This window comes from Camellia sinensis, chromosome 11 (assembly GCF_055761805.1).
Source record: "Camellia sinensis isolate YWXY chromosome 11, ASM5576180v1, whole genome shotgun sequence".
Taxonomy (NCBI): Eukaryota; Viridiplantae; Streptophyta; class Magnoliopsida; order Ericales; family Theaceae; genus Camellia; species Camellia sinensis.
In genome coordinates, this window is record NC_138971.1 from 10,437,073 (window position 1) to 10,509,161 (window position 72,089).

The following is a 72,089-nucleotide window of genomic DNA, read 5'->3' on the forward strand; positions in this document are numbered from 1 at the left end:
TTACAAACTACATTATTTGCACACATTTTTTAAACCTGTCTCATGCTAATGAGTGCAAAAAGGAAAATAATTAAGTGAAAAGAAAATTTATGGAAACACACTTTCGTATTCCTCTCGTAACTATATCACAATAATTCGTAATAAAATCATAATTGTTCATGACTTTTCACACCAAAATAGTGTGTAACATTTTAACATTCATGATATAAACCCAATAATTTGTAAGCAAAACTTTTTTCTATGGTACGCTCATTTATAACATTATCAGAAGAGAGACAAAAAGAAAAAGAGAAAGAATGGGAGAAAAGAAGCAAAGAGTTGTCTATCAAATGAATAAGTGGTGATATGTATATAGATATATTATATAGGAGTGTATACGGTTCGGATTGGTTCGGTTCTGAGAAAATTTAAGAACTGAATTGATTTTAACGATTCTGTGATTTTGAGAACCAGACCAGACCGTTACACTTGTAAAATCGGACCAGAACCAAACCGAAAAAACGGTTCGGTTTCGGTTTGGTTTACGGTTCAAAAAATTTCTATTTACAAGAATAAATTGTTAATATTAGCAAAATAATTACTCAAACTAATTACATTTAACTTATGATAAAAACTAATAATATTAAGGTATTACTTAATATTACATATCTATACCATCCTAATATCATTAAAATTATAAAAAACCAATTAATAAAAATAAAAGTTGATATTATATATATATATCTTTTAAAATTCGGTTCGGTTCGGTTCGAACCGCGATTTTTTCATAAAATCCATTAACTGAACCGTTTTTACGGTTATCATATTTCTTAATCCGAAACCGAACTAATTCTTAATAGAACCAAACCAAACCGTACAATTCGGTCTGGTTCGGTCCGGATTATCGGTTTGAACGGATTTTTGAACAGCCCTAATATTATATGAATAATCAATCTTAGACATTTATATATATATATATATATAGAAAGAGAGAGAGAGAGAGAATGAATACGCAAAAGTTAGCAATGGTCAAGTCCTAGCCTCCTCCCTCCGAATCAGGATCTCCTCCTTGAGTTGCCTCATTGACTTTCTACTTGCTAGGTTATTGGGCTTACTTTTAAGCCCAATTTCGATGATTCAAACTGTTCACATTTTAAGATTTGTTGAACATATCATACTTGTAAAAAATCAAGTTGATCGGATATCAAAAAGCATGTGTTCTGAAAACTGTTTATTAAATTTTTTAAAAAAATAGTTTTTAGATCGATGATCCGAACACATGCTTTCTGATATTCGATCAATTTGATTTTTTACAGGTATGATATAATCAATAAATTTTAAAATGTGAACGGTTCGAATTATCAAAATTAACCCTAAAAGTGAACCCAATAATTTAGCAAATAAGAAATCAAGTAAGAAACTCAAGGAAATCCCCTCCCTCCACACTTGGTTGTGATAACCCAACCTAATTGATTTGACTTAATACAATATTATCCACTTTGCCCACCATATGCGCTCATACTAGCCAACACACAATGCTGTTCTCCCCAAAATTCTTTAGAAAAATGCCTCATACTAAGATGGTTGATGATACCACACATATAACAGTTTCAATACATCTTCCCTCCATGCAATGTAGGACAAATTGAGGTCTATTCCATGGCATTAGTTGAGATGCAATGATAAAGTTTTAGTATTTAGAATGAGCCCACTTAAATGATATGATAAGAACAATTCAACTGTCTAATCTATGAAAAAAAATATTTTTTAAAACTTGTATATTTATTTAAGAAATCATAACTTTGTGAAGGTAAGTCTAGTAAAATAGTTTTCTTCTTTTCTTTTTTTTTTTTTCTTTTTTTTCAATGCTCGGGTAGCCATAGTTTGTATTTCAAGGGGTAAAAAAGGAGTTTCAGTCGGTTTCATTTCAACCTTCAAATCTTAAATTTAAACGCAGTTCACAAAAATGTAATCCTAATGTCAAACTGCTAACATGAACAAAATTAAAAACAAATCGTCAAAACTCTAATTATTCACATTCAACACAATTTGCAATTACTTAATTTGTTAAATGTTAAATTCAAATATATTTAAATAAAATTCAACTCAACATTAGACACATTTCACCTAATCTATCCATAACAATAACGGTTAAACAAATGTTAGTAAAAATAATCACAATTCAACATAACCTAAACACAAATTTGCAAATCAACAATGGGACAAGTTTAGAAAAACAAAGTTGTCAATTAGAGCAACTGGTAAGAATCTTTTAATCTAGCAAGTTTAATCATATTAATTTCAAGTTATTTTGTAGCAAAAAAATGCAGAAAAACAAAAAGAAATAAATCATATAGTGACAAGGATTTACATAAAACACCCAAACTTGGAGAATACTACAAACAACACATTTACTAGAAACAATATCAATTACAAGACTAGATACTAATCACATCAACCCGCACAAATAAAATATTCCAAGCTTCAAGCTCAATCAATAAATGTGAAAATACTTAGGCCTCGTTTGGGAATCCTCCCGTTTAGCCAAAAAACTAAAAAATTACTAAAAAAGTCGAAAAGCCAACCAAAAAGTCAAATATTCTCTTTTCTCTCTACTTTTTGCACATCTTTTTGTAAAAAGTTAAAAAGTCATCCCAAACATAATAGTTTTGTTTATCTCATATTTTACCTAAATAGTCAAAAAATTACTAAATTAGCCTGTTCCCAAACGAGACCTTAGTCTATGTGTCTTAGACCTAGCAATCATCTCTCAATAATATGAAAGAATTCACAAAGAAAAGAGGAATATATGAAACTCTCTCAATACTCAATGTGTACTCAACTCTTTGAATCACCCTAACAAATAAGTCAAGACATGTATAGAAAAAGAAAAACCTAAGCGAACAAAGGAATCAAGATCCAACAACGATTTTATTATAACTATTGAAGTGCGTACCAATAACCCGCATTGATGATCGAATTGTCTATAAGATTGTTGCACGCAATACACCATGCGTTTGAATGAACATCCTACATTCGAATGATCAATGTGCTTGAATTGTTGCATAAAGAAATATCCATTTTTGTTAGAATGGTATCACTTTGCGTTCAAACACACAAGGTGCTGATGAGTTATAAACAAAATACAACATTCCAAATTCATACTATTCAATAATCAAGTTTATAGGTTCTAAAAGCCAAACCCAAAAGCTAACATGGCCTATTTATTCATTATTTTTCATGTCAAAGAACACCAACTGATCCACATTGTCATCCAATACAAAGGCTTATTAATAAACTTTGTGTACACGTAATAATTTAAAAAATAAGCATATCAGTTAAGTTAAGACTGAATAATTTGTACCTCATGAAAATCGGATATAAGATCACTAAAAATTACCCATAACTCATAGCAAAGCTCCCATGTTCAATTCCTTAGCCACTAGGCCACCATGCAAGTTTCGTATAGTTAAAAAAACGAAACTATGTTTATTTACCTCATGGATAGTTTGACAATGGTTCCTTTTTTTTTTTAGTAAAAAACTTGACATGTTAAGTAAATGCTAAAAAGTTAATTTTTTATTTTTTTTGGTTATTAAGAAATTCCTCAACTTTTTAAATGAAAAACATGTGTTTTTTTTAGACTTAAATAACTAGAAAATGACCTCCTTTTGGAGAAGTGGGGTCACTGCTGTGACTTCCTTCCTGCTGTGTCTATTGTGCGACAAAAACGTTGCCATTTTATGTTTTTTTTTTCTTTATTGAAAAACAAACTCAAGCAATACACATAGATCGAAAAACACACCATTTGATGTGGTTAGATTCTGAAGCTCGTCATAAGAGGCAGCGAGGCCAGTCGTCCGCGTGGAGTCAACTCCGACTTATAATTTTAGTTTAAACCAAAAGAGAACCTTGATTCATTTGGGAAGTCACTCTTCGTTTATAAATATTTTTTTGACTTTTTACCCACAAAAAAAGAATAGAAAAAAAAAAGTGAGTGTAGATATGTAGAGAGAATGAAAATATTTTTTTAATTTTTTTGTATAATTTTTTAAATTCTTTGTGTCTAAATTAATTTTTTGTGAAACCACCCAAAATAAGCCCACGAGACTAATAAACCATAAGGCAATTGGACCGTACTATTCAAGCTTATGGGGTCCTAATTCGATGATTTGAATCATTTATTTTTTAAATCACAACGTGTAGATCATTTATGAAAAAAAATCAAATCGATCCGATATGTTTAGTAATTGCTAAAAAAGTTGATTTTTTTTGGTCATTGTGAAATTCCTTATCTTTTTAGCTGGAAAACACCTTTTTTTGGACTTAAATAACTAGAAAGTGACCTGTTTTTTCACTTATAATTTTAGTTTAAACCAAAAAGAACCTTGATTCATTGGGGAAGCCACTCTTCCTTTTTAAATAATTTTTTGACTTTTTTTTTTTAAAAAAAAAAATCAAAACAAAACAAAAAACAAAAGTGTAAATATGTAAAGAGAATGAAAATATTTTTTAATTTTTTTTTTGTATATTTTTTAAAATTCTTTAAGCAATTTTTTGACTAAATTAGTTTATTCCAAAACCACCCAAAATAAGCCCGAATGACTAACAAATGATGAGGCAACTGGACCATTCTGTTCAAGCTTGCGGGGTTCATCACAGGTCTTAACTCGATAAACTGAATCATTCATTTTTTAGACCATAACGTGTAGATCATTCATAAAAAAAACCAAGTCGATCCGATAACCAAAATGATATTATTTTATGATATTTATTTGCAAAAAAAAAACTGACAAATATTATTTAAAAACTAGATCATTCATTTTTTGAGAGATAAATATAATAAATTAATGTGATTACGATTATCGAATCGATTTAATTTTTTTTTAAAATAAAAATAAATGATATTATTAAGATAAGACTCATGGGGAACCCACAGACTCGAACTGCATGTCCAAAAAATAGATGGGAGACAAGCTGATCCTGAAGATAAAGCCCACCTTGGCCCATGTAATGATTATCCTCATAAAAGGGTAAAAGTCCAAAATGACTTCAAGACCAATGGGCCAGCCCACCCCTCCGGCCCACTTTCCCATCATTCATTCTCTCTCCACATACACACACACACATACACATATATATCTGTATATTTTCGTCCCAATCCACAATCGACAGCTCTTCGTCGCCGCTCGAACCCAACAACGCACCTTCATTAGCAACAACAACGCCATCGACAGTCGCTTGTGCTCTCTGAGATTCATACAAGGTTCGTAATTGCGATTCATATTCGTCTCTGCAATGTTTTTACGTATCTGTTTGGTTCCCTCTATACCTAGTTCGATCCCTCTTTCTAGGGTTTGGACGGACATGTATGTTTGTCGATGAAATCAACATCTTTTGATATATATATATATATATATTGTTTGACATGTTAAGGTTAATGTTCATGTGCAGGAACTTGGTTTGATTTGGATTTTATGAGCATGTACTCGTCGCGAGGGGGCCAACAACAGCCCTATGCTTCGCAATCTGCTGCTTATGCTCAGAATGTGAGTTTTTCAATTCTCACTGCCATTCTTTTATTTGAATATGCTTTCAACATGTTGGATACTGGGTTTAGTTCATCTCCAGGTTTTATTCCAATTTTTGCTCAAATTTGTGTAAAAGCTTTGTTTGATGTGAACCCTTGACTCAAACCTATATCAAATTTGAATTTGGCTAAAAATCACTTAAAAACCTGTCAACCCCTTGAATCAAACTTGTGTCAAATTGAGTTTGACCCTTTTTTTCTTTTACCCAAATCAAGAGATTTGGAGAGAAGAGAAATAAAATTGAGAGAAATGGATTTCAATCATTTGTTTGGATTACCAAATACGAGCGAAATGGAGAAAAACACATTTCTCTCATAATCCCTATTGTCAATATCTCCAAAAATGGAGAGATTAGGAGAGGGAGAGAAATGAATCCAACCAAATATTATTTTGTTATAATACCAAAATTAGCTTTTTAGATATAGAACAAATAAACCTATAAAAGTTTAATTTGGTAATATAACATTATATCATTTTTTTTTCCTCTTTCTTTTATATAGTTTAACCAAACAAGATATGGGAGAAATCAGTATCATTTTTTTTTCCTTTTCTCTCTTATCTATCCAAACAAAAGGGAAAGAAATCACTATAGTTTCTTTTCTTTTCTTTTCTTTTCTTTTCTCTTATAACTTACATAATCATTTCTTTTCTTTTCTCTATTAAGAATATGTTTGGGGTAAACTAAAAAAGTGCATTTTTTTTAACTACACACTTGTTTGGGTCACATCAATCAACATCTATCAACATCTCTCTATTTTTCTAACCACTTTCTCTATTTTTCTGCACATTTTTTTTTTATATAAAAAGTCAAAAGTGCACTTGTTTAGAACATCCTAAACCACCCCTAAGTTACCAAACATAGTGTCTATATGTACTCAAAATTTTCAAGACCTTTACAACTTTTCCATTACCAAAGCTTTTACTCAAACTTATGCTTAAATATGAGTTTGTCCATTTGAGTGCTTTATATTAAATAAAGTGTTCACTGATGGCAGAGTGGTAAATTTAAAAGCCACAGAATAGCCTTGAAATTTTTGACTAAAAGCTTTATTAGATATGAAGCACTCAAATGGACAAACTGAGATTTAAGCATATATTTGAGTAAAAGTTTCACTAATGGCAGAGTGGTGAATTGAAAATTCAGAAAATAGCCTTGAAAATTTTGAGTAAACATTTTAGTCTTCCTTGATTTGAGGAAAAAAATACAAGTAAAGCTCATTTTGATATGAGTTTGAGTAAAGGAAAAAAGGGTTGGACCTATGTTACCAGAAAACGCTAATACTCTAGCGAATTACGTGTTGGTACGCATGTTCTGAAACATAATACACTTTCGTTCCAAAACAGTAAATTAAGTGATCCAAAGTGATCCCAAATTTTTTTTCCAATATATTTCTCTAAATGTTATCTTAGGAGAAAAAAAATCAAATATATGAATTAAAATCTAAGGTGAGTTAAGTTTTGATAAGAGAAAAATATAAAAAACGAGTCATAATTTTCATAAAAATGATTTGCTATATGAAAATATATATATTGGATACCTAATAGTTAAAAGAAAATTATTCTAAAAATACCTTAAATTCTTAAGTGCAATATATATATATATATATATAAGTCAAGTCTACTCCTATCCTATCGTACCACATTTTGGAGCATGTAGCGTACCACGTTCCCGTTCCCGTTCCATGTACCGGAACAATCCAAGTTTTAGGTAACATAGGGCTGGACATGCTTTGTGAAAATACAATTTTCTGTAACTTAAAACCCAAAACAAAATGAGCACAGAAGCAGACTCTGGGAGCATATATGGATTCTGCTTCCCTAAAATGATTAAAGTTTCAAAAACTTTGTGGCTTACTTACTGAAACCATTCTTGCATTGTGTTGAATTTTTAATAATGTGTTGAATTTTTCCTTTCTTGCATCATGTCATGTCATGTCATGTCATTTTATTTTTATTTTATTTTATCACACTTTTTTCATATCTGTTATAGTTGATGCCTGCTTATGCTGGGAGTTCTGTTGGAGGACCTGATGGGACCTCTCAACTATCTATGGCTTCTCGGCACTCATCAATGTTAGGCGGTCCTCAGGAATCAGATATCACTGGATATAGAGGTCATCCCTCCGCTGGAGCTCATTATGGTGGGCAATACAGTTCTGTTTATGGATCTGCTGCTTTGAGCAGTGGTCAACAGGTCAGCCGATTTTACTTGATTGTTATGTGTGAATCAATTTTTAATAAGGAGGTGGCATGTGATGTAGCACTTAGTCATCCCCATACTTGTAGAGAGTCAAAGTTGTCCACAAAAAATGAATGATTTTTTATTCAAAAATAGGTTTCCCAAAAATTAAAAGATTGAACAGTTAATTAAGAAAGGCCTTCTGATCAAGTCTGTTGATGAACCATGTTGATTTCAATGTTAATGGCTTTGAATTGCATTTTTTTTTTCTTGTTCAATATTTCTCTCTGCCTGCTTTACATTGCTTTTGTAGTCTTCAAACCCAATGAGGGTGTTTGTTTGGACTTTTTTTAGCCAACTTATAGCTTTTAGCTTTGGAAAAGTTATTTTGGACTGTTTGGTTAAACTTATTTTAACAGCTTCTGATTCTAACAACTTATTTTAACTCAAAAAAGTTGATTCTGAGAAGTTGCTCACCCCTTACTTCTGATTATCAGCTTCTGTGATGGACATGTTAATTTACGGTTATACTCTTAAGATTTTTTTTTATTTTTTATTTTTTTAAAAATAGAAAAAGACCCAAATGGGCTATAGATTATTATTATTATTATTATTTTTTATGAGAAATGTAGACAATTAGTGAATAACAAAAAATAAAAATTAATTAAAAAAGTTATTTCACTGCTTATTATAGCAAACACTACTTAACAACTTAAATCTATAATCCAAGAGTTACATCAAACAGATTAATAGCTTCTGATTAAAGTCATAATGTATAATTTGTTAAGCTATAATCTATAATCTGTTTTGCTATAATCTATAATCTATAATCTGATTTAATAACTACATCAAACGGGGCCAATCTCTTTCAGAGTTCAGACATGCATGTCCACATGGAACTCTCTTGCACACAAACTTCAATACTCTGTCCGTGAATGTGGGATACTTCAATATCCAAAAATTTTTATTGGCACACCTGTTTTTTATTTTATTTTTATTTTTATTTTTATCAGGCAACAAATAGTTACATTAGAAAACATGCTGAGGGGGCACAATCCTTGTACAATGAGAGAATGAAGAAAAAAGAAAAAAAAAAAAAAGTACATAGCAAAGATCCAACACTTGAAACAACCCATACACTTTGGAATGCAGCCAGTTTAACTGTGATCCTCAGCTGAGCTGTTTTGACAGTTCAACAATGTGCGTTTGGGGTTTCATTAGTTGTTGATTTCTTGGGCCAGCCATCTTGCACTATTTGAAACCATACATATAAATTCCTTTGCTATCTTTTTCTCTACAGGTTTCTGGAATGAGTGCCAAAGGAGCTGGGCCATCTGCTTTGGAAGGTCGTAGTGGTTATGGCTCAGCTATGCCAGATTCACCAAAGCTCCCAACTGGTGACTTTGTATCATCATCAAGCCATGGATATGGCCACAAAAGTGAGAAATTATTCTCTGATAAAATTTCTGATTATTCATCAGTTGACAGGCGCCAATATGCTGAGCGACAGAGTGCATATGTAGGGAGGGATTTGCAGAATGTCCCAACAGGTCGATTTGGTGATTCTATGAGTTTTGCTCATCAGCATCAGGTGTAGTGTTCTCTTCTCGTGTCTTCTCTTTAAGTTTTTAATAATTTTACCTTTTTCGTTCTGCAAATAATATTAATTTGTTTTGACTTGGTGGTTTATTTTTAAAGATTAGTTTTCCCTTCCATTATTTTATATTGTATGCATGTTCTTGTTTCTGTAACAGACAGACATGTATGATCGCATGGATCAGGCATCACTACTTCGACAGGAACAGCTGCTCAAGGCTCAATCACTTCAATCTGCTTCTCTTGACGGTGGTTCCAGGTATTCTTTGTTAATGGAGTTTTATTGTATACCTGTTTAAGTTGCAACATGGTACGTGTTTGATAGCAAGTGGTTGTCATTTTTATTTGATACTCTTCTCCAACCTATAGCCAGCATAAGTAATCCATGCCACTTCTATGACACGAGACACCTATTTCAATGGTGATACTATACTGTTTGTGCACAGATATGCACATCTGTGCACAACTTTGTAGTTGGCATCATATTTTCTACTGCACTGAGTAGCAACACATTTCTGGCAGACAAGCTGATTATCTTGCAGCAAGGGGGGCTAGTATTCGTCATCCAGCACAAGATCATATGTCTTTTGGTGGAAGAATGGACGCTGATCCTCGCAGTTTATCAATTTTAAGCGGTTCATCATATGGTGGACAACACACTCCGTCAATTTTAGGGGCAGCTCCGCAGAGAAACGTGGATGATCTCATATATGCTCAAAGCTCTTCAAATCCAGGTTATGGAGTTAGCCTGCCTCCTGGTAGGGATTATGCTACAGGAAAAGGGCTTCATGGTGCATCCCTTGACGCGGATTACCCAGGTAGCTTGTTGGCACGCAGTGGTCATTCAAGGATTGATGAGCGTAATGATGATAGGGGAGTATATGCTCGGGAGCTTGAGCGAAGGGAGGAGGAGCGTCGTAGGGAGCATTTGCGTGATAGAGAAAAAGACAGAGAAAGGGAGAAGGAACGGGAACGAGAACGAAGACGGGAAAGAGAGCGTGAAAGGGAAAACATTTTGGCACGGCGGGAGAAAGAGAGAGATCGTGAACGCGAACGTGGAGCTGAAATTAGGCGCGAACGTGGAGCTGAAATTAGGCGCGAACGAACTCCACCCAGAATCTCTAAGTCTAAGGACCGGTCTGAACGGCGTGGTTCCTCATTGACAAAGGATGCCAAGCCTGCACGAAGAGATCCGCCACGTACTGAAGCTTTGCATAGGTGGATCTTGTTGTTTACTTTTGCGTCCAGTTCTGTTTATATAGCTGCTTGTATTACTTGCAGCCTTCATAACTAACTTGGTGTTCTGTCATGCTGAAGGCGCCATTCACCTGTTAAAGAAAAAAGGAGAGAATATGATTGCAAGGTAAAAAGCTATACAAGAGATTAGTCATTGAATGAATGTCAGAACGTATTCCTTCTAAGGATCTGGCACTTCTCTGTGGTGTTTGGCGTCAAGGGCCTTGTGCCCTTGTTCTTGCTGTTTGCTTTTGAGTTGGGTGTTTTATAGAGAGTACACTTCATGTAGGCTTTTGTTGTCTCCAAATTGATTTTTTACTTCCTTCAGAATTATTGTCTAGTCTTTCCTTTTGAGGACCTCTGTTTTTTTTGTTTCTTTACCTATAAACATTTCTTTTATTTCAGATGGTTTCCTGTTATCTCAAGCCTGTAGATTTGGTGTTTGACTTCCTTGAGATGAATTTCTGCTATTTTTGAGCACCGCCAGCTTCAATTTTTTTACTTCCTTCAGAATTGTTGTTTACTCTTACTTCTTGAGCTCTGTCATTTCTTTTTGATCATGGCCCTTCGAAAACTTCTTCTATATCATTTTGCTTTCTAAAGTCCTTTGGCTCTGGTTTGACTATTTACTGGGGCCTTGTTTGGTAAAACTTAAAGTTGACTGCGCATTAAATAAAATTACAAACCCAGCGTCTTAAAAGTTGGCCTATTGAGCTGAATACCTTAGAAGTTTTACTAAAAACCCTACCTTTTTGAAGTTCAAATGCTTAAACATGTGATTTTAAAATTTAAGCGAAAAAGCTTGAAATAAGTTTTACCAAATGGGGATCTTGATGAGTTTTGTTTTCTCCTTGCAGTTTCATGCCTCCTAAATATGCGTCTTTATCCTTCGATTCTCTCTATAACGCTCTTTTAGTTTCTCAGTTGGTATTCTCTGTGACATCTTTTGCTGGTTTCTTTGGCCTTTTGTATTCATACATAGAACCTTAAGCCGGATTCTAGAAATACTTTGTTAGTTGTTTCATGTTCTTATTTGAATGTGGATGGCTATTAGTCTTTCTTCTACTATAGTCATCGCAGTATGGAATTTCCTTTTGAGAAAAAAGATTTCTACTTTAGAAACATAGAGGGTTGGTCATGTGAAATTCTGTGTCTATTTTTCTTCACTTGTTTGACGTATGTATATATTTTTACCAAATAAGATACATTTAGCGCATGTTATATGCTTTCTGAATGCTTATGGATTTCAGTCTTTATGGAAACCAATGCTGTCCATGCAGGTTTATTCATCTAGTTTGGTAGATGTCAAGAGGGATTATTTGTCACTAGACAAGCGATATCCCAGACTTTTTATTTCTCCAGAATGCTCCAAGGTCTTCTAACTAATTTAAATCTCAAAGGAAAAACCCTTTTAAATTGTTTGATAAAGTTGTTTTGTTGTTGACATTTTTACTGTCTATAGGTTGTTGTGAACTGGCCAAGGGAGAGTCTCAGACTTTCCATCCATACTCCTGTCAGGTGCCTTGTTATTTTTGTGACATTTTTTTTTTGCCTCCTCTTCTTGCCATCTCTAAAACAAAAAGGTTATTAATAATTATTAACTTAAAGAAATTAAATGAGACAAGGATAACAGTCTGGTTCTATGTGGGATGGAACAGTTTTGAGCATGATTTTGTTGAAGAGGATACTGGAGCTGACCAGAAAGAACGACCTGCCATACCTTCAGCTGATGAACCTGTGAAATCAGAAAGGGGAACTACTGTGTGGAATGCAAAGGTAGATGATAGCTAAACACTAAAATTAAAAGTGAAATTGATCTTGTTGCACATACATGGATGTGCTAGAAATGCTGCATCTAGCATGCATAACACAGGGAAGGGATTAGACCGAATATTTCTGTGGAGCTGGTATGATAGGAAGATCAGTAACTACTGTGGAAATATATAGCTGGTTTTTTTTTTTGTCTTACGTAAAATAAGAAAGTTTGAATCTTCTATCAATTGCTTGTCATGCAAAGTTTTTGGCTGAGTTGATATGTTGTCAGCTTATTGAAATTAAATCTGAAGTATTCAAGAATGGAGGGTGATGCTTAAAGCATTAAACTATTGAATAGATACATTTCTGTTTGGAAAATTTTATTTGTTGCTTATTTGGCTTTAGTTTTGAAATTTTCATGTTTAAGCAGCTGTGCTTTTGAAAAGTTGGGGTGTTTGGTAAAACACTTCAGGTTTTCATCTTGTTTGCCTTTTCAACTTAAAAAGCCAACTTTTTTGAGGGGTTATGAGATGCTTTTCTTGAGCTGGCTTGTTTTAAACTGCAAATAAGTTTTCACAAAAGAGCTCTATATTCCATTTAGTGTATCTTCGATGCCTTGAGCACATACCTGCAGACAATTTGATCTCCTGCTCCTGCTATCTTCAGGAGCAAATGGCCATTTCACCCTAATGTTGTTTGGGACCAAAGTGCAATGCTAACTCTGTTAATGATATATGCAAAATCACTTTAATACCCTCTCTCTCTCTCTCTCTCTCTCTCTCTCTCTCTTTGTTTTTTTTTCCCTTCTCCTATCTTCTCTTTCTCTCATCTGCTAACTACATAGTAACCCGTATTCTCATAATTGTTTTACCCAATTTCTAGCTTAACTGCATATTAAGCCAATTTTTAACTTCACATATATATATCTAATGTGTGTATAATACAAATGGGTTGTCTCAAATGATGATAGAGGCATCATAGAGGCTTACAACATGCATTTAGTGCTGTCAATGGCGTTATACTTTCTGCAGGTGATCAAGGCTTGCACTATATTTGGAGATGCCAATTTCATGATTTGTTATGTACTGGTGACAGGCAATGGCTTTATATGCAAAGGCAAGGCAACTGGAAGAGCGTAGATTAGTTGAGTGATGAAGTTGATTGATCACATTGGCTTTGCTTTTGGAGGATTCTAACCTTGGCAAATAAAATTAGCATTGTGGAAGTACATGATGCTTTTGGAACTCTAAATATTCTAGTTAATTTGAATTTAATAAGATGTATGTGTTTGTTAATGTTTTGAGATATTATCAGGTTAGATGGAACAGCCAAATCCCATGAACCATTTTGGTTATGTAGTGGTTAGATCATCTGAATGCAGTGATTTTTTTCTTGTGTGCGACCTTCTGCTTTGATCTTATAAGGAATTTGAGATGACCTGTTTGCATAGGGAGGCAGTGTTGGTGGAGGGGAAGAAGATGAAGTCAACAGTTAGGGTTATGACAAGGGTTTAATTGTCTTATTGTAATGTAATTTGACTTTGACTTATTTTTTAATGCATACTCTCAAAATAGACACGTGTGGCACAATTTTTATCAATTTGAACAAAATTAGTAACTATAGGAAGGTGAAATGAAATGCCAAAAACACGTTTGGCTATTTTGGTATTCTTAAATGTCAGGAAGGGGAAATGGTGGATTTTACCCTATTATTTGTTCTCCTTTACTTCTTCCCCTTCCAGAACTGGTACATTGTTAGATATTGATATATGATCTTGTCCTCACATGCGCATTAATACTTGGTAGTTAACAGATTGAAATGGTAAAATAGATCTTGTGTTTATTGCAATTGTGAAAGGCATGGAAATAATACCCAATTCAATCTTTATAATCAACATTTATCCATCTTTTTGAAAGTTACATGATATCAATGTCTTATTATTTGTGGGTTTTACTTTCCCATTCATCTTTTGTCTTCAGTGGTAAGCATATTAAATTTTGTCTCATTCATCTTTATGATCTATTAATTTTTGTTTTTAATATATTTGTTGGTGTATCAGATGATTTTGATGAGTGGACTTAGCCAAAATGCGTTGGATGAGCTGTCATCTGAAAACAGCTATGATGACCGCATACCCCATTTTTGCAATATGCTGAGGTTTGCTGTTCTTAAAAAAGAGCATTCTTTAATGGCAATTGGAGGCCCATGGGATATTGTTGATGGAGGGGATCCTTCAGTTGATGATTCTTCTCTAGTTCGAACCGTTGTGAGGTCTGTGCTTTATTTTCATAAGTATATCCTCTTATAGAGAAGTTGTACATTCCATAATGGGACATGAGTGATTTTTTCTCTTCCAGACATGCAAAGGATGTTACTCAACTTGATTTGAAGAACTGCAGACACTGGAATCGTTTCCTTGAGGTAGTCTTTTCTATTGGTGCTTAATTTGTTTGTCTGATTTTAGACTTTGTAAGCTTTGTATGGTGAAGGTAAAAGGATGGATTGTCCGCTTATCAGTATTTTTATGAATTATGAGCTCACATTATGCATTTTATTGCACATTGATTGTATACTAAATGTGTTCTCTGCATACATGGTTCTTGGCTGTGTTATGCCTTTCTGTTATTTGGGGAATTATTTTTGCAAAAACTTAATTTTTTAGGTTTTTATAAAATGATCCTGATAAATGTACATCCAAATTCAAAGCCTTATGAGGACTTTTTGATGTTTTTGTGTGGTAGATGGGAACAATTGGGCCCTCCCCAATATCTATGAATTGGGATGACTGCATGGGTGTAGGAAATTTTGATGAATATATCTCAAGCATACATCAAATATCGCAAATTTTTAAGAAATTGATGGATGTCGGTGGTAGACTATAAAGTTTGAACTATACTTTTTGAAGTCTTGATATAGGTATTATTGCTGCATTATTTTGGGTCAAAATATTATTATAACTTAAAAATATATATTTGACAAGCATGTAGTATGTTGTGAAAAACATGTATGGTTGGCCATACTTATAAGATTGCAAATCATCTTAATATTGAGCTATATCAAAATTACACAAGGGTCACAATATGAACACACGTGCCAAATGAAACTGAAAAGAGTATAATATAACCACTTTATACCACATTTAGTTTTAATAGGAATGAAAACTCTTAAAGTCTTTGAAATCTTCACCATAACGAGGCATAAAAAATCTCGTTATCAAACTGCTCCAATATTTCATCATAGAATGTTTATAGGCACATGTTGAATAGTTCTATACTGATGGAAACTTTGTGAAACATCTAGATTAGGAATCACTCTCCTTTCTCTTTTTCTCTCTACTACTAGTACTAGTTTTGTGTTATTTTTTGTGTCCCTCTGATGTCACCAAGAATTTAAAAGGAAAACCAAACATTTATTAAAAACAAATGAGGAAAAATTCTTAAAATTTTGTTTTTGATCTTTTCTGTAATCAGTAATCATGGATGACTTGGTGCTACATCAATTTGTTATTATCTGGTTTGTTATGTTTACCCATTTTTAATTATATGTATTGACTGCATAGTTGTTTAACATATGAGTTTTTTAGAGTTTACTTTCCTTTGTCTCAGGATTTTGAGAAGAAAGCATTAAACTGAACTTGAAAATGAATGAATTAAATGTTATACCGAATATCTAAAAATGAGTGAGCATACGTTTCACTTACTTCCATCAAGTCTTATCAGATGCTGTATGGGGGGGCATAGCTAACTTTTCATGTTGAGGATTCTTTTGGTGTTTCCAATCGTTTGTTAGATGTCATTTCCTCCCTTTCTTGCACACTTAGCATGACAGCTGTTAGCTAATTGTACTTGAATTTTGCAGATACATTATGACAAAGTTGGGAATGATGGACTGTTTAGCCATAAAGAAGTCACTGTACTGTATGTTCCAGATTTGTCTGATTGTCTTCCGTCACTGGAAGCATGGCGAGACCAATGGCTTGCTCACAAGAAAGCTGTTGCTGAGAGAGAGAGCCGACTTGCTTTTAAAAAAGAGGTATAGTGTTTTGTTTACTTTGAAACGACATTCTTGCTAGTTTTACCATTTTGTTTGTCCGACTTTGTAGAATGCATTTAATGCTTAAACAGACATTTTAAATGAAGATTTTTTCTTCTTTTTTTTTCTTTTCCTTGTGCCATGTGACTATCAAGAGAAACTGTAAATGTAGGTATTGCTCCTTTTTTGTCTATGCCATATGACTATTGTGGGTACTTAGGCCTCGTTTGGGAACTTGGCTATTTTAGTTGACTTTTTGGTTATTTTATGAGATGAAAAAAAGATGTGTTTGGGTTGATTTATGATTTTTTTTTTTTTTTTTGGTAGTTGAATAAATAGTTGTGAGAGAAAAAGTGATTGATTGATGTGTGGAATGTGAAATTTTGTCTTATTGGCTATTGTAGTCTTTTTTGTCTTTATTGGCTATTTTAGCCAAAAAGCAAGCTGCCAAACAAGGCCTTATAGCACATTCGATATGTGGTGAGCCCTTCGGGTGCCACATCATCGATGCCCGTTCTTGCGTGGCAGATCCAAGCACCACACAAGAACTAATACTAATAAAGATTACTTGTCTAGCTTAAGTGGAGACATGCATACGGCAATTAGTAATAAGCGAGAGTATGAAGAGCCTTGCAACAGGCAACACCATGGCCTCCATAGGCCATATGTCCTTCATACCTCATTTACTCCAAGCCTAATAGTAATACGGCCTATTTGCATGCATTTGATTGTTAAGGATGAGCCCTTGACCCCCTCAAACATTGAGATAGGTACTTGGCCCACTCATCCACTCAGCTGTCCGGGTTGGGAGCAGAACCCAGGCATGACTGCTTGGGATCACCAGAGGATCATGGATTGGAGGCTAAGGCTAGGGAAATATCAAGGTCTTGCTTGGCTGTCTTCCTGCCAAGATAGCTCTGCCTTCACCAAACTTGTAGAAGAGGTGATTAATACCTTACACTCACGGCCTGATGTATACATGATATGTTGCTTTCCCGCCTACCCACCAAATCATAGACCACAATTGAGCTTATATCAGCTTCCGGCAGAGTTGGGAAGAACGAGTCACCTGTTCAACAGAGGTTGCTTGGGCTCTAATACTCCGGGAGCTCATATAACATATCATATATGCAATAGGCAAACTCACTTCTACATTTGCACACTTATACCAATACACTTATACACGAGTGTTCATGGCCCTTCACTGCCAACCTCTCCCTCTTACAGCGCCTTGGCCTTTTCCTCTCCACTTCCAGTGATCTTAGGCCACTGAAGTGTCTGCCATCTTCTCAGAGGTCAATGACTGGCTACCTTCACTCACACTCACCCACAATTATTAAAAGAGACTTTCTTGGTGGAAGTTTTTGTTGTTACCATTGTCATGGGGCTGTTACCGTTGTTTGAGGCATGCCACACTATTAACATTAGTTTGATGGTTTGTTTTAGTGAATAAATTGTATCAAATATCCATTGCAGGTAATTATCATTAAGTTGATGTAAAGCATGGTCTGGAAAGAGGCCATTCATGAATCTAGTCAAATCAAACTATTAGGAAAGGTTTTTTTTGAAAAACCATGGGACATTTTTTAATTACAAATTTTCCAATGAATAAAAAAATATTAATCTCAAATTTCAAATGAGAAAGGCATACCTTAGTCGAAGTCAAATAGTCTTTCCATGCTTCAATGTATGTGCAACAGGTCCTAAAGTTCAAAACCAAGCACCAAACTTTTTGTGAATCTCCAAGGATTTTTTTTATAAAAAAAATCGCTGGATCTTTTTTCAGTTTTTGGCCTGGCTTATGGGTCTCTTTGAAACTGATTTGGGTTGGACTTGAGATGTGTTGGTTGGACTGGATATGATGAGTATTGAAAAAGCTTTGGATAAGGATATTTGAAGATTATTATGTTTTATTTCTAGTATTTTTATGTTTTAAATTTATTTAGGAAGTTATAATAGGATTAAATTTCTTTTTCTTCATTTTCTTATGGGATTTTCTTAGTTTGGTTTGTCTTTTTATTGGTTTTGGCGTGATAAACTATAAGATTGATATTGATTGATTAAATAATTTATTTTCGTTTTATTAATATTTTCTATTTTTCTTTTACTTAGAAGTCTAGAGAGAAGTTGGAAGGGCCAAAAGGTAAACAATCTATACTACTCAGTTGTGGTGTTTATATTTTTCTCTGATTATTTGATTTGATTTTTTTTTCCTTTCAAATTAAGGTAAGGAAACTGATTCCTCTAAAGAAGTCAAGGGGGATGACAAATCAGAGAAAAAAGTAGAGTCTGCGATCCCTGGACAAGTAGTAGATGTCATCAAAAAACAGAAAGACGACCATAAACTGAAAGGAAACTCAGCAGACAAAGCGGAGGTTGGGAATGAGAAGTCTGAGAAAAAAGTTGCAGTGACAATGGGTGAGGAAGGTAATAATGTTGAGAATAAGGAACTGGGGGAAGATGCTGTGGCTAAGACAGCAGTTAGTGGAAAGTTAGGGAAAAGGAAAGTTGTAAAGAGAGTTATCAGACAGAAGGTTGCTGCTAAGAAAGATGGTTTGGACAATCTAACCAAACAAAATGATGGTTTGGACGATCAAACCAAGCAAAATGAGAATCTGGAGGTCAAGAATGTGGGAGAGAAGTCTGCAAACCCAGAAACCACTGGTCAACCGGACGAGTCTTCTGCTAATGCTTCCTGTGTTAAAACCTTTACAAGAAAGAAAGTTGTGAAAAAGGTCCCAGTGGTAAAAGCTGTTCTGAAAAAAAATGAAGGCATGGACACTGAGATGAAAACTGACAAGGAACCTGACTGTTCTGAAGATAAACCAGAAGTTAAATCGGACTTGAGTAATGCTGCTGTGGTGCAAGATGCTGCTGTAAAAACAACAACAAAGAAAAAGGTAGTTAAAAGGGTGCCCAAAAGGAAAGTAACTGGGGCGGAAGCCAACGAAGGGGTTTCTGATAGTAAGAAAGATGATGACAAGGATGGGAAAAAGGTAGGTCAAGCTGGTAATGAAGCAAAAACTTTGGGAGACCAAACTGCTGCTGCTGACAGCCATGTGGATGATGCCAAGTTAGAAAAGAAAGCGACTCGTAAAATGTCAGAATCAGTAACTCCTGTGAAGCAAGATGATGTTGGTAATTCAAGTAAAACTGGAAGCAAGGCTGACAAAGAAGATAAAACAAATGAGAAGAGGGTTGATGAGAAAAGTGGTTCTGTGTCCAAAATCAATAATGAGACTGGCAAGCAAAAACCCAAGGATAATCACGTTAGCAAGAGGGAAAAATCAAAAGAAATAGAAAAATCAAAAGACGAAGAGAAAAAAAATAAAGAAGGAAAAGATGAGTCTAAAAGCAAATCAAACAAGGATGTGAAAGAAAAGAAACAGCCTGAAGAGCCTCCTCGGCACCCTGGATTGTTTCTCCAAACAAAAGCGAGCAGGGGTTTTAAAGTAGGTTGAATCTAAATTGAAAGATGCAGATTTTGTATCCTATAATTATTGACATATATATATATATATATATATATTAATGTTCTACTTGTGTAATTGACTGTACATGCATTACTTGTCTAATTGTATAATCCTTTGCTACAGCTGCGTTCATTGTCACTTTCACTGGATTCACTTTTGGATTATACTGCCAAAGATATTGAAGAATCAACATTTGAGGTGTGTTTTACTCTTTTTTTTTTTTTGGTGACAGGGGGGGCCTATGCCCAGCCAAAAAACAAACTAATTTATTTTTAATCATTGGTACTGTGGTGCTGCGTCTGACCTCTATGGTTTGCCTTTGATTTCATTAATTCGAGTTGCCCAGCCAAAAAACAAACTAATTTATTTTTAATCATTGGTACTGTGGTGCTGCGTCTGACCTCTATGGTTTGCCTTTGATTTCATTAATTCGAGTTGCCCAGCCAAAAAACAAACTAATTTATTTTTAATCATTGGTACTTTGGTGCTGCGTCTGACCTCTATGGTTCGCCTTTGATTTCGTTAATTCGAGTTGCACCCAATGCTGTAGTGAGATTACATGTTACTTCATCATGCCAATGATTTTGTGTTTGTTGGTTACCATCCCCCCTTCTTTGTGTAGCTCTCATTGTTTGCAGAATCACTGTACGAAATGCTCCAGTATCAAATGGGTTCTCGTCTTTTAACATTTCTTCAGGTTGGTTGATTTATATTTCAGTTGTTGGTTTGTCTTGATTTAAATACTTCTTTCTTCTTCTTCTTAATTTTTTATTTCTGCTTAATTTTTCTGAGTAGAAATTACGCATAAAGTATGTGATGAAAAGAAACCAACGTAAAAGACAAAGAGAAGAAAATGCTAAGGAAAATGATAAAAAATCATCTACAAAGCGTGTGAAGACTGACGAGGCCACTGTGGCAGCCAAAACTACTAAAACTGAAGCACAGGATGCACCCCAACATGATGATGAAAAAAGTGTTGTTAAGGAGGAGAATACTTCTGTTGATGGGGTCGAAAATGTGAAGGAGGAAGATGATGATGAAGATCCAGAGGAAGATCCAGAGGAAGATGATGATATGCTCGATGCAAACCCTCAACAGGACTTGTGGAATGAGGCAAGGCCTGCTCCTCCATTTTTTTTGTGTTTTGAATATATATGTGTGTACATGTGTATCTGTGTGCCTTTATCAAGTTTTCCTTTCAATATTTTTCTTATCCATTTTCTATTTTCCAGTATCGTGATTCCTCTGTCCTGTCTTACATTCTCCATAGTTTTGTATTATAAATTATTTTTCATACATTGGAGGGAAATGAGGGGTCAACCCGTGACCTCCTAGTGAGGTACACGAGTTCTGGTCAATACAATGTTTCTAGAAGCACATACATGGATATGCTGAGATGGAAATTTAAAAAAAAAAAATGTAGTACACGACAAGCAGGGGACACGTGTAGAATATATAATTTTATATATTTATTATGTCATATATAAGGATAAATAATAATTATGTCATATATATGAATATTCAAGTCAAAGATAAAAATTTAAAGTCTATAGGAGGAAAATAGGTATAAATTTATGTTGTTTTTGTTTTATCATTGGATTCTAAGTTATTTTATTAAATTTGTAATATATGTATTTCATGTGTGTCCAAGTCTTGGGAAGTGTCCGATGAGTGTCATGTTGTGTCAGTGTCAGACATGACATGTTACAAAGTGTCCATGCTTAGGAATTTTTTGATTCTTGTATCACTTTTTTTGTAGGTTAATTTCATTGACTTCTTGATTATTATTTTGTTTGCATGTTCTGGCAACTTCTGTTTTGGATAATCAGGATGCAGCCTTTCTATCACCTGCCCTGTTGTCTTGCAGATTATCTCCATTGTTGTGTGTTGTGAGTGTTTAAATGCCAAAAAACAAGTTTTATGTGCCAAGGGTCTGCTTGATTCACTGTTGGAAAAGGAAAAGGAAAAGAAAAAAGAGGCACCAAAAAAGCATTGCTGGTGCAATTTTTCAGAAAAATAAATTGAAATTAAAGGCCGCAAAAAACCACAGAAAAAAAAAAAAAAATTCTTACAGAAAAATGGAGGAGATTAATATCTTCTTTGTATATATGCTTTTGAGGCCATTAAAGGAAAAGGTAGTATTTTGGCATTTGAGAGGATATGTTAATATATAATTGTCAGTTTATTTGTATCTATATTTTTATATTTGGTTAATTAATTTTAATTTCATTTATACAGGAAAGTGCTGTCGAGGGGAAGACTGATGATGCAGATATCAAGTCTGAAAAGGAAACCGAGAATGCAAAAGATAAAGAGCAGGAAACTGGGGATGAAACTTCAGATAACATGCCCGTGTCAGGTTCAGAGAGCAAGCCTGTGTCGGGTTCAGAGAGCAAAGAAAATGTAGAGAATACTGATAAAAAGAAAGAAACGCCGCCGGTGGTTGTTGATAAAGAACTGTTGCAGGTGTGTTTTGTGGAAATTTTCTTAGCCATCTACTTTTGTACCATCTTGTGCTCCCGTTTTGGTTTTTAATGTTGGCTGTACTTTTGCAACAGGCTTTCAGGTTTTTTGATCGGAATCGAGTTGGATACATCAGGGTAATTACAAGTAGTATTATTCTTTTGTATTCCTACCCGCTCCCACCTTAAGTATATTTATATGTTATTTAATTTTCTTAAATATATTAAGACTAAAACACTAAACCAAACATTCATTTTACCTTATTTATTCATTTATTTATCAGTCTTTAACTATCATTTATAAAACATTATCCGTAATATATCAATTCATATTGCATTTTTATTGATACCATTATTCCAAAAGGTCAAAATTAACCAAAACTTGGGCCACCCGGCCCCATCCTGTTGACATCCCTAATTACATGTGTACTTCCGCAGGTTGAAGATATGAGGTTAATTATCCACAACTTGGGGAAGTTCCTCTCCTACAGAGATGTCAAGGTTAGAATCTGTGTTTTTGCAAGTGTTTTTTTTTTTTTTTTTTTTTTTCATTTATAAAAGAAAATAGCGCTTGCCAGGTTTGCAAACTGATGGTTGCCAATTGTTGACATGAATCAGGAACTTGTTCAAAGTGCACTCTTGGAGAGCAGTACTGGGAGGGATGATCGTATTCTTTACAATAAGCTAGTTAGAATGGCTGACATTTGAGATCCAAGTGGAGGCATTGCTTCCTTGCCTGTTGGGAGTATTTGCTTGTATTGAAGAATCGAGTTGTGAATTTTAACTTAGTTCTGAACTTAAAGTTTTTGATATTTCTATGACCCACCTGAAAAAAGGGGTATGAGAGATACAGAAGTGTTAATCTGCAACTCAGAATCCAGATTTCCACAATTAAACTTAATTGACCTTGTTGTGTCGTCGTGTTGATTATAACTTGCCTTTAATAAAACTCTGCAAATTTCTTGAATTACTTGTCCGGGATGTGGGCGACAATTTTTTTAAAGAAAAATGCCCCTTGTTTTTTTATTTGTGTAGGAACAGTATTGAAAATTTTAAAGCAACTGGTTGTGTTCCTTTTACTCCCTCCGTTCCAAAATAGTGGTCCCTTTTGGAGAATTCAACTTTTTTTAGTAGTATAATTATTGCATTTGAAAAATGTTAATTTTTTAAAATTATTCTTTTGATAGTACATTTTTTGAGAATATCAATGTCATAATTGTACTTTTTATATTGTTTATTAATTTAAAAGGACAAAATAGGAAATTTGTATTATTTTTGTACTTGATTTTTGAAGAGGGACTAATATTTTAGGACAATGAAAAATGGAATAAGAGACTAACATTTTGGGACGGAGGAAGTTATATGAAGTGGATTTTCAGATGTTTTTTTCCCAAACACTATCCGGAACCATCATAAATTGCCAAAAAGGTTTGTTGTGCCATTTTGAAAGTGCATAGTGATGGCATTCGTTAAGCTTTCAAGGGGTTAATTGCGGACCCCAAAAATAAAATTCCATTTGCCCTTTGATTTTTCTAACACAATTCTCATAGAAATTCTTTATTTTAAATGGGTGAGAAAGTATCCGTTCCAAAATGGAGAGATTATTTTCAAGTACTATGCTCCTCAAAATGACATTTTGCTCTATTGGTTTCGAATAGGTGCGGATAGGGAGTTGGTTATTGAAAAAATGAAGAGATTAATGGCCCTATAATAATGTTTCGAGGCACCCACTAGCACAATTGGTAGTATCTTAGTTTTGCTAAAGACTTGCAATTAAAAAAAATAAGTTATATTTAACATTTAAAGAAATTTGATGAGGTGAGGCAATGATGAGATTTACATAATTGGAGAAAATGTTATGCTGTATAGTGAAACATAATCGAATAGATCAAGCAATCATCTTGGTAAATTTTTCCAAGCAAATGACAAGCCACACTCTCACCATAAGAATCCACTCCAAGGTTACCTGTTCTCTAAATTCATAGAGTGATCCGGTTGTCATCTATGCAATTATTGTTATTATTATAATATCGGGAGAGGTAAACATTTCAGTTTCCAAAAATGGGATGTATCTCTACAAATTTTTTCTCATCACAGGACCCAATATGTGTGATGAGTATGTTTGTACACAAAGTGGAAGAAAGAGAGCTCCTATAATCTGTCTTACGCATTTACAGCAGAAAATTGTTTTGTACTTACACATACAAAGATAAATCAAACTCAACCTCAAGGATTGAGCATGCCATCAACATCGGGGCTCCTGTTTCAAGTGGACTCCACTTGATGAGCCGAACATCATTGCCTGGAGACAAAAACAAAACTTTCAGCCAAGGGCTGGTACAAAAAACAAATAAATAAATGCAAGGAAAAGGAACAATTTATCCATAAGCTTAAAGAAATTGCAGCTATGAACATAGCCAAGACATGACCATTGACTACAAAAGATTTTTTTTTTTTTTTTTGGATGACCAGGAACTGAGCCACCACAGGCGCGTAAACTCGGTGTTCAGAGGCCACCCCTAAGCGTATAAACCGAGCAAATGGGAGGGGAGTCAAACCTCAAACTGCCTGGATAAGAAATTGGGCAAGCCACTTCTCAATGTGAACCCTAAAACTAGATATAATTGGTAAGAGGTTAGGCTGATGTGCTTCATTGTATTTGTATGTAATGATTAATCTGAGGTTTGGACACAACTAATACTTCCAATATGCTAAAGTTTCTAAGCATCTTTCACATAATCAAAATCCCTTGCCCGAAAGGGCTACAAAACTATCTACATGAATGGCAATTTTGCCCACAGTTGGTTTCCATTTCTGTCAAACCTATGCATATGTGGTCTCTATTTTTTAATGGACGCAACTATGAAAACCATAATTTCTCACTATTAGAACCATATCAACATGTTGATTCCCATCATCGAGTGTTCTAGTTTGAGAGTTATTTGCATAAAAACCCACACGCATTTGTTAACACCACTTCCAATTTTTTTCTCGTTGAGTAACAGAGCCACAAAGAGTGGAGATCAGATCAAGGCACTTAGAGAAAGCCTATTGTATCAACTGAGCCTGAGAAGATCAGAGCCACGTGAAGCGCAGTGCCAGCAAGGAGCTTAGAGAAACACTCTTAGGCTCCATTCAGTTGTCAAGAAAAGAAAGTAAAGTACAAGAAAAATCAATTTCTTGATAACTTTTCATGTTCACTTAGCAATTGAGTTGTGAGACTTGTATTTTATGTTTTCCCTCAACATGTCTTGCAAAAAATATAAGATCTTGCACGAATCTCAACAATACACTTTCCTTTTCTTGACAAATGAACACACAGGAAAATAAGTTTTTGCTTTTTCCTTAACCTCAGTTTACTACATTTTTCTTGAGAACAACTTTGTCACACAAAATTCCTGGCAAATGAAAGGAGCCTTGAGAGCTAGGTTTACCAAGTAAGGTATGGTAAAGTCCATGTGACTTCAGTATACCTTAAACATTTGATTTCAATAACGGATATTGTTGGTTGGTTGGGTTTGTGGTTTTTCCCTTGAAGAGAGATTTCTTCATGGTTTTCCACATTAAATAAAAGCACGAGTGTATTTAACCAATCTATAACTAAACTAGAACAGGTGATTTTCCGGCTATGAAGTAAAACATTACCATTGGCCCCCACTAACACCTTATAATTATATATCAATGATCTCCCTTATCTATACTATCATCTATCTATACTAATATATATGTAATGGCTTCTTATGGTGTTGATGTCTCATATTTTGGGTTTTCCCAAAATGCCCCTATAGTTAGTGTTTATGTAAACTATACTATTACATATGTGAAAGCTTCCATAATACCCCTATAGTTAGTGTTTATGTAAAAATTATATGAAGAGGATGGGACTCAAAACCGAGATCATGGGTTTGATAAATAAGACACCTACCACCAAGGTTTTAAAAAGCAGCCGCAACCGTTACATAACGCCGTTACGTAACGGTTTTGGCGGTTACCGCCACCCGTTACGGCCGCTTTTGTAGTGTGATTGAGAATTTTAGGTGTGTCGGCCGTAGCGGCTGCCGTAGTGGTCGTAACGGTGCCGTAACAGCCATAACGGCCTGTTTCGCACCATTACGTAACGCTTCTAAACTGTTTCTTTCGAAAAAACACAAAAAAAAAAAAAACTGAAAATGGGGGAAGAGGGATAGAGAGAAGAGGGAAGATAAAGAGAGAAAATAGAGGAGCAAGAGATAGAGAGAGAGAGACAAGAGGGAAGATGAAGAACATGTTATTAATTTGTTGAAACTATAAGGCCTATGTTATTCTATTCAGCTGTTATTACTAAACCATTTTGTTTGTGTGTGTTTATCTATATATTCTTTGAAAACAATACTAACAATAAGTGTGGTCATTATCTATTTGGCTTGGTTAAAATATGTATATATATATATATATATTTAGGCTCTTATTTATTCTCTTATTTTTGTCATTATTTATCTTATATATAATAGTTAGTGATTCATTTTTTGTAAAATATAAAGTCATTAATTATTAATATGAAATGTAAAAAACTCAGTTTATAGTGATTTAAAAATATGAAATATATTGGATCATACTTAAAAATTTACAAAAATTGATCAATATTTATTTTTAACCCAATAAATATGATCATGGAAAAAAAATATGCGTATCGGTAAGTTTTTTTCAAATTGTGTGAAAAATAAAAAAATACATGGTTCCGGTTACCACAACCGTTACACTACGGCCTTTACACCCCCGCAACCGCAACCGCGTCACCGCCACCATTACGGCGACCGCAACCGCTTTTCAGAACCTTGCTTACCACTTAAGCAACATACACTATGTGCGTACATTTCTCTGTCATTATTCTTATACTAAACACTTTTTTTCGAGTTCCACTAGTTGCAGTAAGACATTAACATTGGATTGTTAGCTTACCACCTTTGGCCCTGAAAAATAAAAATGTAAAGCTTATTGGAGCAAAAGCTTCAATAAATTAAAAAATGACATTTTCTTGTGCATAAAATCAATTCTGAACTTCTCAATCACCCTACATTATTTGCTATGTTGTGGTCTAAACCTCAATAATCAGAAAATTTGAAGTGGCCAGTGTGTGAAAATATGTTAAATCACTAGAGGGTAAATAAAGGACTACAAGACAATTTGATAGGCTGATGTATAACACGGGGAAATGGATTCAAAGGCATCAAGAAAAAAATTCACACGAATTTACGTGCGCTCCAGAATAAATGTGATCCCCGATAGCAAACAACATTTACAATTATCAAAATAAATAAACAAATAAATAAAAATAGCAAACAACATTTGCCATGGACTTTAGATCGTGGAGGGGCAGGGGCAGGGGCAGGAAAAAGGAAAAAGATGCAAACAGTAAACAAAATGCCATGATACCTTAGTGACAAGGGATCTTATTCCGGAGTAAAAATGGAGTAAAAATTCAGTATAACAGTAATACCATGTCATCATTGACACATGCTATCATGGCCCAATAATAAAACTAAACATGGGAGGGTGAACCCCAATATTCACGTGTAACTACTTGTTTGAAGAGGAGTATGCAACTGCTACATATACATAGTGGGACTTATTGTGCTTAAATCTTAAGTTATTATTGGGCAGTGATACATGTGTTGGTGATGATGTGGTATCACTGTTGTGCTGATTTTTTTTTCGTCATTCAGGGAATAGGGTCACATTCAAGGACCACAGCAACTTTCTTACAAAAAAAGAAAAGAGAATACCCTACCTACATAAATATGCAAAAAACTGTGACTGCATGAGATATTACCTGCTGAGATGTACTAGGAAATATACTATTTGCAAGTTCCTCATTTATTGTTTCAGGCAGTGGTGGCATCCGCCTCATTATGCCAGGCATCTCTCTCATGCTGGAAGAATTGAGTAGCATTTTCACAAAGGCAATTATTGACAAGAAACCAAATATGAACCAAAATCAAAAGCAACAGCATTAAAATACATTAAGAGTATCCACATACTCTTTTAGTATGACAGCTATGTTGTTCCTTGCGCGAAAAAAGAGATCGATGTTATCATCTAACTGTTTGTTGAAATGTGAAAATGAAATGTCAGTCACAAAACAACATTTTTTCAAATTGTTGACAAAAGTGTACAAAGAGAAGCAATTTATATCTCATGCACAAAATATATATATATATATATATATGTAATTTCATCAAGATCAACATTAAAGATGAGAACAAAATGCCAAAAAGAAAATCATAGAAAACATTTATGACGAAGGAAATGATTCATGAATACGATAAGTATAATATAATAATGTCACTCCAGTTCTATGCAATGACGACACATTGAAAAGGTTCAGCACCCCATTTTCTGTGGTTCAATAACAAAGTGATTTTTGATTTGACATGCATATGGAAAAAAACCATTTTCCCATGATTTTTCAAGCAGTTGATTGTGCTTGCTTCTTGATTAAAAAAAATAGAAAAAGGAAATAAAAGGGATCTGATCAATTGAGCAATGTTATTTAACTGATTCATCCAAATTTGAAGTCCCTGAATTAAACAAGAAGGTGAATTTATCTTTTCTATATTCTTCCTGTGCGTGCGTGCATGCGTGTGTGTGTGTGTGTGTGTGTTTGTGTGAGTGAGAGTGAGAGAGAGAGAGAGGACAATTTAAAGCAGACACACACCACCACATTGAAATTGGGACTTCAACCCTGCACTCAATGCTTTTAAGATGGCAAGAGATACCACTCAAGCTAACATCTGATAATCACATTATTGTTCATTTCCGTAAGATCCTCTGGAATTCAATAGACAACTTGATTTTTTTTTTAAAGTGAGTTTATTACCAAAAACAGAGAAGTAGATCAGCAAGGAAGGCATACCTTCCATTACAAGACGAGAAAAGACTCAACCACAATCAATCAAAATAAATCTAAGAGTTATTACTCAAAAACATTTAAGGAAATATTCCAATTTCTACAAATTAAAATATTAGAAGCAGAAGGCTTGACTCCATGAAACTGCATCCTGACATCATATTTGATTTGTTAAACTTGGCTGGGGTGCTTTGCAATCCTCTAAAAATTCTTTGATTTGTTTCCTGCCATATGTAGTAGATCATAGCAGACCAAGCAAGCTACCTAACAATGTTCTGGAAGTTTTTCCCACTAAATTTACCAATTACCCAACTGATTTCAGCTAGCCAGAGATGGCAAGGTTTACTGATATTACACAGGCTAGAAACCTGAAACCAAATAGATCTAAAGAATGGATATAAGAAAAAGAGGTGTTGCAGATTTTCAATGTCCTGATTACAAATCATGCAGGTTGCACTGTTAATTATTCCCCATTAAAAGAGTTTATCTCTAGTTCCGAGCTTAAATTTAAGTTTCTGCTAAAGACAAATTCATGATTTCAAAGAGTCGTTCATTGTTTAGAAAATTACGCTATTATGCAAAGCCTAGGCCTGTCTTTAGCATAGCTCCTGAGAATACTATGATCTAAAACACCACGAAACGTATTGAATGCACACCAAAAACAGTGGATTGTGAATCTTGTGTTCTAGGAAGCATAGATATGGATACGAGATACGGATACGACACGATACGGATACGGCGATACGACAAAACCTAAAAAAAGAGGATACCGGTACGGTTAGGATACGTTTGTGAAAAATATATTTTTTAAAATTATTAATAGTGAGTTACACATAAACTAAAGAACGTTGAAAACCACATTGTAATTTTATAATGCAAAATACCAACCTTTAAGAATTTTATATTAATTTAAGCTAGTAGCTTGTTTACTTTAAAATTTTTAATAGGTCTTGCAAATATTTCATTTCAATATCAAGTTTAATATATTTATATTATAATAATAGAACAATTCACAACTTATCCATATGCTTTTTCCTTTGACACTAGTGAAAAATATTGTATTCAAGTTTACTTGCTTATTTATTTATTGATATTTAATTTTACCATTGTTATATTCTCTTGTTAATTTTTACTTTCTATGTAGTTATAGGGGACATGCATGAAATAAGTATGATACATCAATTTGATAAATTCTATTATTTAATTCACTATGCTCTTCTTATCGAAGAAATTAACAAAGTATTAGAAAAATATTCTTATATTTATACTTGCAATTATATTATATTATATTACTATGCTAGAAATGTTACAATTCTAATTTCATAAAATAAGTAAACATGACTTGGAGTATCCGATACTTCAAAATTAAGTATCTGATACTCCAAAATTAATGAAAAAATAATTAAGAAATATCCGATACTTTTAATAAGTATCCGATACGTATCCGCAAGTATCTAAGGAGTATCGGTATCCGATACGGATACATCACTCTATTTGAAGTATCCGTGCTTCATAGCTTGTGTTTCACCATGAATTCTATCCCAAAAAATAGAATGAAGAAGTCCTAATATCTATTTTAAAAAAACTCTATTAGTAACCAAATTGGGAATTTTCGATTTCAAAATTCTTATCAAGTATATATCCACATTGTTTTGATTTGTCATTAATCTCTCGTTATTTTATACAAACTTGCAATGTATTTTACTTGTGACAGAACTATATGCGTCCCCAAGTGTCAAAAGAGTGTCCGGTTCTTGAAAAATTAAGAACCATAATAGGGCACAATTGGATGCATGTGCAATACATGTCGGGAGATGTCCAACGATGGCAGCGGTTGACACGCGTACATGGGACTTTCTTAGGAGTTTTTGTGCTGCACCAAAATGTCAACCCTATGTTTCAAAAAGTCCATTGAAATTGGTAGACTAATTAGATAAAGAAGCTTGAACCAAAGAATAAATAAAAAAGTTGCAGTAATCAAATAGAAGTTTGGGGCCTTGGGTAACCATTTTATGCAGGCAAAGTGAGCACTAACTCAAATAACTTATTAGAACAAATGAGAGTAGAAACTGATTCAAGGATTTAATTGGATCATTTTAGAAACTGATTCCCGCCTACTGCTTACATGAATTTTGCACAAAACAAGTGACTAATTGGCTTTAGTGGGGTCGGCTTATTCATGTAGCTGATCCTACTTAGGACACAAGGCTTGGTTTGGTTAAGTGAATCATAGGGTGCCGCAAGGACTGCCCTCTGCATCTCTCAGCTAGGCTCATTCAAGGACTGCCCTCTGCATCTCTCATTAATCTCTCGTTATTTTATACAAACTTGCAATGTATTTTACTTGTGACAGAACTATGGATACATACATTCCCCAAGTGTCAAAAGAGTGTCCGGTTCTTGAAAAATTAAGAACCATAATAGGACACATTTGGATGCATGTGCAATACATGTCGGGAGATGTCCAATGATGGCAGCGTTTGACACTAGTCCACGATGGCAGCATTTGACACGCGTACATGGGACTTTCTTAGGAGTTTTTGTGCTGCTTTACCAAAATGTCACCCTATGTATCAAAAAGTCCATTGAAATTGGTAGACTAATTAGATAAAGAAGTTTGAACTGAAGAATAAAAAAAAAAGTTGCAGTAATCAAATAGAAGTTTGGGACATTGGGTAACCATTTTATGCAGGCAAAGCAAGTACCAAGTCAAATAACTTATTAGAACAAATGATAGTAGAAATTGATTCAAAGATTTAATTGGATCATTTTAGAAACTGATTCCCTCCTCTCTTTTTTTCTTTTAATCAGCGATTCCCTCCTACTGTTTACATGCATTTTTAGTGGGGTCAGCTCATTCATGTAGCTGATCCTACTTAGGACACAAGGCTTGGTTTGGTTAGGTGAATCATAGGGCGCTGCAAGGACTGCCCTCTGCATCTCTCAGCTAGGCTCTTGCATGTTCAAGATGTCCTCCCCCCCAAAAAAGAAAGGAACCCCACAAATACATTGTGCATGCATATACGAGCAGCAATTGTTCATGTAGACAGGCGTTACACACTAATCAAATAGTGATACAACTAAAAAGGAATGGACTTTTTGTTGAACAAAATATAGTTATTTTTTGGGGCACTTTTTCATAAATCCATTTTCAACTACTTATGTTCTATTTAGTCCACATTATTTTCTTATATTCCAATAAGTCCTATAGGTGACATAGTTACCAAAATACCCCTAATAGTATTCACATTTTTAGTATGAATGCTCCGTTCACATTGTCAACGTGAATGTTTACACTGTCAATGTGAACATTCACACGTCAATGTGAATATTCAAATTGTAAAATATGAATGTTCACATTACTAAATTGCTAATCGTTCAAAAAATATTTGTAAGGGTAAAAAAGTCCATAATATAAGAATTAAGATTTGGTAGATCAAATGTTCAAATAATAGGACTTATTGGAGTACAAGAATATCTTATGAACTAATTGGGATACATACACTTAAAAAAGGATTTTCTAATAAATCTCCCTTCTTTTTTTTTCAATAATAACAACATTTTATGGTATTGAGAATCTACACAAGCAATGCTACCTTTTCTCTATTATGAAATGTCATTTTAATCAAAATATATTTCACATTAAATTTTAAGGAAAAATCAGTATTGTTATATCTCCATGAAAATGTAGGATAGAGGCTCACCTTCAGTATAGAAAGATTCGCAGAAATTTGACTAAGAACTCGATTATTTTGCTCCAAAAGATGTCTTGTTGGGCCACATAATGCTGGGATCAATAAAGAATATGAATTATACATTGATAAGAGCCAAATACTAGAAGGAAAAAATATAGAACTGAAAACACATCTATTGCGTGTCTAAATAAGTATTGGGAAATTACATGCAGGTGGTATTTGCAAAAAATTATTACATCTGTGTGAAAAAGTTTATAATTTTAATTATTAATATTGATAAAGTTTACCATTAATTTATTATTATTTTTCAACTTATACACTGAGAAATTCCCCTAATAAGTATTATTTATAGGCTTTGAAAGCCTAAAGTGAAGCTATGGGGCCCATGGTACCAAGGAACCGTTTTGGTCGAAAGTAAGTGTCCATGATAGTGTGTAGAGCCTTTATTTACATTTATTCTAAACTAGTATCTGAATTTTTTTATTTATGTTTTCCCAATTTTTAGGAGGGCTAAGGGTGTTTTGGTAATTTCCAAATTGCTGGACTTGGGTGCTAATTTGGATCCACAAATTTTGTCACGAGTCAAGTTATTAAATGGGTCATTATATGTGGGTTTTATTAGGTCTAGAATAGTATAATAAGGGTGCTAAAGTTTCTTATTTTTTAGTCATAATATTAATTGGAGTACGATTAGACGCCTTTCTATGCAACTTTAGAAAATTGTGATTGTATTTTGTGTGTTTCTTGGCTCTAACATGGGTAAGCCCGTGATCTTTCTCTCCTCTTCTCTCCACAAGAAAGTAAATCTCTTCCCCAGGTGCTGCTCATAGACCCAGAACATTCCAAATGACAGTTAGACCTAATAAACCACAATCTCTTTCTCTAAGCATAAAGCCTTTGATTTGATATCAAAACCTATAAATTGCTCGCTGCCCAAGTCCTCGAACTACCAATTTTCAGAAAATCCAGTAAACTAGAAAACTGGCTTAGAAGCCTAAGAAAATCAAGAAAAAAAGAAAATGAAGACAAAAATTCTAAAAATCACTCCTAGAAAATTTAGGCAATGCACCTAGGAGTCTTGAGACTTTCTTTTTGGACAAGTAAAGGTTTTATTAAAGCGGCACCAAGGAGAAGCAACCCATATACGAAAAGATCTAAACATCAAAAACCAAACCAAATCAAGCCTTAAGTCCCATCAAATGGGGGCGGGTACATGAATCCTTCTTCTCCACTCGGCCCTATCAAAGGCCATTTCATTAGTCAAATTAAGTAGATCCATATCTTTATTTATAATGCTAGCCAACGTTAATCTAGGCCTATCCCGTCCCCTGGCACTTCCATCTACCGTTACAGCATCGCATCCCTTCACTACTGCCGCTGTTGGGGTCTCCGTTGAATATGTCTAAACCATCTCAATCGATTTTCTCTCAACTTATCTTCTATCGGTACTACTCCTACTCATTCCCGAATACACTCATTCCTAATTTTGTTTTGTTTAGTCTTGCCACACATCTACCTTAGCATCCCCATCTCAGCCACACTCATCTTATCTGCATGTTCTTTCTTTATGGCCCAACACTATATCCCATACAACATCGCTGGTTTAATAGCCATTCTATAGAACTTACCTTTTAGTCTAGTGGGTATTCGTTTATCACACAGTACCCCAGATGCACTTCTCCACTTACACCAACCCGCCTTAATCCTATGAGCTATATCTGCATCAATCTCCCCCGCTATTGTGATAATCGATCCTAAATAACGAAAATGTTCACTCTTAGGCAGTTCTTGATTCTTAATCTTCACTTCTCCTCTACTTTCATTGTTATTGTTACTAAATTTACACTTCATCTTAGTTCTGCTTATCCGGAATCCTTCAGATTCAAAAGCTTTTCTCCAAATCTCCAACTTTGTATTAACTCCTTCTCTAGTCTCATCCACTAACACGATATCGTCTACAAAAAGCATACACCATGGCACATTATCCTGAATATTTCTCGTCAACTCATCAATAACTAAAGCAAAACGATAAGGACTTAAGATAGATCTTTGGTGTAACCCGACAGTGATAGGAAATTCATTTGTCTCTCCAGCAGGCGATCTAATAATGGTCAGCACCCCTTCATACATGTCCCTAATCACATCAATGTAAACTTTTGTTACCCCTTTCTTCTCTAACACCCACCATATTATATCCCGAGGCACTCTATCATATGCTTTCTCAAGATCGATAAACACCATATGAATGTCTCTTTTCTTTTCTCTATACTGTTCTGTTATTCTCCTCAAAAGATAGATCGCTTCCATTGTTGACCTGCCAAGCATAAACCCAAATTGATTATCTGACATCTCTTTTATATCTCGCAATCGGCATTCCATCACCCTCTCCCACACTTTCATTATATAACACATTAGCTTGATTCCTCTATAGTTGTTGCCATTCTGGACATCTTTATTCTTATAGATTGGCACTAAAATACTCTTTCTCCACTCATCAGGCATGTTCCTAGTCAACAAAATTTTGCTAAACAACCTAGTCAACCAAGCAATCCCTTTTTTACCTAAACACTTCCAAGCTTCAATAAGTATATCATCGGGTCCTAAAGCCTTATTTGATTTCATCTTCTTAAATGCAATCTCCACTTCCAAGTGCCTAATCCTGCGATAGAACCTATAGTCTTGATTTATCGTATTACTAGCTATTTTTTCCCCTATTGCCGTACTTCCATGTTCCTCATTTAATAGTTTCTCAAAATAGTTCTATCTTTTCTTAATGTCTTCATCTTTCACCAATACCTTAGAATCATCACTCTTGATGCACTTAACTTGATTAAAATCTCTTGTTTTCATCTCCCGTATCTTAGCAAGTTTGTATACCCTCTTCTCTCCCTCCTTACTATTTAGTCTAGTGTATAAATCATCATAAGCTTTCAACTTAGCTTCTCTCACTATTTTCTTGACCTCCTTATTAGCCAATTTATAGATCTTAAAGTTTTCCTCAATTCTATACTGCCACTTTTTAAAGCACTTTTTTTTTGCCTTAACTACCGCTTAAACCTCTTTCCTCCACCACCAAATTTCCCTAGAGCTGGGTCCCATTTCTTGCAACTCTCCAAGCACTTCCCTTGAGATTCTCCTCGTACTATTGGCCATCGAGTTTCACATAGTGTTAGCATCATCTTCCAAATCCCAAGTACCTTATCAATTCTATTCTTAAATATTTTTAGTTTATCCCTTTTTAGGTCCCACCATCTCGTCCTACGACGCCCACCATTCTTCCTAGCTTAGTATTGCCTTCTAAAACATAAATCTAGTACCAAAATCCTATGTTGAGAGGTTAGGCTCTCTCCAGGAATCACCTTATAATCATTGCATTTTAGGTGGTCCAATTTTCTCACTAAGAAATAATCTATTTGGCTCTTAACTGATCTATTCTTAAAGGTTAAAGGATGAGTTAATTGGCTAAAGGATGGGTTAATTGCACTCAAAAACCAACTATACAAAAAAAGAAATTAATCTACTCTTTAATTTGAAAATAAGCTCTTCTCTCTCATCAAAATCCCTTTTATTGTGTTCTCCCCTCATTATCCAATACCAAACACCAAGCCTTCCTTTTTTTTCCGCACAAGGCCTCATCTCCGAGAATGAAGAAGCTCCCCAACCTTATGGGGGAACACCCACTCTAAGCCAAACATTAGAAAGGATCGAAGACCACAAATCTCATGCCATCTTGCAATGAATAAGAAGATACTCATGGATTTCCCATCATGCTTGCACATACAACACTAATTAACATTAATTTGTTTCCTCTTAATCACATAATCAACAATTAAAATTTTTCCATGTGTTGCAATCCACATAACAAATGCAATTTTTAAAGGAACCTTGGATCCCCACACTTCTTTCCAAAGAAAAGGAACTCTCCTATAACCCACTAAAACTTCATAAAAGGACTAAGCTTCAAAATATCCTGACTTCAACCTCATCCATTGAATTTCAATCCCGTCCCCTCCAACACCAATGCGAGGAATGGCATATACACATCGAAGAAGCTCCAACAATTCCCCACTTCCCAATCATTCAAGTCTCTAAGCAAGCCAAAATCTCAAAAGACATGATTGCAATCCACCTCGAGATACTCACTAATAGCGACCTCCCTATTAGTCCCAATGAGAGGAATAGTAGGATAAATCGGTTCCAACTTCTCTCCACACCACTAATGGTTGATGGTTCCGGAACCTCATTTGCTCACCATTTCCATTTTTCTACTACAAACAGAATATATCTTCAGAAAGAATCCCAAATGCAATGGATACCTTTCCAACAACCCCAAACCATCAGATATAGCAACCTCCTCCGACTCTCATCCCCCCTCCATGTATCTCCATATTTACACACCACCACCCTCCTCAAGTACCCTATGTTACATTGACTCTTCTAAATTTGAAAGTACCCATATAGAACACTTAGCACCTAGGTTAGGGAATTGGACCCACATCCTATTTTCCCAAGAACTTTACTAAGTTGAATTTTCATGTTGTCCTATGTCCGTGTCTCATGTCCATAACCCAATGATTTGAATTTTTAATTCTTTCTAGCTATATGTGCTTTCCAAATTGCTTTTATTGATATTATTCAGTAAAAGGGGGGGAAAGAAAAGACACAAATGGAAAAAGGAATAAAGAAAAAACATTAAGATAAAGCCAAACTAAGAGAAACAACCAATCATTTCAAATTGCAAGGATTTCAATGGAAAAATGACATAAACAAGAACGCCTTAATAAAGGAACAAAAGACACTAACCTTCAAAATGCATGTGTTCATTATGGTCCAAATGGTTCGGGATCAAAGAATACGGAGCCATATTCAATAGTGAAGCTGAAGATATATTTATCTTGGAGGATGATGCCACCAATTTATCCTGAAGAAGCATGATCTTTAGAATACTGGTTCTACAATCAACAACATTACATCCTAAACACATTAATTGATTCAATAAATAAATAAAGCAATCATATCCTGCTGCTCCACTGGGAACATGAAGTTGCAAACATTAAGTTTCTTATAGTGAGTTTTTAGTTGGTTGTCCAGCAGTTTATAAATTGCTTTGAATGTAGAAACAAGAAAAGCCACAATTTTGGCCAACAGCCACAAAATGACAACCCTATTCCATTCATACTCCATGGGTAAACCCACTTTAAAAAGTATACAAATCTGCATTACACGCAAAAAGTGGGTAAAAACGTTTGTGAAAAACTTTTTCTTGTAAAAAAAGAAATAAATGAACATTTTGTCTTACATTCAACATGGAAGAAGGTCAACAATTAAAAATCAGAAATAGACATAAACATGTGTCTAAGTGCAGCCTACTGGTATAATGAAAGACTCAGTTCTGGCTAATTATGCAATAGAAGAATTTACGCTGCCAACTCAAAAGTTATGGGCACGGTGCAGCAGCTTGTATAAAAAGTGTCAAAAGTAAGAAGATGTTGATATCATAGCATGCGTATCTTATTTTCAGATCATTGTTTCTAATCAAGTCTTCAGCTATGTTACTGGGACTAGATACAGTTGGTATGTGTCTAAGCTACGAAGAATGGATATGGACACGCTTACATGGCAAACTTCAAAAAATGCAATACATGACAAGTGAGGGGACAAATAAAATATATAATTTTATATATTACAATATATATACGAATATTTCATTTACACATAATAAGAATATACATTATAACATGAATTTTCTGAGTTTAAAAGATGATTGATTAATAAGTATAAATTTATATTATTTTTCTTTTATCATTGGATACTTAGTTATTTTATTCAAACTTGTAATATGTTTCACATGTATCTAAGCGATAGACACATTTTTTTCCCAAGTGTCCAAAGCGTGTAGAAGTCTTAAAAAAATAATAGAGCACATTTGCATGGCTGACATGGACACACAACTTTCTTAATAGTGTTTGTGCTTCTTAATGTAAGTGCCGAAGATATTCAAACATGGCTAAATTTCAAATTTCTTAAATACTTCTTAATTCATGTAGGGAACAACAGTAAATACAAACATAGAGGAATTTATGAATAGAAACACAAGTTATGATGCATAGTTTCATACAAAACTCTACTACTTAGATTTATTGGGTGCATCTCGAACTAGACATGTCTGACACATATCTCATACCCTTATCCGATTGTCACGTGTCCAACACTGGTACTTCACAAATTTAAAAGAGTTCATCTTACAAAGGTTTTAAGTTGAAACAACTCATTGTTCATTTAAACAAATCATGCAAAACAAAAACTAAGGAATATATATGAATTGCAAATGAATACCTTCCTGTCTTTCACTTTCTTCCCCAAATTTGGGTCGTCACATTTCCTTTTTTTTCTCTGCCAAATATGATATGGGTAAGATTTTTACTCAAACTGGAAGGCTTCAATTAAATCAAGTGTGCAAATATTTCCCCCAAATGCATAAGATGTGTATATTTATAGGTAGATGTAAATGCATAACAGGTTGCTTCACATATGGCAGCCAAAGTATGTTGGTTAACTGGCCCACATCGTCAGCAACCAAAATACTCCCTTCTTGTCACATGCAGAAACGTCATTTAATTTGTAACAGAACATATTCAAACAACGGGACATTTTGGATCTTGCATTATTTATTTTCATCTCTCCTACCTATGTAACTTAGAAGAATATCAATTTCTTTTTCCAGACAGCAAACTACCTCAGCAATGCTTGCATTTGCAACTACTAATGTGGGTCTCAAGATAATAACACTGGAACAATTAGAACACAAAGCCCCCTCAAAAAAAAAAAAAAGATCTTCAAGCCCACCATCAGGGCATCCAGATACAAAAACTTACATGCAGCCTTCTGTAGTCATATTATTCCATTTTCGCAAAAAGGTTACGACATAAGTGCCAAAAACATCCCCCATTTTTCAGTACATTTTCAGCTTCAAACTAGAATACTTCTATCACTGGTAACAAATCTACAGCTAGTAGGGGAAAAAAACCAAAACAGAAATGATGAGGAAGGAGTGACAAAAAGGAGAAAGTCTTCCCAAGCTGCCCAGGCCGGTGGATTCTCCCTATTTTGAACAAAGCTTGGACTTAGAATATAGTTATAATACAGCATAGCCCACAAATAAAAGAGACAGTTCAATTAGAGACAGACTCAATTGGTAGTGGAAGTATATTTTTTGATAAATAATAAGACCTTATTGAAAAAGCATCAGTGTGATGCAAAGAATACAAGGAAGCCAAAAAAAGATCAGTAGTCGAAGTAGATAACCACGGATGTTATCACAATGTCAAGTGAGTATGCCCTGTAGGCTTTTTTTAAACAATGCTTGGACTTTGGTGATGTACACCCAAAGGCCCACCATACCCCAAACCGTACCCGCACTCATGGTAATTTTTAAGGCCATCCTCAACTTTACATCTGGGGCCAGCCACCCTGGCTAAATGCAGATGTTAGAACATGTTTCATTGTATTTTATAACTTCTTTATATGTAAAGTATAGATTACTTGTATATTTCTCAAAATAAATAAACAAAAAAGAATCCAACAAAATGATTAAGAGTCCAATCAAACTACCTATATCTATGTTACATGGATTCTTCCAAATATTTGTGAAGTACCCGTTTTGGACACTTGACACAAGCTAGGAGATGGGATATGTGTCTGACATGTCTAGTGGGAAATGCACCACTCAAGAAATATGTTTTAGAAGAGCTTTTTATTTTTTTTTTTTTGAGCAACAACAAAATTTTATTAAAAAATGTGAAAGAGAACAAGGAGTCCTCATACAAAGAGAGAAAAAGAGCGAAACAAAAACATAAAAATCATAGCCCTAGGGAAGGCAAACAGCAGCCCAATCCCTAGAGATCAAGAACAAGGGAACTCCTTTAAAAGGAGGGGATACAAATGCCCAAAATAACGCCAAATAATTCACCCTATCCCACAAAGCCTCTACACTTGCTTCCTTGCCATCAAAGATTCTAGCATTTCTCTCCAACCATATGGCCCAAAAAATAGCAAAAACAATACAAGTCCACATTGTTTTGGCTCTCTTGGTTCTCCCAAACCCTATAAATTGAATAATAAGCATTTGAATACAGTCGCGTGGAGCAACCCACTGCTCATCACATAAGCCAAACAGCCGCTGCCATAATACACGAGCCACCGGGCAATGAAGAAATAGATGAACCGCTTCCTCCAAGTTCCTCTTGCACATCACACACCATTGAAGACAAAGAGAGTAATTAGGCCTTCTCCTTTGGAAAACATCATTAGTTGTTACACCTTTTTGAGCCAAAGACCACATGAAAAACTTCACTTTATGAGGGACGCCCACTTTTCAAATTTTCTTATGAGAAGGAAACAAGGGAATAGAGGGATTATCAATGAGCTTATCAAAAAAAGATTTACATGAAAAGACCCCGGAAGAGCCCAGATTCCACACCCTAATATCACAACATGAAGAAAGAGAGACCCCCTCAAGCACTACCAACAAAGATGCCATCTCCCACGCCTCCCTATCATTCAAGTCTCTAATGAAATCAAAATTCCAAGAGATGGGTGCCATAGAAGAGCAAGCCACCGACGCTATCGAAACATTTGAAGAACGAACCAACCAGTAAAGAAGGGGAAAAGATCTATCAAACGAGATATCCCCTAACCAAACATCCTCCCAAAAGCGAATGTTCACCCCATTCCCCACACTCAACGAAAAGTAGTTAGACACAAAAGGATACAAACGAGAAATAGATTTCCACGGTGAATGACAATTGCCTGTATTAACCACATTAGAATCTCTACCATTGGGTTGAATTCCATACTTGCTTTTTTTAATAACTGAACACCATAGCGAATTACTTTCAATCGAAAATCTCCACAACCACTTGTCCAAAAGAGCAATATTCCTAACAATGATGTTTCCAATAGCTAATCCACCTTTTTCCTTAGAAGAGCTTTTTATGAAACTATGCATAAGACTAAATCATGAAAAAGTGCTATGGTGGTTTGTAAATACCATTTCACCCTAAATAAATGAAAGAAGTGTTGAAGAAATATAAAATATAGCAGTTTCCCAGTGTCCTTGGACATAAGGACTAGATGAATCTAACAATTGGACACATACCCACACCCAGCACCTGAGCCATGTAACATAGCTATATATTGCAGGCCTAGAGGACAACATGTGCAACGCAAGGCATTAAGTACAGAAGAAAAAAGAAAATATGAAGCCAATCTATGGGAACTCTTGATCAATTGCTCAAATTCCCCATGCTACCCCAGAACGAGAAAAAAAATATGGTCATAATGATGACTACATAAATTCCTTCCTCCTAAATTTTGGTTTAACAAAAACTTGATAATATTTTAACACATAAGGAGATGACTACATACTATCAACATCATTTATTAACATTAAATAAAAATTGGGTTATTTGCATAATTTTCATTCGTAAAAGTTCAATGCCATGATAAAACAACATAGCAGTAATTTAGGGTCATTCCAACACCTCAAAATCACATCGTTTAGTGGGTGTTTGGGGACCAAACAATCTCCGGATCATAGCTGTCAAATCAGGATTCGAATAGTGAATCGAAATGACCTCATACTGAATCGTGAATCGTAAAGATTCAATCACTTTTTTCTAAATTACTTAGAAAAATATATTTACACACTTAGATGTTAATATATCTTGTGAATATGAAATATTTAGACTTAAAATGAAAATGTTATTTTGAATGATGATCGTGTAGTTTAATAGGTAATAAATTAACAAAGGTTCCTATGTAAGATTACCATCTAATTTTTTTTTTTTTTCCTTTCCCTTTTTTAGATATTTCTTATCAACTATTCTTAACAAAGATAGTAACCAAATAGACAAAATATCAATTTTTAAAGTAATAATAATTAACAACAATATTGATATTTGAACAATAAGCATACATACTTTTGCAAGTAACAGTGACCAAATAATAAGAAAGAATTATTTAGGATTTTTTATTTTAGGGTAAATTACATTGACACCCCCTGAGATTTATGTTTATTATAGTTTTCCCCCTCACCTTTTGGAAATTACATCCCCCTCCCTGAGATTTAAAGTTTCATTACAAATTGCTCCCTCTAGCAATTTAATTTTTTTAAATACCAATTTGCCCTTACTAGGTAAATCACATTGACATCCCTCACATTTTAAAAATTACAATCCCCTCCCCAAGGTTGAAAGTAGCATTACCAATTGCTCCCTCGGTTAGTATTAGTTGAAAAAAAAATTCATCGGAAAAAAAAATTATTTAAAAAAAATTAATTCAAAAAAAAAATTTGTTAGTCAAATTTTTAAGTTTCTGTTTAAAAACCAACGTAAACTCATTTTTTGAATTTACGTTTTTTCCTCAAATTTACAAACGGAGACAACCATTCATAAACCAAAAAAATTATCAAATAAGATTTTATGACAGTTTTTTTAATTTTTGTAAATATAAATCGAAAACTGAAAATGAAATGGTTACCAAACAGGCCTTAGATGGTAAAAATGTCGTAAAATTAACAAATAATTAAATAAGTTACCAATGTAAGAAATGACTTATCAAAAGATTCTTAGGTTATGTATGGTTTGATTTTTAGATATTTTTTTAAAAAATTCAAAATTAATTTGGTTAAGAAATAAAAAATAATTATCATTGTTATATAATTTTTATCTTTCGAGTGTAATAAACATAAATCTCAAAGGGTGTCAGTGTAATTTTTATCTTACGTTAGTTTTTAAACAAAAATTTAAAAAATTGACTAACAAAAATTTTTTCCGATTAATTATTTTTTCAAATAATTTTTTTTCCAATTAATTTTTTTTAATGAATTTTTTTTCAACTAATACTAACCGAGGGGTCAATTGGTAATGCTACTTTAAACCTTGGGGAGGGGATTGTGATTTCTAAAATGTGAGGGTTGTCAATGTAATTTACCCAGTGAGGGCAAAATTGGTATTTAAAAAAATTAAATTACTTGAGGGAACAATCTGTAATTAAACTTTAAATCTCAGGAAGGGGGATGTAATTTCTAAAAAGTGAGGGGGGAAACTGTAATGAACATAAACCTCATGGGGTGTCAATGTAATTTACCCTTTATTTTAAAACTTAAAACATTTTAAAAGGCATAACTAACCTCAACCATGTAATATTCAACTTCAATTTAATAAAATAGTAATAGATAATTCATGGTGTAGGTTACTTTAATCTTAAACATCTTTAAAAGATATATTATGATTTTTTAAAGGAAAAAAAATGAGAAGAAATGTTAAAACATGTCGGGTCTGATTGAATTTGATTGAATCATATTAAAAATTCCATGATCACTAAAATAATAACAAATCATATATATATTAGTTATTTTGGTATTAGACAATATTAGAAGTTGTCTTATGTCATTTTCACTAAAAAGATGGAGAAAAAAAAGGTTGAAAATATATCGGACACAACAATTTCAACAATTGTATAAATCGTAAAAAGTAAATCGAATCGGGAGTCGTGTGATTCACTAGAGATTCACTTCCAAAACAAATTCATCCATAAATTTGTATCGATTTTGTAAAAATTGCGAATCGAATCGCGAATCATAAGATTACGATAACAGAGCTCTGGATCAACATAAGAAAGCAAAATTTAAATAATTTAAGCGCCTAATAGAAAGAACAACAATAATGAACAACAAATTGCAAAAGTGTAGAGAAAAATATTTTATTTATGCAGATGTGAAATTTGATTGTATTTGCATTTCAACTAAGACCACAATTAAAAAAAAATAAATCATATGATCTGAGAAAATTCATTCCATAGAAGAGGATTTTATCCGATTGAGTTCTGGAACCAAATCCAAGCTCATTCAAACTAGATTAAGATGAAATTAAAGAGAATTGTCTCAATGAAGAGAAACTGGGCAGGGCTACCAACTTGGTAAAAAAAAAAATCAATAAACTTAATTGATTGCACAATTTTTAACACCAAATGAGAAAAGAGCAACCCATCTAAATTGGTATATTCAGGGATCACTACTGTCTTGTTTAGGGGGAGGGGGGAGGTTCTGCAGAAAATGGGCTGGGAGACAGGGAAGAAGGAAAAGAAGAATGTCCAACAATGTTGGAAGCTGGATTTTTTAGTTTTCCACACATTATTGTTCTTCCCTGTAAATGATGATCAGATTGCATCATCATCAGTGAGGAGCTTACCGTCATCCACCTACACCTCAGAGCCACGGCACGTACATCTTTATCATTCAACATAGCTGCAATCTTAATATACTTCATGATACTGGGTTCAGCAGCATATCTACAATTCCATGCAAGAAAAAAAAATATTCATGAATATGTATCCAATAGAAGTAAATGAAATCCATCACTGTGAAAGGGAAGTAACCTTGCATACATATTCAAGAATTCATTCTGTCAAAAATAGAAAGCATTTCCACATTTATTCACCATGTTATATATAAAATGTAAATCAGCATCATAAATAAGCATTCTTAACCAAACACATGTAAAATGATAAATGTAGTTTCATTGCCAGCTTTGTGAAACAACGAAACAACCAAGATTTTTTAGCAGCAATAATGAGAAATTGTGACTGTAAAAGATATCAGGGCAACCTTGATGCAGAACAGTGCAAAACAGAGAAAGAGAAATCTTAGGTGTCAGCACATAAGGGGGTCTGGCTTCAGCAGCAAACATAATAGAGATCTCAAAGATTTTTGTTAATTTATTCCCAAGTCTCTCTCATCTGGTAGTGTTAGGAATCTGTAAGTATCCTCCAATCTCATCATATAAAAGACATCAAAACTCAAAACTCAAAATAATAATAATCTCAACCAGAATTTTAATCAAATAAGAAAACAACTCTATCTGGGTGTCTGCTAATCAGGGCCAACAGACAAAATGCTGCCCAACCACAAAATCATTGGGTGGGCCACCCTATTGTGTTGACGTCCATAATCTCATGTGTTTTGAGGCTTGGTGTTGGCACCAATTCACCAGGGGTGAGAAGAACTGGACACTAGCGAGTGTAACACCTAGAAGCTCTGGTATTATTCCAGCAAATCAGGTTCATGTTGTTGCAACTCAGCTCAGGTGATCCATGTCAAGTTGTCCCTTCCAACAAACTAAGAACTGAAATTTCATCATTCCTATTGAAAACAATTTGCTCATCCACAATAGCATTAATATGTTCTTTTCAGGCAGAGGACATGGGCAGCGCCCAAATCAGGTATAGGGTTGTCATCTTGGTTAAGGGAAGGCTAATTCCATAAGCAAATCCTCAATGACATAATCCGTTGAAATTCCAAATAACATCGACAAGAATTAACTTGAATTTTATATTGTTCTTACTTGCTTGAATCTAGTTGCTAATCTTGTTATGCAATTCATGAACAAGTAGGCATTTGCTAATCCTATAGGGGTTTTCTAGGTTTGTAACCATGCACAACTTGAAACGGGCTCAAACCTATAGACATGTTAATATAACTACTGTATGCACATTGGGCTTTAGGGAGACTGGAATCCCAGTTTCTATTGTTGTCACCCACCAGACATCTCAAGAAGTTTCCAAAACTCCCATTGCCAACTTCTGTTTGACCATCTGTTTGGGGGTGAAATGAAATGTTGTGGAAATTTTCAACTTCGTGCCTACCATATGCCAAAGTGTTTTCCAAAAATAGCTCATGAATCTAACATCCCCAATAGATACTATAGTATTGGGACGACAATATAATTTAGAAACCACTTCAAAATAATGTTTTGCAACTTTTGAGGCATTAAAGGTTTTAGAGCATGGAATAAAATGGCCATTTAAGAGAAGAGATCAACGACTAGGAAAATCGAATCATGCATCTTAAAAGTAAGTAGAAGCCCGAGCAAACAATCCATGGTTACATCTTGCAAAGGAAGTGCGGTGTAAAGGCCAGTGTTCTGTCTTCGATGTTTGGCTAACTGACACGCATGACATTGGTCCACTAATTTGGCAACATCTATCTTTAAGCTTGGCCAATTAAAGCATAGTCTTGCAAAATCTCAACTCAACAACTCAGCTTCTTTTATCAAATTTAGGTAGTGTACTTCGTGATCGGAATAGAGAACAAACTATGGTAGAAGATAATGGCACTAGCATCGTAAGGTGGCATACTTTCCATATAGCATAGAATCTTCTAGAGGACAAATTCTTGCACTGTAGCATAGAATCACTTTCCATATAGGTGGCATACTTTTGCTTGACGGCATTCAATTGGATGACGTTCCTAACTAAATACTTCACCTATGCCAATGCCTGACACATCACCCTCTGGGGTTGTTTGGAAATAGTATTTTTAGTGACTTTTTGGCTTTTTTATGAGGTGAAAAAAGTAAGTGTGTTTTAGTGTTTTTAGTGTGGCTTTTGGACTTTATGATTTTTTTAATGACTTCTTGGCTTTTTTGTTTTTTGAGCCTAAGAGCCAAGTTGCCAAACAGGGCCTTCAACCTCAAATATTTTTGTGATGTCTGGGAGATGCATGATTGGTGCCTCAGTCATTTTCCTTTTGATATCCTCAAAATGCTCCGGTAGCATTATCTCTCCACTTAATTCACCTTCTTCAAGCAATCAGTGATGGTAGACATAACAATGCTAAACCCTTTTATGAAGCGGTGATAAAAAGTAGTGAGTCCATAAAAATTGCAAATATCATGGATGTTCTTGGGCTCTGGCCACTTAGCTATCACCTCAACCTTCTGTGGGTCAGTAAACACACCTTCTAAAGAGATTATGACATCTACTTTTTTTTTTTTTTTTTTTTTTTTGATAAACTAAGAGACTATGACATCTATGAAGATGATTCTATTGGTGAAGAAGGAATACTTCTTAAAGTTGGCATAAAGACTAGATGTTGTCAAAGCCATACAAACTTGTGTGAGGCAGTGAAACTGTAGCTCTTTCGATTTGCAATAAATGAGGATGTCGTCAAAGTACACTACCAAGAACTTGCCTTTGAAAGGTTTGAGTCTAATAATAGAGATCTCAAATATTTTTATTAATTTATTTCCAAGTTTATCTCAGCTGTTAGTGTTAATAGTCTTTAAACTGCCTACAATCTTATCAAATAAAAGTGTCAAAACTCAAAATAGTAACAACCTCAATCATATAAGGAAACAACTGTCTGGGTCTCTGTCGGTCAGGGCCAACAAATAACATCATTTGCCCAACCACAAAGTCATGGGGTGGGAACATAACGCCCATGGGCCATCCTTTTGTGTTGACACCTATAAACTCGTGTATGAGGCCTAGTGTCTGCACCAAACCTCTGACATATAAATAGTAAATGCTGTTATTTGCCAGATAGCTGAAAGACCAAATGGTAATAGCTATGATATGAATAATCATCGACTTCCTAGGAAGGATAGAAGAATGGGACCAATGATGGGTATACAATGCATTCCAGATGTATGATCATTACACTTCAACCATTCCATGAAATTTGATTTGAGGCAATAAAGTTTTTCCTCAATCAGAGCAAGGCAATCAAACAAACGAAAAGCATAAATTGACTTAATAGAAAAAAGAACAAACACGACGCACGAAGATCCCACTTGCAACAAGGTCCCGAAAGGTAGCAGGTTGACGAAAATTATGTTAATGCAAGTCTTGTAAGACCACAAACAAAAAACATGTATACGTTGCAAGAAATTTAACAAACCCCTGGAACAAAGTACCTACTTGTCAAGTCCTTCCTCCAACCTTTGTTGTTCTTCAACAGACCACTCTGCAGCCATATCAGCGTCATGCTTGAGCCCTGGCACAGAATCGAGAAGAAAAGAACCAGAAGAACTCCCAGCTTGAGTCATTCCTGGATTATTGTTAATGATGCTGGAATTTCCAGAAAACACCATGCCTGCTGTACTATTTATCCCGTAATAATTCGCCATCGGGATCATATCAGATGTGCTGTTTATAGCACCTGACTGAAAAGATATAGCATGCCGACTAAAAGGAGAGCCAAAAGTTCCCCCATGGCGAAAACCCGTGTTCGATTCCGCCGCCATTTCCACTCTTATTTCCTTAAAAGCTAACTAATCATAAACACACCAAGATTTTCAAATACCCAAAAATTCCACAGGATTTAAATCCAATAAAATTTTAAAAATCAACCAAAGCTTCAGTTTTTAACATTTGCGTCAAACCTCCGCCTTATGAGACTCTGAAAAACCTCCAACTGGTGAAGAATCCAAAAGTTCACACACTTTACCGTCACAAAACTCTAGAATTTGTGCCCTATACAGATTCAAGCTCAATCACCCTCCCATACAACATCAAAGTCTCTCATATCGAATTCCCAATTGCTAAGCACAATCCACCAAAAACAAAACCCTAGATTCCCAAAAGAAGAATCACCCACAAAAGTGAACTGCAAATAGAACCAAAAAGCAAAAAACGAAATTAAAAACCACCCAGAACCCAAGTACACAATCCCACTAAAGACCCTAAATTCAAGCCACAAAACCACCACACAAAAGCAGCTTCATCTTCAATCCACTAAATTGGACGAAACAACAAAAAGATTCACAGATGATTCAACTCAACCCATTTCAAAACCCAAAACCCAGAGCTTAAAACTTATAGACGATTAGTGATTTGTGAAGAGAGAACAATGAATGGTTACCTTTCTAAATGCACAAACTTTCCGAATGAACCCTAATTGGTTCTGCTGCCTTTATCTCTCTCTCATCACTACTTTTGCTTTTGGGGTATTTTTGTTTTGAGCTTTCTCGCTCTAACTTTCCCACTCTTTCTCTCTCATCTTGCTCTGTAGAGGAATGAATATGCTACATACACTACATTGAGGAAGAGCCAATGAGAAGGAGAGCAATGGGAAAAAAGCTAGGGTTTGTGGGTCATTTAAATTGGTGAATGCGTGTGGGTGCGTGCAGATCTTGGAATTCAGCAATAGTGCGAATCCCAATAAGCATTTGATGCCAATTATTGTGACCCTCTCCCATTTATTAAATTTTTGTGAAATTATTGCATTCTGAATTTATTAGAGATGAACTTCTCAATTTTATGACAAAATTGGATTCATTTTAATTTATTTTGATAATTTAAATTATTTATTTTATATAATTAATTAAAAAAAATTATACACGTAAAGAATGATGTCAATTCAGAATTGATTGTTATATTATTAAACTATTTTTATATATACGGCCTACATATTTTTAAAAATAAATCATTCATACTTTATAATATATACGTGATTTGATCATATAAATATTTATACTTGATCAATTTAGTTTTTTTGCATCTATATTTTTTTCAACTTGTCATATGAAATGAACGGTTCAAATTATTGATATAAGTACACATTAATCCTGCAATGCACCAATTTCACCTATAAAATTGAGATTTTTAACTTTATTAAATCCGAACTCTTTCCGTTGGTGATCCAATTAGAGAAGGTTATTGGACTTTGTGTACCCATTTCAAGGAGAAATTATTGGTTGGTCTTAGGGCACTATCACGTGATATCTCAATGATGTTATAATTGGTGAACATTGTAAGGTTCAAAAATTTGTGTTGAATAATTAAGAAACATGAAGGAGTATGGTGAATTGTAATTGATATGGAATATGGTCACGTGGCGCTTCAAGACCAACAAATAATTTTTCTATTTCAAGACCCGATAATTTAAAAATGTTAATTCTATAATTGTTGATAATATAATTTATGTAAAAAATTAAGTTGATTTATGAAATTTGACAGCGAATATGATTTCAGAATAAACCATCTATTTTTTTAAGACAAATGTAATATGATTATTCTATTATAAATATTCGATCAAATTAATTTTTTTGTTTAAATATTCTTCTCAGCATATTCTATAAAATAAATAGTTCAGATCATTCAAAGTATGTCTAAAAAGCCCAACAACTTATCTATAGTTGAATCAACTTCTTGCGAGTATTAGAGGGGAGTTAAATCTTCTTTTTTTTCAAAAAAAATTATTTTTTATTTGTCAAATTTTGCTTTTTATATGCTCTTTTTATGTTTATGATGAATCTTATTTAAAATATTATGAGTCTTTAGAACTTTTTAAAAAGATTTAATTTTTTTTTTTATTGTTGTCATATCTTGCTTTTATATGACATTTTATATTGATGATGAATCTTGTTTAAATATAATAACTTGTATTTATATGTATAGTTTTGTTGTGTAAATACACCACAGAAGTAAAATAAATAATAAAATATATTTGAGAATAAATATTTTTCTTTTATTTTAATAGAAATAAGTAGTATATTTACCTTTAGCAACTTTTGGCTTAGAACCCACACGTAATTAACTTGGGTACACAAGGACAAAGTATAAGGTTTTGTTTGGTTGTTTTTTGTAACAACCCTCATACTGTTTACTGATTAAGGACTGATTGATTACCGATAATCACCGATTACTGTTAAACGAAACGGATAATGACTGATAACTGACTGATAATTGAACTGATTAAAAGTACTGAACTGACTGACCGAAACTGGAAACCGAATTGATTGAGTATATGTTAGTTAAATTGCATTATATCTGTTTGACTGTATGATTATCTGTTCATGTTTATGTGTTTAAACTGCTAATTGAAGGCCTTATCGGCGGCCGAATTAGAAACCGATTGATGTTCCGTGACCCTCATAATTAATGTGATTTTATGGTATATTTATCTGAAAACTGATTAGGTATGATTAAATTAGATTAAAATAAGCCAATTAAAGAGTTTGCCATATTTACCATTTTGCCACTATCTCATATACACACACTTGAGCCTTATACTTGAATCAAAACACATTTTGATCAGCCATTTTCCTTGCTTTAGCCGACCTTGAGAGGGAGAGAGTGAGTTTCATCTTGCATTGCTTGGAACTTGGTAGAATTGCTTGGTAATTGAAGTGTATTTGCATATTTGAGCTCCCTCACTCCTAATTCTACAAGACTAAGGTAGGACATCCATCTTCTTGTTGCTGTCCTTGAGTTCATTCTTGCATGATTCATGTTAATTTGTAGAGCTAAGTCATGATTTGGTTCATTAATGATGGATTGAAGATCATTTCTTGCATGCATGTTGGTATTGTTGCATTTTGAGGTTGATTACATGGACATTAGTGCATGCATGCTCATATTGTTGTTATAGACCATGTTTCCATCTGATTTGAAAAGAAATGAGCTCATTTGATCAAGCTTTGGAGCTTTAATTTGGTTTAAAACTCATGCATGACATGTTTGAATGTTGTTCTTGAAAATGGGTTTGAATGTGGTTTTAATTGACTCACATTTGGGGCTTGAATTCATAAATTGAGCTTTGAAACTTGTTATACATTGAATTTAATGATGTTTTCCAGAATTTGGGCCCAAGAGGTCGAGTTTGGAGTGGTAGAATGCTTGGTTTGAGCTTGGGAGGCAGATCTGGAAATTCCAGATTTGGCTTCCTCGCTCGAGCGAAGGATTCCCCGCTCGAGCGAGCACCTTTGTCCAGGGCTCCGCTCGAGCGACCATCGAGCGACCATCGCGCGTAAAATTTCAGCATCCAGTACTTTTACTGTTTTGCAGACCGCTCGAGCGAAGGATTCCTCGCTCGAGCGAAGCCTTTGATTTTGGACTTACGCTCGAGCGTAGAAAGTCTCGCTCGAGCGAGGCTCCTATTTTCAGCAAACTTTGCGAAATATTTTCTAAGTGTATTTTTGCATCCTCATCCCATCCTAGGCATTCTTAGGCCTAGTTTAAGGCATCTTGATGAGGATATCATTGTAGAACACACCAAGGCAAATTAGGGATTAAGTTATGAGATTTCCCAACTGTGTAGCTTAGTGTGTTCAACTTGTGAACTGTGTAGGGTTGGCAACTGGGGAGACACGCTCTAGCATACTGTAGCCCAGAACTCTGTGAGTAACGATTGTGTAAAGATATGTTCACAAATGATTATCTTCTGAACAACTGAACTGTACTGTTTTCTGAACTGATTACTGTTAACTGAATGAATGTATGTCCTATATTCTGAATTGTATTGTGGCATCCTTAGCACCTACTGTTTACTGTTACTGTGACAGAAATCTCTGTCGGTTCCCTCGTGGAGCCACTACTGTTTACTGACTGATGGCCATCATTACTGTTCGGTCTTTTAAGACCTACTGTTACTGTTATGCTAATGGATGTACCACATATGACTGTTTACTGTACTGAACGACCGAAATACTGATTGAATTGAACTGTTTTCATTACTGTAAGGACATTCATTCTAAACCCCTTTACGCTTTATGTTATTCACTGGGCTTTAGCTCACTGCTCATATATATATGTAGGTGTACAGGCACCAGATCGGAGCTAGGAGCGTCAGGGTTACTCCAGTTTTGTCGAGCCAGCCTTTGCGCCTCACTGCGAGGTTCCGAGTTGCCATGCTATGGCTTGGGGGTGTTTTGGTTGTTTCCCCCGCCTGTCTCCTGTACCGTCTAACTGTTCTGTATAGACTGACTGTTTACTGTACTGTTATACAGGGATTAGGTCCCTGTACTGTATGACTGTAAATTTTGTATAGACTGTACTGTTTTGTACAGACGGAATGTTTTCTGCACTGTTATGTAGGGTTGAGTCCCTAGTTTGAATGGATGTGAATATTGTTCATACTGTTCTGTACCGTTTATGTATGAATGCATGGAAAACCTTTTTGCATACAGACTGTCACAGCTCAATGAACACTATTTATTTACTGTATTGGCTTCCGCCAGGCCCTGTACTCTGTTTTACTGTATTTCTGTTAAGCAGGCCTTCGGTAATCTCGGATTACTGGCCGGTTACGGTGCTAAACCCATAGGGCCGGGTTTGGGTCGTGACATTTTTTCAAATTAACTTTTTAACAAGTGAATTTTCGCTTGATGTTTGGATAGGATACGCAAAATATGATTACGAGTGTTAATTCAAATTACGGTTTGAAAATCCATTTGGCATCTCGTGGTTCATTTCTCCGCTTTCAACGTGTCTGTCTTCTTCCTCTTTTGCTCTGAAAAGCTTCCCCTTCATTCTCCATCCTCTCTGAAAATTTCCCGTGACCTTCGTCTTTCTTTCTCTTTTGATCTGAAAAGCTTCCATGTCTTTCTCCATCGTATCTCAAAATTTCGCGTGAACCTCATATTTCTTCTATGTATCAAACATCAGACATGGAAGCTTCGACTATCTGATAGGAAACTGAGTGGGAGGTGTGAGATGGGATGACTGGCCGGATGACCGGCCGGTTGACCTCCCGGTTGTCCCGGTCCGACTTCCTGCTCTTCGACTATCTGAAGCTAAGGTTCAGAAGGTTCAGGTTGTTTTTATTTTTTTTATAGAAAGGCTGAGGTTCAGAAGGTTCAGGTTGTTTTTTATTTTTTATTTTTATTTCTTATCTATTATTTTTTTATAATATTAATAATTTTTTAATAATATTACATCCGTATACTGAATTACTAAATTAATAACGTGTAATAAATGAGAAAAAAAATTGATAATGTTTTATAAGGTTTACGTTATGATTTGTATTTTAAAATATTACACTTAGTGTATTTATGTTAATTTTTATTAATATGTATTCTCAAAAGTTGTTCACTTTAACAAAATTTTTAAAAAATATATAAAACGTATTGTAGAAGATGTTTGTACAGGCATAAAAAATAAATTGATAGAAAATTTAATTGACACAAAATAATTGACATAGATTTATTTTAAAATGAAAAAATAATTTGAAAAAAAAATTATTCAAAAAAAATTACTGAAAAAAATTAATTGAAAAAAAATCAATTTTTAATTTCAGTATTTTAAAAATAGTTTGGTTATTACTGTTGATAAAAAATACGGATATCGATATATGAGTTGTGTGTTTGATTATAAATTATTGATTGAATTAAGTTTTGAAAACTATTTTCAAAACACATCACCAAACAAATTTTCTTATTTCACATGTCACATCAAACTTTTAAAACTTAATTCAAAATACATCTTCAAAACACATTTCAACACTCTATTTAAAAATCATAACCAAACAAATTTTTTACACTCAAATCATAATTCCACAACACACAAACTCAAAATACAACTCATACTCTCAAATAACATTTACAAAACTCTACCAAACGCTACCTAATATTCTTGCGCAACTTAAGCCTTTTTTAGATAGAGGGTTAAAAAAAAATTAAAATTTTTTACTTTTAACCTATTTTTAGGTCACATCATCTCTTTATTTTTTACATATTTCAAAAAAATATATCACCAAACAAATTTTTTTATTTCACATATCACATCAAACTTTCAAAACTTAATTCAAAATATATTTTCAAAACACATTTCAACACTCTATTTAAAAACCATAACCAAACAAATTTAGATAGAGGGTTAAAAAAAAATTTAAAATTTTTACTTTTAACTTATTTTTAGGTCACATCATCTCTTTATTTTTTACATATTTCAAAAAAACACATCACCAAACAAATTTTCTTATTTCACATGTCACATTAAACTTTTAAAACTTAATTCAAAATACATCTTCAAAACACATTTCAACACTCTATTTAAAAACCATAACGAAACAAATTTTTGACACTCAAATCATAATTCCACAACACACAAATTCAAAATACAACTTATACTCTCAAATCACATTTACAAAACTCTATCAAATGCTACCTAATATTCTTGCGCAACTTAAGCCTTTTTTAGATAGAGGGTTAAAAAAAAATTTTAAATTTTTACTTTTAACCTATTTTTAGGTCACATGGTCTCTTTGTTTTTTACATATTTCAAAAAAAAAAAATCAAAATAAATAAAAAAAATTAACTTTTAACCAACTTTCTAAAATAACTGTTTGATTCCAGGATATAAAGGATGAGATTGGATATTATATGTTGTGAGGTCCACATATCCCATGTTTGCAAAATTTTTTTGAAGAGGATATAATATACTATGGAATTTTATATCCTCCAAAATTGAAGGATATACAATGCCACCACCCCCTCCATTATATCATATCCCCTAGGTTGGGATATGATTTAAAATGTCCAATTTACCCTCTAATATAATATAATATAATATAATTTTTGAATTTAGTATAATATAATTTTTGAATTTAATTTAATATTATTATGAGTCTTTAGAACTTTGTAAAAAGATTTAATTTTTTTTTATTGTTGTCATATCTTGCTTTTATATGACATTTTATATTGATGATGAATCTTGTTTAAATATGATAACTTGTATTTATATGTATAGTTTTGTTGTGTAAATACACCACAGACGTAAAATAAATAATAAAATATATTTGAGAATAAATATTTTTCTTTTATTTTAATAGAAATAAGTAGTATATTTTCCTTTAGCAACTTTCGGCTTAGAACCCACACGTAATTAACTTTGGTACACAAGGACAAAGTATAATATTCTTGCGCAACTTAAACCTTTCTTAGATAGAGGGTTAAAAGTTTTTTTTTTAATTTTTACTTCTAACCTATTTTAAGTTATATCATCTCTTTATTTTTTACATATTTCAAAAAAAAATCAAAATAAGTCAAAAAAACTAAGTTTTAACCACTTTCTAAAATAATCTTTCTTTGTTTAAGGTGCGCAAAATAATTTTATGACATTTTTGCCCTTATATTTTTTAAGCATGATTCGTATGAGATTTTTATAATAGTTAGAGAATCATGCATGCATATATTTTATGTATATTTATAACTAGTAGATAATTCAAGCGATGTATGGAAATTTATTTTTAAAATGAAAAATTAATTGAGTTTTAATATTTTATGTATAAAAAATTTTAACCATTGTAAGTTAAATACAAACAGATTTGTTAATGGCTGACAAAATTTTTTGTCATTGTGTTTGATTCTATGTAAAAGGCTTATAAAACTATTTTTTTTTCAAATTTATAAAAAAATAAAAAGAAAAGAAAAGATGTATTCTCAATTTGCAATTAAATCCTCATTTGTGTTAATCAAATTTATCAAAAATCATGAATTTCACTTGTAACAAAATATTTTTTTTTAAAAAAAATAAAAACAACAAAAAATTATGTAATATACAAATTACGATTTGGTTATAACTCATAGTGTATTATATTATGATATATGTTTCAAAAGAATAATCTTAATTTCAATTTAAAATAAAATTTAAATTATTTATTTTAATAATATTAACCTTATCGTTCTATAAAAGTATTACTTGAATACTTATATATAATAAATTTAGTTAAATTATTTGTTTTTCTTGATAATTTTAGTTCTATTGTGCCATAAATATAATATATATTAAATTATAAGATAGTAAAATAAATACTCATTTTTATATTAAAAATAATAGTTAATTAGAAAGAGAATTTAGTAATATAAAAGTGATTCTAATTATTTTATTTTATTTTTATTTTTAGATTTATTTGAAAATTAAAAATATGTAGAAATAGAACTACACAAATTTTATTTAAAAGATTAAATATAAGCATGTTGTGAGTGGATTAAGAAAAAAATACATAAATTAATTATGTAGAGTATTGATTTTTTTTTTCTTTAATATTCTTTTTTAATTATTCATACATATGTATATAGGTATATAAAATTTAGGGTAAATTACACTGACACCCCCCGATGTTTCTGTTTAATACAGTTCCCCTGATATTTGAAAAATTATTCCTCTCTCTGAGGTTTGTAATCTCATTACAAATTGCCCCTAGATTACCGATGTCATGCCCTAAAATTTTCAAAACGACCATCTTGCCCGTTTTTCTATCATTTTTTATTTCTATCATCATGATTACATGCTACAATTTTTCATCATTAAATTCTATTTGAACATATTCTTATTGAGTGATAATATACAAACATAAATTTTATATAGAAATTTCATACATAACGATATAACTTAATGGTAACCTTTCACTCTAAAATAAAACACCCATAAACAAGAGTTATATTTACAACAATATCACTATCACTATCACAACATTTTTATGATATTTTTTTTTGTATAAATTTGTATATATGAATATAATTTTTCATTTTTATTTCCACCACAATATCTAGATTGGATCAATTTAATCTAGATATATTTAAAAAGTATAAAATTTGTACACAAAAGTTTAAAAAAATTCATTGAATACAACAAAATAAGATAATGTATTGAATTTTTGTATTTATATATATATATATATATATTTGGTGAATTTAAAAAACAAATCACAAAATATTATATTTTTTAAGTATATCTAGATTAGGTGCATCTAAAAATTTGAAAAAAAATTACTGAAAATATTTTTAAAAAATTCAGTAAAAATAAAAATAAAAATAAAACATGAAAAATAAAAAAATTCAAATTTTTGTGTGAGTTAAACCAAAGAAAATGATTGTTATTTCCCTTAAAATGACATGAACAAAACATTTGCATTGTTTTATTATTTTATATGCATAAAGGCTAAGGGGCAAATATGTCATTTTAATCTGACAGGAGGGTAAGTGTAATTTTTCAAATGTGAGGGGGGATCTGCATTAAACAGAAACCTTAGGGGGTGTCAGTGTAATTTACCCTAAAATTTAAATTAAATATAAATATTTTGTAATAAAAATTTCAAGTTAAATAAAAAATTAATTATACATTAATTAATATAAATTAATTAATATTAATATTAATATTTTGTAATTAATCTTTCCCCTCCCAAACACACATTAATGTGTACTAATTGGGCGTTGCTTTTTTATTAAGATATCAATAAAATAGACAAAAAAATAGAAAATATAAAATAAATTTATTTTGATTCATGCGATGCATGTAATTAAGCACATTCTATCTTATTTATTCATTTGTATATCAAGATAATTTTTTTTCAAATCTCATAATAATTAAATTAAAATATCAACTACATAAAAAATATGACAACCACAAAACTAAATATACGATGAAAAACATATAAAAAATAAATTTCTCAAACATAGTCCACATAAAATTGGTTATTACAATTGAAATTGAATTTGTATAGAATTTTATATGTAAATGAAAAAATATGTTGATATGACTTTTTTAGAAAAAATAAATAAATTTTTAGAATGTGTCACATAAGAAAGGGAAAAACACTACTTAAGACTAGATAATTTCAAAACGTTAATTTTATAGTCGTTCTATAATTGTTGAGAATATAATTCATGTAAAAAATTATGTTGATTTATAAAATTTGACGGTGAACGTGATTTTAGAATAGGCCATCTATTTTTTTAAGATAAATGTAATCTAATCATCTTGTCATTAATATCCGATCAACTTAATTTTTTATATAGATGTTCTTTTCGACGTACGTTAAATCTATAGTTGAATCAACTTCTCTCCAGTACTAGAGAGGAGTTAAATCTTTTTTTTTTTTCTTCAAAACAAATTATTTTTATTTGTCATATTTTGCTATTTATATGCTCTTTTATGATTATGATGAATCTTATTTAAAATATGATGAGTCTTTAGAACTTTTCAAAAAGATTTAAGTTTTCTTTTTTTTGGTTGTTGTTGTCATGTCTTGCTTTTATATGACATTTTATATTGATGTTGAATCTTGTTTAAATATGATAATTTGTGTTTATACGTATAGTTTGGCTGTGTAAATACACATGAGTAAAATAAATAATAAAATATATTTGAGAATAAATATTTTTCTCTTATTTTAATAGAAACAAGTAGTATATTTACCTGCTGATCAAAAAAAGTAGTATATTTACCTTAGCAACTTTCGGCTTAGAACACAGACTTTAATCAACTTGGGCACACATGGACAAGGTATAATATTCTTTTTATTATTATTATTATTATTATTTTGGTGACGAGGGGGGCCTAAGTCCAGGAAAAAAAAAAAAACTGACTACCAACACTTTGAGGGGTTGCAAGCTCCTGAGCATCCTTTACTAACCGAAAACCTGCCTTCCAAACTGTTTGGATGCCCACCAAAATAGCCCATAGTTCAACAACAACAACAACAGTGGCTTCCCCTATAAAATGTCAGAATCCTAGAATCCATTTTCCATGCTCTGAGCGAAGAAACCAACTCCATCTGGTCCAATACCGCCCAAAACAGAACAACCAGGGGGAGGACAAGGTATAATATATTCTTGCACACCTTAAAATGGGAAATTCTACTTATACAACAAATTTTTACATCTTTACACTCGAAATTTAAGATATATATATATATATATATATTTTTTTTTTTTTCTAATTTTACACCTATGGAAGTTACCTTTAAAGATAAAAGATAAGAATTAAATAGTATTGATTATCTCTTTACACCCATTATACTTCAATCCCTACTTATTTTATTCCTTTCTCATTTCTTCTTCTCTATTATACATTTACTTGAGAATCATATATAATATTTTGATTATAAAAGAAAACAATAGATGAAGAAATGGTAATGAAAGAGCAACAAAAAGTGAAATGGTAAGTTTTTTCTTAGTTTTTTAGGTTTTCGTTTCGTTTTGTAAGAGGACTATTTGACTTTTGTTAGGTGTACTAGAACCAAACAAAATCAAATAGCTCAGAATCATACTGGTGAACAAAAAATACATATCCAATAACCTATTGTCGAGCAAAAAATACTGAACAAAAAGTATATGTCCGGTAACTCCCTACTAAATATTTTCAATTTCATTTTTCTAATTTTTTTTTTTTTTTACTTTAAACGATTATGCTTTTATTTATTGTAATATGATTAGTAGTGCATTTCTAACGGCTTGTTAGATTTCTCTGCTTCCTAGTCATTTGGTGCCTCTATATGCTTGTCAGCGTTAATGTAGCTAGTACCGAAACTATCAAAATTAATGAATTGTGATAACATGTCAGTACGTGGGTCATTTAAATTGGTGAATGCGTGTGGGTGCGTGCAGATCTTGGAATTCAGCAATAGTGCGAATCTCAATAAGCATTTGATGCCAATTATTGTGACCATGTCCCATTTATTAAATTTTTTATTAAATTTTTGTGAAATTATTGCATTCTAAATTTATTAAAATTGAACATCTCAATTTATAACAAAATTAATTCACATATGGATTTATTTTAATTTATTTTGATAATTTAAATTATTTATTTTATATAATTAATTAAGAAAACTATTCACCTAAAGAACCATTTCGATTCAAAATCGATTGTTATATTATTAAACTATTTTTATATATACGGTCTACATATTTTTAAGAATAAACCGTTCATATTTTATAATATATATATATATGATTTGATCATATGAATACTTATACTTGATCAATTTAGTTTTTTTGCATCTATGTTTTTGTCAACTTGTCATATGAAATGAACGGTTCAAATTATTGATATAACTATACATTAATCCTACAATGCACCAATTTCACCTATAAAATTGAGATTTTTAATTTTATCAAATCCGAACTCCTTCCATTGGTAATCCAATTAGAGAAGGTTATTGGACTTTGTGTACCCATTTCAAGGAGAAATTATTGGTTGGTCTTGGGCACTATCACGTGATATCTTAACGATGTTATAATTGGTGAAAATTGTGAGGTCCAAAAATTTGTGTTGGGTAATTAAGGAATATGAGGGAATATGGTGAATTGTGATTGGTATGGAATATGGTCACGTGGCGCTTCAAGACCAACCAATAATTTTTCTATTTCAAGACCTGATAATTTAAAAATGTTAATTCTATAATTGTTGATAATATAACTCTTGTAAAAAATTAAGTTGATTTATGAAATTTGACAGCGAATATGATTTCAGAATAGACCTTTATTTTTTTTAGACAAATGTAATATGATCATCTTGTCATTAATATTCGATCAACCTAATTTTTTTGTATAAATATTCTTCTCAGCATATCCTATAAATCAAATAGTCAGATCATTCAAACTATGTCTAAAAAGCCCAACAACTTATCTATAGTTGAATCAACTTCTCGCCAGTACTAGAGAAGAGTTAAATCTTTTTTTTTTTTCAAAAAAATTATTTTTTATTTGTCAAATTTTGCTTTTTATATGCTCTTTTATAGTTATGATGAATCTTATTTAAAATATTATGAGGCTTTAGAACGTTTGTGGGGACATAATTTTTGAATGACAACACGTGGCCGAGGTGTCATCGAAGTGCCAGCCGAGATGCCACATGTGCTGGTCATGACGCCGAGGTAATCTCGGCTAGACCAAGGTTATCTGCGAGAATACCGGAATCTGAGATAAGCGGATAAAGGACAAGAGTCCTAGAATGGGAGAAGACTTCAGTTTGAGTAAAGATGAGACTCTTAGAGAGTTTATCCCAATTCTACTAGGTGTCCAAGATTAGCAGTAATCCTAAGTCCATTAGAGCTAGGCTTCTATTAGGACTAAAGTTGTGTTGGCTATAAAAGGAAGGCACCCCCATGGGTCTAAGGTATGCTTTTGATATTCTGTCTAGTGAGTTAAGCACTATTGGTTATCTTTGAGAGATATTGAGTACTGACTTGATCGTCGGAGTGCCCCCGGGTGGACGAGCCACCGCCGGAAACTCTTATTTCTGATGCAGGTCGTTCGGGCTTAACCTATTCTGCCGGTGTTCTCTAGTTGAGTACTAAGTTGGCAGTGTGGTCGAAAATTGACACACACAATTTGGCGCCGTCTGTGGGAACGAAAGGAGAATAAATGGTCAACGACAGACCGAAAGAGAAGGTTGGGGACGACACCCCTACTGAGAGTGGGAAACATATTGACATTGGCGTCGAAGAAGACAACTACAACGAAGAAACTCGTGATAAGAATCACAGAGAAGAGGACGTCGGCCATGAGGGCAATGTGCAGAAGAAATCAGACCGAAGCGAGTATTATAACGAGGACGACCTCCAGGTATGGAAAGAAAGATGCTTACGAAGGGACAACGAGATGAAAGGAATGGCGAACAAATTGGCGGACTTGCAAACGGTTGTCAATTTCATGATACAGAACAACGTCATGCAGCCATCGTTCCCGTCACAAGATACGTCGATTCCAGCAGCCGAGAAAGATGCCCAGGTAGGGGGATAGAAGACAACTCCTACGACTCCTCAGCACGATAGGACCAAGGAACATTCTCACCGGCCTTCAAGGGAGGTCGGACGAGGAGAATCAAGACGGGGAGATTCACAGAGGACACATCGCACCAAGGAAGCTGACTCTAAAGAACATCGGCATGTTCAGGGGAAGGACCTCTGTTTCGACGCGACCAATGGAGGGAGGTCCAAAAGGACTCGCAATGACACAGGAAGTAGTACACCAAAAAGGCTGAAATCCGGAGATAGCTGAGCTCCTGGACGAACCAAGGAGAATCTGAGGGATTACCTCCAGAGAAAGTGACAAGATGCCGAGGTGACCTCACCTGTCAAGCCGAGATAACACTGGATATGCGAAGACAAGAGCTCAGCCCAAGTAAGCCGATCCCAGATTCCAGATCTCGGCCTAAGATGATTAAGTCCGAGAAGAGAAGAGTTTAAAGAGATGATGTTTAACACTTGTTGAAACTTGAGAAAAGTTTACAAGTTGAAGTTAAACCGAGATGATGTTTAACACTTGTTGAAACTTGAGAAAAGTTTACAAGTTGAAGTTAAACCGAGATAATGTTTAACACTTGTTGAAACTTGAGAAAAGTTTATAAGTTGAAATTAAACCGAAATTATGTTTAACACTTGTTGAAATTTGAGAAAAGTTTACAAGTTGAAGTTAAACCGGGATCATGATTACAGGAAGGAATGATATAGGTTCCATCACCTCAAGATGCCGAGGTAATAGAACCTAGGGGGCAGTTGTGAGGATATAATTTTTGAATAACAACACGTGGCCGAGGTGTCACCGAAGTGCCAACCGAGGTGCCACGTGTGCTGGTCATGACACCGAGGTTATCTGCGAGAATACCGGAATCCGAGATAAGCGGATAAAGGACAAGAGTCCTAGAATGGGAGAAGACTTCAGTTTGGGTAAAGATGAGATTCTTAGAGAGTTTATCCCAATTCTACTGGGAGTCCAAGATTAACAGTAATCCTAAGTCCATTAGAGTTAGGCTTCTATTGGGACTAGGATTGTGTTAGCTATAAAAGGGAGGCACCCCCATGGGTCTAAGGTATGCTTTTGATATTCTGTCTAGTGAGTTAAGCACTATTGGTTATCTTTGAGAGATATTGAGTACTGACTTGATTGCCGGAGTGCCCCTGGATGGACGAACCACCGCCGGAAACTCTTTTTTCTGTTGCAGGTCGTTCGGGCTTAACCTATTCTGCCGGTGTTCTCCAGTTGAGTACTAAGTTGGTAGTGTGGTCGAAAATTGACACACACAGACGGCGCCAAATTGTGTGTGTCAATTTTCGAGCACACTGCCAACTTAGTACTTAATTGGAGAACACCGGCAGAATAGGTTAAGCCCGAACGACCTGCAACAGAAAGAAGAGTTTCCGGCGGTGGCTTGTCCACCCGGAGGCACTCTAACGATCAAGTCAGTACTTAATATCTCTCAAAGATAACCAATAGTGTTTAACTCACTATTTAGAATATCAAAAGCATACTTTAAACCCATGGGGTGCCTCTCTTTTATAGCAAACTCAATCCTAGTCCCAATAGGAGCCTAACTCTAATGGACTTAGGATTACTGCTAATCTTGGACTCCCAGTACGATTAGGATAAACTCTCTAAGAGTCTCATCTTTACCTAAACTGAAGTCTTCTCTCATTCTAGAACTCTTGTCCCTTATCCGCTTATCTCGGATTCCGACATCTTCGGAGATAACCTCAGCTTAGCCGAGATCATCTCGGCATCATGACCATGACACGTGGCACCTCGACTGGCACTCCGATGACACCTCGGTCACGTGTTGTCATTCAAAAAATATGTTCTCACAACGTTTTAAAAAGATTTTATTTTATTTTTTTTATTGTTGTCATATCTTGCTTTTATATGACATATTATATTGATGATGAATCTTGTTTAAATATGATAACTTGTATTTATATGTACAGTTTTGTTGTGTAAATACACCTCAGGAGTAAAATAAATAATAAAATATATTTGAGAATAAATATTTTTCTTTTATTTTAATAGAAATAAGTAGTATATTTACCTTTAGCAACTTTCGGCTTAGAACCCACTCGTAATTAACTTGGGTACACAAGGACAAAGTATAAGATTCTTGCGCAACTTAGGCCTTTTTTAGATAGAGGGTTAAAAGTTTTTTTTTTATTTTTTATTTTTAACCTATTTTAGGCAACATCATTTTTTTAATTTTTATACATTTCAAAAAAAAAAAAAAAAGTCAAAAAAATTAACTTTTAATCAACTTTCTAAAATAACCCTTAAATCCTTGTTTAAGGTGCGCAAAATAATTTTATAACATTTTTGCCCTTATATTTTTTAAGCATGATCCGTATGAGATTTTTATAATAGTTAGAGAATCATGCATGCATATATTTTATGTATATTTATAACTCGTAGCTAATTCAAGCGATGTACGGGAATTTATTTTAAAAATGAAAAATTAATTTTGAATTTTAATATTTTATGTATAAAATTTTTTAACAATTGTAAGTAAAATACAAACAGATTTGTTAATGGTTGACAAAATTTTTTGTCATTGTGTATGATTCTATGTAAAAGGCTTATAAAAATATTTTTTTCAAATTTATAAAAAAAGAAAAAGAAAAGAAAAGATGTATTCTCAATTTGAAATTAAATCCTCATTTGTGTTAATCAAATTTATAAAAAATCACGAATTCCACTCGCAACAAAATATTTTTTTTAAAAAAATAAAAACAACAAAAAATTATATAATATACAAGTTATGATTTGGTTATAACTCATAGTGTATTATATTATGATATATGTTTCAAAAGAATAATATTAATTTTAATTTAAAATACAATTTAAATTTAAATTTAAATTATTTATTTTAATAATCTTAACCTTATCGTTCTGTAAAAGTGTTACTTGAATACTTATATATAATAAATTTAGTTAAATTATTTGTTTATTTTGATAATTTTAGTTCTATTGTGCCATAAATATAATATATATTAAATTATAAGATAGTAAAATAAATACTCATTTTTATATTAAAAAGAATAGTTAATTAGAAAGAGAATTTAGTAATATAAAAGTGATTCTAATTATTTTATTTTATTTTTATTTTTAGATTTATTTGAAAATTTAAAATATGTAGAAATAGAACTACGCAAATTTTATTTAAAAGATTAAATATAAGCATGTTGTGAGTGGATTAAGAAAAAAATACATAAATTAATTATGTAGAGTATTGATTTTTTTTTCTTTAATATTCTTTTTTAATTATTCATACATATTATATATAGGTATATAAAATTTAGGATAAATTACACTGACACCCCTTGATGCTTCTGTTTAATACAGATCCCCCTGACATTTGAAAAATTATATTCCTCTCCCTGAGGTTTGTAATCTCATTACAAATTGCACCTAGATTGCTGACGTCATGCCCTAAAATTTCTAAATGACCATCTTGCTCGTTTTCCTACCGTTTCTTCTTTCTATCATCATGATTACATTTTATCACTTTTCATCATTAAATTCTACCTGAACATATTCTTATTGAGTGAAAATATACAAATATAAATTTTATATAGAATTTTCAAACATAATGATATAAATTAATGGTAACCTTTCACTCAAAAATAAAACATCCATAAACATGAGTTATATTTACAACAATATCACTATCACTATCACAACATTTTTAAGATTTTTTTTTGTATAAATTTGTATATATGAATATAATTTTTCATTTTTATTTCTACCATAATATCTAGATTGGATCCATTTAATCTAGATATATTTAAAAAGTATAAAATTGTACAAAATTTTTTTTAAAAAATTCATTGAATACAACAAAATAAGATAATGTATTGAATTTTTGTATATATATATATATATATTTGGTGGATTTAAAAAACAAATCACAAAATATTATATTTTTTAAGTATATCTAGATTAGGTGTATCTAAAAAATAAAAATAAAAAATACTTAAAATATTAAAAAAATTCAGTAAAAATAAAAAAAAACATGAAAAATAAAAAAAAAATTAAATTTTTGTTTGAGTTAAACCAAAGAAGATGATTGTTATTTCCCTTAAAATGACATGAACAAAATATTTGCATTGTTTTATTATTTTATATGTATAAATGCTAAGGGGCAAATATGTCATTTTAATCTGATAGGAGGGTAAGTATAATTTTTCAAATGTGAGGGAGGATCTGCATGAAACAGAAACCTCAAGGGGTGTCAGTGTAATTTACCCTAAAATTTAAATAAAATATAAATATTTTGTAATAAATAATTTCAAGTTAAATATAAATTAATATTAAGATATCAATAAAATAGACAAAAAAATAAAAAATATAAAAGAAATTTATTTTGATGCATGCAATGCATATAATTAAGCACATTCTATCTTATTTATTTATTTGTATATAAATATAATTTTTTTTTTCAAATTTCATAATAATTAAATTAAAATATCAATTATATAAAAAAATATGACAACTACAAAACTAAATATACGATGAAAAACATATAAAAAAAATTAAGATTTTTCAAATAGAGTCCATATAAAATTGGTTATTATAATTGAAATTGAATTTGTATAGAATTTTATATGTAAATGAAAAAATATGTTGATATGACTTTTTTAGAGAAAAAAAAAAAGACTAAATTTTTAGAATGTGTCACATAAGAAAGGGAAAAACACTACTTAAGACTCGATAATTTCAAAACGTTAATTCTATAGTCGTTCTATAATCGTTGAGAGTATAATTCATGTAAAAAATTAAGTTGATTTATAAAATTTGATGGTGAACGTGATTTCAGAATAGGCTATCTATTTTTTTAAGATAAATGTAATATGATCATCTTGTTATTAATATCCGATCAATTTAATTTTTTATATAGATGTTCTTTTCGACATACCTTAAATCTATAGTTGAATCAACTTCTCTCCGGTACTAGAGAGGAGTTAAATCTTTTTTTTTTTTTCAAAAAAAATTTATTTTTTATTTGTCATATTTTGCTTTTTATATGCTCTTTATGATTATGATGAATCTTATTTAAAATATGACGAGTCTTTAGAACTTTTCAAAAAGATTTAGATAGCGTTTGGTAGAGTTTTGTAAATGTGATTTGAGAGTATGAGTTGTATTTTGAGTTTGTGTGTTGTGAAATTATGATTTGAGTGTAGAAAATTTGTTTGGTAAAGAGTTTTGAAAATAGTTTTGAAAAGAGTTTTGATTTGAGTGAGGAATTGTTAATGTGACATTTGAAATTTGATATAAAAATTTACAACTCATACAACTCAAAATTATTTTAAAGCACATAAAAAATTTTAAAAATTTCAGAAAATATTTTTTTCGATTATATATCAATTGCAAAAAAAAAATTGTAAAAAAAAAAAATTACTATTCCGGTCAACCGGCCGGACGACCGGCTGGACGTCCTGTTTTTCAAAAAAAATTGAAACACACGCTCGGTTTTGACAGAACAGACAGAGCGTTCTGCAGAGCTGTGGAAAATTATCCAAACATCATACTCAAACTACCATATTGAATCACATTTTGAAATCACAACCAAACACAAATTTTTTTTTTTTTTGGTTGTTGTCATGTCTTGCTTTTATATGACATTTTATATTGATGTTGAATCTTGTTTAAATATGATAATTTGTATTTATACGTATAGTTTGGCTGTGTAAATACACATAAGTAAAATATATTTGAGAATAAATATTTTTCTCTTATTTTAATAGAAATAAGTAGTATGTTTACCTTTAGCAACTTTCGGCTTAGAACCCAGACTTTAATCAACTTTCGGCTTATTATTATTATTATTTTTTGGTGACAGGGGGGGCCTAAGTCCAGCAACAAAAAAAAAAAAAAAAAAAACTACTAACTACCAACACTTTGAGGGGTTGCAAGCTCCTGAGCATCCTTTACTAACCGAAAACCTGCCTTCCAAACTGTTTGGATGCCCACCAAAATAGCCCATAGTTCAAAAAAAACAACAGTGGCTTCCCCTATGGAATCCATTTTCCATGCTCTGAGTGAAGAAGACCACCAACTCCATCTGATCCAATACCGCCCAAAACAGAACAATCAATATTGAGTTTAACCCAACCAGTGGGAGGACAAGGTATAACATTCTTGTGCACCTTAAATGGGAAATTCTACTTATACAACAAATTTTTACCTCTTTACACCCTAAATTTAAGATACACACACATATATATATATATATATATATTTATTTATTTTATAATTTTACCCATGTGTGAAATTACCTTTAAAGATAAAAGATAAAAATTAAATAGATTTGATTATCTCTTTACACCCATTATACTTCAATCCCTACTTATTTTATTCATTTCTCATTTCTTCTTCTCTACTATACATCTACTTGAGAATCATAGTATTTTGATTATAAAATAAAACAATGGATGAAGAAATGGTGATAAAAGACCAATAAAAAAGTGATGGTGAGTTTTTTCTTAGTTTTTTAAGTTTTTGTTTTGTTTTTGAAGAGGACTGTTCAACTTTTGTTAGGTGTACCAAAACTAAGCAAAATCAAATAGCCCGAAATTATACTACTGAACAAAAAATACATATCCGAGAAACCATTGCCGAGAAAAAAAATACTTGTTCAGTAACTTAATGCTGAACAAAAAGTATATGTCCGATAACTCACTGCTAAATATTTCCAATTTCATTTTTTGAACATTTTTTTATTTTATTTCTTACTTTGAAGGATTATGTTTTTATTCTATGACTAGTACTGCATTGTTAATAGCTTGTTAATTTATTTGCTTCCTGGTCATTCGGTAGCTCAGTATGCTTGTCAACTCTTATGTAGTAAGTACTGAAACTATCAACATTGATGTATTGTGATAGCATCTCAGTATGTTTTTATAGATGTTTGTATTTACAAATTTGAAGATATTTGTATTGACAAATTTTATAAATGTTTTTGTGGATATTTGTACATTTCATGTTTTTGTGGATGCTTGATGTTTTAAGGAAAGTAAATCTGTAAATGTGCTACAATAGATACTGAACAAATCTAATTTGTTTGGCAACATAACACTAGAATAATCCAAATTGTTTGACAATGTATAACAAAAAATGCCCATCATAGATTTAAGAAGGAAAAAAAATTGATATTTTAAGAAAAGTGAATTTGTAAACGTGCAGTAACAGATGGTTGAACAAATATAATTTGTTCAGTAATAAAATATCTGAGTAATAAAAAAAGAATAGGTGTAATGAGAAAAATTTGTAGGAGTTTTGAGCAGGGTTTAATTTAAGGTTAGTTTTGGTATTATAAAGGGTGTAATGAGAATTTCAATTATTTCTTAATGGTGTAATGAGAAAATAAGTGTAAAGAGGTAAAATTATGATGTAAGTAGAATTTGCAAAATAATTTTATGACATTTTTGCCCTCAACCTTTTAAGCATGATTCTTATGAGATTTTTATAATAATACTTAGAGAATTAAGCATGTATAGGAGTCGAATTACCATTTTTTTTTTTGATCAGCGAAGAAAAGGAAGCTTTATTGATGAAAACCGAGTAAGGAAATACATCAATAAAGAAGAAGGGGAGGGGGAGGGGGAAGGGAAAGGGGAAAGATGGTGAGTTGGTGAGTAACCAACCACAATCAACAAACCCAAACCACAATACAACCGAAATCAGAAACATGCCAAAACCAACAGATAAAAATACTACCAACCAGCCAAAAAACAAAACAAAACAAAGACTGAGGGAGATCAGCAAAAAGCAAACCATCTTTCCCTCTGCTGGAGCATCCAGACAGCAGACCACACACACTAACAAGAAGTAGACCATCAGTGAGGCAAGAAGATCAGCATCAGGGCATCCCTTAGATCAACACAACAATTCAAACCAATGCCCAGAACACCTTTGCTAACAGAGGGCAAATGCACTGCCTTCACAGACCAGAACTAAGCAGGCCTCTGCACTGCCTTGACAGACCAGAAGCTGGTACCTACCACTCTGCAACCAAGCTGCATACATACCAATCTGCTTCAAACCCATCTGCTAGCATTCTGCATAATGACATAAGCTTCACTTACAGGAGCTTCACTGGAGCCAGAGAGAGAGCTTCAGACCAGACTTCTACAAACAAATCTGCTACTTCCCACACTGCTACCACTTTGCATAATGACAGAACAAGCAAAACCTACGAGATACAACCTCTCACCTGCTTCAAATTTGCGACAATATCATGCACAGTGTAGTTCACCCCTTTAACATATGACTTGATCCATAATGCAATTCTTACTTTCATTAGCTCTACTATCTGTGCAAAATCTGCATTACCATTGTTAAATAAGCATTCATTCCTAAGTTTCCATAAGGACCAAAGCATGGCCAAAGGGACCACCTTCCAAATGTTGAACTCCTTCTTCCTAAATTTCATACCAGACCACCAGTCAAGCAAAATAACCACAGATCCTGGTGTTACCCACTGCATTTCCCACCAGTTTACCAACTCAGACCATAACTTCCATACCAATGGGCATAAAAGCAACACATGATTTATGGTTTCTACCTCTGCTTTGCAAAATACACATAGTGGGCTGACATTGGCAGGTATAGCTCCAATCCTTTGCATGAATTCTGCTGTTTTAAGTCTCCCTTTCCAAGCTAACCAACTGAGGAACTGAGCCTTCGGGGGGGCTGCATTTTTCCACAGGAACTTTGAAATGGAAACTGTGGGTCCATTAACTAATTCCAACCTTTTCCACACTGATGCCACAGAGAATACTCCAGAATTACTTGCTCTCCACAAACAGTAATCCTCAGTTAGAGGATTTAGATTAGGTACCTCTGCTAGTAATACATTTAGCCTATGAACTTCCTCCTCCTCCCAAGCTAAAAGTGATCTTCTAAAAGCCAACTTCCAATCACTGCCCGGCCCTTTCCGGTGGTAAAAAAATTGCAAGGAACCTTCCTTCTCCACTGATAAACTAAATAGTCTAGGAAATTCACTCCTAAGACTTATATCATTGAACCATCTATCCGTCCAAAAATGAATTCTTTCCCCATTTCCCAAAATAATCCTGAAGTTTTGTGAGAAAAAC

At 33.1% G+C, this 72,089-nt stretch overlaps 2 protein-coding genes across 6 annotated transcripts; one reads left to right on the forward strand and one right to left on the reverse strand.

Moving 5' to 3' along the window:
• Positions 1–5,096: 5,096 nt before the first annotated feature.
• Positions 5,097–23,270, forward strand: EMB1579 (ATP/GTP-binding protein family). 4 transcript variants are annotated; one of them, XM_028240594.2, is made up of 22 exons: positions 5,097–5,245; positions 5,434–5,528; positions 7,561–7,764; positions 9,050–9,340; positions 9,504–9,604; positions 9,868–10,563; positions 10,663–10,708; positions 11,862–11,954; positions 12,044–12,099; positions 12,240–12,357; positions 14,396–14,607; positions 14,694–14,757; positions 16,195–16,368; positions 18,484–18,511; positions 18,595–19,820; positions 19,965–20,039; positions 20,464–20,538; positions 20,637–20,954; positions 22,080–22,307; positions 22,400–22,441; positions 22,742–22,804; positions 22,922–23,270. In XM_028240594.2, exons 2-22 carry the CDS (start codon positions 5,457–5,459, stop codon positions 23,009–23,011), a joined length of 4,272 nt encoding a protein of 1,423 aa, XP_028096395.2. In that variant the 5' UTR covers positions 5,097–5,245; positions 5,434–5,456; the 3' UTR covers positions 23,012–23,270. The 4 variants fall into 4 exon arrangements, with proteins under 4 accessions (XP_028096395.2, XP_028096388.2, XP_082749702.1 ...); XM_028240587.2 differs by having other exon boundaries at positions 5,109–5,245; positions 18,481–18,511; XM_082893576.1 differs by lacking the exon at positions 5,097–5,245 and having other exon boundaries at positions 5,440–5,528; positions 9,050–9,188; positions 9,273–9,340; positions 18,481–18,511.
• A 1,036-nt stretch (positions 23,271–24,306) lies between these two features.
• LOC114296305 (uncharacterized) lies at positions 24,307–49,928 on the reverse strand. 2 transcript variants are annotated; one of them, XM_028240605.2, is made up of 8 exons: positions 48,644–49,928; positions 45,136–45,235; positions 39,221–39,277; positions 37,688–37,805; positions 32,894–32,976; positions 28,321–28,382; positions 28,113–28,212; positions 24,307–24,605 (listed from the first exon to the last, which is right to left on the reverse strand). In XM_028240605.2, exons 1-8 carry the CDS (start codon positions 48,967–48,969, stop codon positions 24,549–24,551), a joined length of 903 nt encoding a protein of 300 aa, XP_028096406.2. In that variant the 5' UTR covers positions 48,970–49,928; the 3' UTR covers positions 24,307–24,548. The 2 variants fall into 2 exon arrangements, with proteins under 2 accessions (XP_028096406.2, XP_028096415.1); XM_028240614.2 differs by lacking the exon at positions 39,221–39,277 and having other exon boundaries at positions 48,644–49,884.
• Positions 49,929–72,089: the final 22,161 nt, after the last annotated feature.

Bases quoted from the DNA above. Each gene is read 5' to 3' on its own strand.
- EMB1579 (XM_028240587.2), top strand. From the start codon at position 5,457: ATGAGCATGTACTCGTCGCGAGGGGGCCAACAACAGCCCTATGCTTCG. The intron at 5,529-7,560 runs GTGAGTTTTTCA...TATCTGTTATAG, and splicing joins CTGCTGCTTATGCTCAGAAT to TTGATGCCTGCTTATGCTGG. The intron at 22,805-22,921 runs GTTAGAATCTGT...GACATGAATCAG, and splicing joins TCTCCTACAGAGATGTCAAG to GAACTTGTTCAAAGTGCACT.
- LOC114296305 (XM_028240605.2), bottom strand. From the start codon at position 48,969: ATGGCGGCGGAATCGAACACGGGTTTTCGCCATGGGGGAACTTTTGGC. The intron at 37,806-39,220 runs GTATTCATTTGC...ATGCTTCTTCAG, and splicing joins AGAAAGTGAAAGACAGGAAG to GATAAATTGGTGGCATCATC. The intron at 24,606-28,112 runs GTAATATCTCAT...TTTTGTCTCCAG, and splicing joins TTCCTAGTACATCTCAGCAG to GCAATGATGTTCGGCTCATC.